Here is a 72089-nt window from a genome sequence, read left to right as displayed (position 1 = left end):
GTGTCCTTGTTGAACTGTGTAGCAACTGTTAAATTGTTAGCTTTGATTGTTATTGAATATACTGTAAAGTGTATACATCCTTTCTTGTATGTTACTTCTGACATGTTTTAATAAAAAAGATTGAAAAAATAATGAAACACAATGCATTACTGTTTTTTTACAAACTTTTAGACCTATGAGCGTGTATATTAATTTCAGGGCAAAATATAAAATAATAAGCATTAATAAACCATTCAAATTATTTAACAAACATCAAAGAAAAATAAAATAATGGACATGATTATGAAACAATTTCTTGCACATTTCCAACAATGTACAAACACTATAAAATGTTACTCTCCAGCTCTTGTGGAACTAAATTATGGAGCATATCCTGTCTACCTGTACAAAACTTAACAGTGGAAAAGAAGCTATGCATAGCTTCCAACTATCCCGATTTAGGAGGGACAGTCTTGATCTGAGGGTCTTTCCCCCCGTTGTGTAGATGAGGACATTTGTCCTGATTACAGGACAGTTGTTAGGTATACCCCACTGACAGATGCCCCTTCATTCAGGGGCTGGCTGGTAAATTTTAGTCTGAGGGTCAAACACACAACACTGCCCCATGAGCTTTGCCCCATCCTTAAAAGTAAATCTCAGATATAGAACACAGAGGCTGATTTAACAAAGGGCAAAAAATCTTTTTGTTGGAGAAAACATGTTTTTTTCCCAGCAAAAGGAACTTGTTCTGACATTGCACTATATATTAATAGGGTTATTGCCAACAGTAACCCCTGTTATTAGCAGCACCTATATATCAATGATTGAGGCAATACTCCCTGTTCTATTAACACCAACAGATGTTGTTAGCAGAACAGAAGCATTAAAAACATTGGAGTAAAGTATTTTTTTTTCTTATGCAGTACTGTTTACATTAGTTTTTCTGATTCATAAAAAAGAAAGGTACTTGTTAATTATACAGGTGTCACTGTAGCTCACCAGCGCCACTCCCCTTCCATTTGAATCATTGCTCTCATATCTCCCACTGCCTGGCTCAAAGTCAAGAGTTGCTAATGTGAAATATTTGAAAACAGCAGTTCAAGTGGAAGAAGCTGCGCTGATGACCTATAGTGATGTCCACATAATTACCAAAGAAAATAAGAAACATTATTCATTTAAATAAGTTTAATTTAAGTTTAAAGAAAAACATTGTAAATAAGTTATAAAAACTGAAAAGCATTTTTGACAGTAAAAAATAAAGATAATAACAAAAATATACTAAATTACTGAACATGCACTTACTTAAAAAAAAGTGAATGGAAAGGACATGGTGATATAAGACACTGTAGTATAGGAAAGAATAGTGTAGGACAAGGTAGTGTAGAGCAGGGTGGTATAAGACGGCAGTATAGGACAGAGTATTGTAGTATAAGGTAACGACAGTATAGCATAAAACAGGGTGACAAAGTAGTGTAGGACAAGCTGATATAAGACAGCAAAGTGTAGGACAGGTTGACATAATACAGGGTAGTGTAAGACATGGTGGTATAACACATGGCAATGTGGAACAATTAGTATAAGGGAGGGTAGTGTAAGACATGGTGCTATAACACAGGGCAATGTGGAAAGGTTGGTATAAGGCAGGGTAGTGTAGGACATGGTGCTATAACACAGGGCAATGTGGAAAGGTTGGTATAAGGCAGGGTAGTGTAGGATGTGGTGGTACAACACAGGGCAATGTGGAAAGGTTGGTATAAGGCAGGGTAGTGTAAGACATGGTGGTATAACACAGGGCAATGTGGAAAGATTGGTATAAGGCAGGGTAGTATAGGACATGGTGGTATAACACAGGGCGATGTGGAAAGGTTGGTATAAGGCAGGGTAGTGTAAGACATGGTGGTATAACACAGGGCGATGTGGAGAGGTTGGTATAAGGCAGGGTAGTGTAAGACATGGTGGTATAACACAGGGCAATGTGGAAAGGTTGGTATAAGGCAGGGTAGTGTAGGACATGGTGGTATAACACAGGGCAATGTGGAAAGGTTGGTATAAGGCAGGGTAGTGTAGGACATTGTGGTATAACACAGGGCAATATGGAAAGGTTGGTATAAGGCAGGGTAGTGTAAGACATGGTGGTATAACACAGGGCAATGTGGAAAGATTGGTATAAGGCAGGGTAGTGTAGGACATGGTGGTATAACACAGGGCGACGTGGAGAGGTTGGTATAAGGCAGGGTAGTGTAAGACATGGTGGTATAACACAGGGCAATGTGGAAAGATTGGTATAAGGCAGGGTAGTGTAAGACATGGTGGTATAACACAGGGCGATGTGGAGAGGTTGGTATAAGGCAGGGTAGTGTAAGACATGGTGGTATAACACAGGGCGATGTGGAGAGGTTGGTATAAGGCAGGGTAGTGTAGGATGTGGTGGTATAACACAGAGCGATGTGGAAAGGTTCGTATAAGGCAGGGTAGTGTAGGACATGATGATATAAGATAAGGGACAGTGTGATTTACAGGTTACTGAAATTGTTTAAATAACATTAACACTAATATAGAAAAACACTGTTGACATGTTATAAATTAGTATACACTTAAATGTATTGAGATAAAGAGCAGGAAGGTCTATGTTTAGAAACAAAGAAAAGATAAGGGTCCGGTGACAGGGAGTGCGAGAGGGTGAGACAGATGACATGTGAGAGGCGACAAAGAGAATCTAGCAGTAATGTATATGAAATGAGAGTATTGTAACAGACTAAGAAGATAGCAATTGATGTAAATGGAGGATAAACTATAGAGAAGCCTCAGACCACAAGGATGAGAATCTGTGTGCCGGGAATACATCAGTTGTGAGAGTATCAGCCCACAGTCCAGTAGTAAGTTATTGTCACAAGTCACTACCCCTTTCGAAGTCATCAGACTCTTGGCCCCCCTGTGAGGAGGACCCCTTGACTGTTTCAGAAGTCACATGCCACTTTCGAGTCCAGAAGGGGCGTAGTCGCTCCGTCGACTTAATATTAGCACCAGCCAATAGATAAGGTTTATCCAGGATTGGTGGTACAATGGTCTGACCTTTTCACCTTTATTGGTTTTGCAGTTCAGCTGACTGCCCTGCTCTCACCGCCCTCGTTTTACGATAAGTTGTTATTTAATAAATTCTTTATTCTTCCAATCTTAAGTGGTGTCCTTGTATTTATTATTCATAATGGTTAAGCTAGTTAGATTATAACCTGGTAGGAGTGTTGGTGTTTATGTAAATGAAACAACAGTATGCAATTTAAATCACTATTAGTGCCCCGTCATGTTCCATCTGAAAATTTTGGAGTTCAGAAATTGTGGAGCCATATTGCAAAACAATTGTAAGCTAACACTAGGTGGCACTGTAATACAAGGAAAATGCCATTATCCAAATAGTGATAAGGTATGTGTTTGCTAATGTTATTCAAATAATTACAATGCATAGAGGTATAACCTTGTAGTCTTGGACAACAGAAGAGGGAAAACAGAAATTTAAATTTGAAAATGCTACTACTTCGATCAGCTCTATATTGCCAGCATTAGAAGTCCATAAACTGATTTCTTTGAAACTATATTGTTACCACAGCCAAAACATTTTTTGTAATTTTTCTTTTACTTACTGAATATTCTTAAAATCAGAGTTCTAGAGCCATCAGCATGTACACCTAGACTAATAATAAATTGGGAAAACCCCAAAAGCGATTACAGGTCAATTCAAACTATTAAAGTTAGTATGTGTTTTGAACATTCAATATTTAATTTCGATATACTGGATATAATTCGAGTTCGGACATATGACTGTTTGCATAGCGTATCTTGCATCACTTTGCACTGCACATACCCAGAAACCTTCATGCAATTGCATGGAATTCATATGTGCACGCATCGACACTAGTGACCCCTTACGACTTGAGAGGTGAAACGTGGGGGGGGGGGGGGGACGGGAAGGGAAGGGGTGGACTACCATAGGCCATGTCCAGTAACAGGCATGCAGATTGGGTTAATTCACAAACTGTATTTAGCGTACGTACGGATGTTTTCAGCCATATATTTTGCCCCTGCTACAGTGCAGGTGTAAATGCCAGAAGATAGTGATGACCAACATGGGATTACCTTTCTAATTCTGATTGGATGATTGCAACACTGTTTATTTGCTGTTTAGGAGTATTGTGAAAGGTTTGTCTCTGTTTTTCACGCATGTGTCTCAGTAGCTAGCACAGCAAAACTGTTCACCTTGAACATTTATTTTCAATATGCATTGTATATATAAACTTATGAACGTTCTGATGTGAATTCATTGTAAATATGCATGTAGTAAACATTGTAAGTGCAGTTGCTCCAAACAACTACTTCCGCCTGCATGTGTGCTTACAGAAAGTGCAAATTTTTTAAGCATAACGTATTATTATCGCAACGTATTTAAGAAACGTTTGGATTTGAATACAGGTAGAACTATGCAAAATATATGTACAATTTTTAAAAATAGGAAATATGCACATTTTGCATTCTGACTTGAATCAGGCCCGCTATGTTCTTCTCAAACATGATGTAGTTCTCAACAAGTAGAATACTTTTCAAGTACAACAGTGGGAGGAACTGGTAACTGGAATTGGTAGCTCCTGTCTTTGGACTACTCTGGACTTGTTACTTTGAATGTCTCCTGCAGTACCTCTAATCCACCAGAGGTGCTGCTATTGTGCCTTACCTTGTCTCTTCTCACTACTAGGGGTCAACCTGCTGCACTAGCTAATCATCTGCACCTGTTGTCTCCTTATTTACACCTGCCACTCCAAGTTACCTTTGCAGGTCATTGTTGTTTATGTTGCTGTTCCTGACATTGTTGTGCTGACTTGCTTCTTCTGTTCCATGGGACTACTACAAGCTGCTTGCCAGCATCTCTGTACCTGGTTTCCCTCCACTCAGCCTGTTCACTTGCACCAGCCATATTCCTTGTTTACCTGCTTTCAGCCTCTCTCACAAATCCTTGTTCTGTGTCTGTAGTACTCGGTTTGTACCATTTTCTAGGCCTCACTGCTGCAATTCACTGCACTAACCATCTGGCTATTTTGAGGCGTCCTTATCAACTGAGCAGTCGGCAGGGCAGGTGAACAACGTCTCTGTGCCCACAGAACCTTACCCAGGACTGCAATGGTGTAAGGTGGGGAATAAAGGCAAGCAGGTATTTACAGACTGATGGTTAGATAATGGAAGGAGCAATGTCCCCCCAACAGCACAAAATAGTGACACAAGTTTCCTGTATTCCTGTAGTCAGTCGCCCATTCTTCTTTAAAACCTCTGAGCTTCTTTTTACCTTTCCTTGATATATACAGACATTCACATAAAAAGTTGGTCTGCTATAGTTTGGACCTACATTAGGATGGGATGTATCTTATCTAATTGGAATATATTTCATGTTCACTGCCCTTGTGTTACGTTATTAAGAATTGCAGTGGGGGACACATTTCAGTATAAAATATATGGCCATTTAAAAGATACAATGTAGCTCATATATGCCTCTTGTGATATTGAAGATAAAATCTTATTTTATGTGAGCCTTTTTCCAATCCAGGCTTCAGAGACTTAGCTGCCAGGTGGCGTAAAGAGACTTTGAACATATCTATAAAATATTCCAAGACATGGCTGGAATGTTAAGATGACCCTTGTTTTTGTTTTTTTTTAAGAAAGAATAGAGAGCTCATTTTGTGCGGTCTGTAGTTTAAAATACACGGAATGCAACTATTAGACCTATAAATGTAAAGCATTGCTATAAACTACATCTATCTATCTATCTATCTATCTATCTATCTATCTATCTATCTATCTATCTATCTATCTATCTTCTACTAAACCTTGCAGATGTGCATTATCTTACAATGACACCACCTATCCAGGAATGCAAGTTCTCCTATCCCCTCTGCAATCTTCTGTGTTAGCTTATCTGTTCATATACTCCATCTTACGCAAGACCAGTACCAGTGACATTGAAATGTATGTCTTTTTCGTAACAATTGAAAAAGGGAAAAGTCAATAAGTAAACCTTATAATAAGTTCCTGTAACAAAAACAATATTATACCTATATAATGCCCCCTGATTTGTGAGTGTCACACTTTGTGATGTGTGAGGAGTGCGGGGCATGTAGAAGAGAGTCCGCACAGGACCCAAGTCTTAAAAAGTGCCTCAGGGGTCTCATGGTATAACTGGTTTGGGGTGAAGATTTAAGGTAAATCCTAACTTTGAATACAAGTCTGATATTCTTTCGACTCCCACTTGTACAAGTGATGGCGAGTGAGCCCAAATGTTACATGGGCCTATGTTTAGTATAGGATGCTTGCTACTTGCGTAAAATCCTGCTGAAACTTGGGTGCATCTGAATTCCAAGAGGAAGGCTCCGGAATACAGAGAGAGGCCAGTGAATGGTGCAGGGTGCTGTTAACTGTAGTATGTATAGTAACCATGAGGTTTGAGACTACATTTGATAGTACGCCAAATGTAGCCAAAGATGGAGTGATGTAAGCCGGTACCTAGAAATGTGTGAGTGTCAGTACATTGATGTGAGTGTAGCTTAGCAGGTATATGAGTGAGAGAGACTGTCCCACAACACAAGAATGTCAGCTTTTATGCCAAGTGAAACTAATGGCTGAGTAACTAAGTAAAGTTGGAAGATTAAAAAAACATAAATTACTAAGTTATTTTCATTTAATAAGATGACCTGACAACCATTTGTTTAAACACTGGGAAATACACACCAATACACCTAGTGTATCTGTACTTGACACACTTTGCTGTCAATAAATCTGCATACACAGGGACACTTGTTTATTGTTCATCCACAGGATATTGAGATGAGAGAGACTGAGTGGTATATTTACTAAAGTGGAGATGTTACTTATAGCAACCAATCAGATTCTAGCTGTCATTTTGTAGAATGTAGTAAATAAATGATAGCCAGAATCTGATTGGTTGCTATAGGCAACATCTCCACTTTTTCTAACCTGTCGTTTAGTAAATATACCCCTCATAGACTGTGCTGCAACCTGTTAGTTGATCCGAGAGTACTATTGAAGTTGGTGTAAGGGAGAAATACACCACCAAACCACAACAGTCAATCAGGGGTTTATAGCTATATTTAGCACTGAAATATGCTGTAGTACCAAATTGGGAAACAACAGCAGACTTTAGTAAACCCAACACATAACGTTCTTAGACTAACTTTCAATGCCTTTGATTACTGTGACTATTGGTAGGGTGTTAACAGACTTGCGTGTTAAATCCACATTTAAGGGGGAATTTAATTCTCAGCGATGTGTCGCAAAGTGTCTCTGTGATGGTCTGTGAAGGCACTTCATGGTCATGTAGCTTCTCCAATTTTTCCTTGCACTCCGTAGAGGTGCGCAGGAGACTCAGCAATGTTCTGGGTACCATAGTATCCAGCAATGAGAGCATCTGGAAATCGTGCGAGGCTTCTACGGAACTTTGCACAGAATTAAATCCCCCCATAAACCTATCTTGTTATTACTGTGGAAAATTGCATTGATCTCACATGGTGTTTTCCTTTGGATGGATGTCTTGTATTCACCAGGTTTGGAGGGGGTCTGATATCGTAGTGGTTGGTCTTGTTTTTCTCGCCCAGATCTAGTAGAATGTATAGAGCTGTGGAATCTCCAGGCTCCAGTCATTGGTGAGGGAAGATATGTATAATACATAAAAAGACGGTGTAGAGGTTGGCCAGGAAATGTAATATCCCTGGGGATGGGTGTAGAAGTATGAGTGGAATTAGATGAAGCTACACAAATAACTATTAATGTTGAACAATACTAGCATAATATAATAAGTTAAAGGGGTTCCTAAACAGAAAGGATTGGGAGATGTAGTCTGTATTATTGGATAAGAGTGTAGGTGGCAGAGAAACGATCTTTGCTGTCGCCTGAGAGTGGCCACTACTAGTGTTCATCCCTACTATGAAAGTGAAATGCAGACTAGAGCAAATGTTGTAAAACAAACTTAAGTCAAAGAAAATCTCCAGAATTACAGTCACAGACTGTTAAGCAATAAATTAAAAATGTGACTTTTATCACAGAAACATGGCCGAGAAACATAACAGTTTATATAAGGTTAGATCTGACAACAGGAGCACAATTAACAGGACATAGAGGTCTTTACAAAAGCCCACGCTGGACAATGTTCCACACCTAAATTGTGTCATTTGCATCATCCTTCTCAGTGGGTGTAGTTTCTGCAGGTCAGGTAAAATGTACCCAATAAACCCCTATTTTACTTGTGATGCTGACTGCAGGTAAAATCACTCAAAATATATGGTAATAAGCAACAGACATAAATCTACCATAACAAATAAAGGAGCGAAGCGCAATATTAGCCACTTTCATTTTCAGATTATTTATACAGTTACTTTGCTGCAATTCACTTAAATTCAGCAAAAATATTAATTGTTTTGATACATGATTTTAGACACCTTCTAGTCTATGGTGTCTTTCTTATAATTGATTTATCTCATATTGGTCTGATGCCCCTGGTGTCTTACACTTTGCTGTCAATTACCTCAGAAATTTTTGTTTTAAATATTTTAACCTTTTTTATTGTTTGATTACAGTATGTGTTCCTCATCTGCATGGTGAGATAATATCCTACCTTTCTTTGGAGATATACCCATTGCTGAAATGATACAGTCTACTTGATGAAGGAGAGCAAAGGCAAGTCACTACAGACACACACACACACACACAAACAGACTAGGGTCAATTTGTTAGCAGCCAATTAACCTACCTGTATGTTTTTGGAGTGTGGGAGGAAACCGGAGCATCTAGAGGAAACCCACGCAAACACAGGGAGAACATATAAACTCCTCACAGATAAGGCCATGGTCGGGAATTGAACTCATGACCCCCAGTGTTGTGAGGCAGAAGTGCAAACCACTGAGCCACCGAGCTCCCTCCTCTTGTGCCCCTCCCCTCCTACACGTCTGCCCCAGTGTCCCACACTCTTGTTCTTACTTCTTTTCCACGCACATTTTAGCCATTCGTCTCTTGCTCTACCTCACTGCCATGACCCTCCCTCACCCTCCTCCATTTCTGTGCTCTACCATGCAAAGCAGAGGCAGGCCACGCTGGGGGGGCATCAGGCCCCCCAGCCTCCCAGCCAAGGTTGTGGGCTACCTTGGGCTGAGTCACTGGGCCACCGGCATTTATTTTTCCTTTAAAATGTTACTAATAGGCTGTTGAGTTGAGTCTTGCCCTCCCCAGGCAAAAATCTACCAGCCCTCGCTTGATGCAATGTCTTCTCTGTTACACAGAAATTGTGGTATATGGTATTTGTCTTAGTACGTCATGTCAAGCGCATCATGTTATGTTATATCATGTCATACTCTGCCATGTTATAGTATTTGTCTTGTTTTCTTGTCACTGTACTGCGCTGTAGAATCTTTCTGGTGCCATATAAATAAACAATAATAATAATAATAAAGCTGTTTGGGCTGCTGTACCCAGCCACGGCAGTAGTTCTGATATTGGGGGAGATACTGGCCTGGTGGTGTCGAAGATGAGAGATCATTGAGGAACACATTTATTTTTTGCATATTTTTCTGAGTTTTCATTTTCCTCTTAAAATACTATTCATTTTATTGAGCAAATTATCATACTAACTGTTAAAATTGTATCTGTATTCTATATATGGCTAAAAGGACATTCACTTATGGAGCGGACCTGTGGTTGGCTGATACTAGCTGTCTGGATGTGGAGATTTGGTAATCCATTAAATGTATAACTGCATTATATATACTTAGCAATTGCTTACATTTGTGAACATGTTTATATATTCCCTATGGCTCCCCTGTCTCTTCCCATGTATAAGTCATATACTGTTTACACAATACTATGCTATTTGTTTATAGATCTCGACAGTGATGTTGCTTCCTTTCCCGCTGCAATTCCAGGGAGGGAATATACACTCAAACATGCTAATAAGGCTTCATACACATGAGTCTTATTTTAAGGCATTAACTTGCCAATTCTCATAGCATATTAAAAGTGGTATGACTCTAATAGACCGAAAAGGAATGTAATATTCTAAAGTATTGTAATAATCAAATAAACACTGTGTGCTGTTCTTTGTGTAAGTGTCAACATTGCCTGCAGACGAGCTAAACACAAGTTAAATTGGGACATGTATTTAGCAAATGCCTAAGTGTTTAGTGAGCATTTAACAAGTACTTGTTGTTACCAGCCGCGACGGTGCCCCTGGCTGCCACAACTCGCCGTGCTCCCCTGGCGGTGTCCAGGCCATCACTCTGACGCCCGGGACGTCACTTCTGGTTTTGTCCTAGCCGTTGCTAAGACAATGCTTGGGACGCTTTGTCCTGATCCACCGCGGCCCGGCAATAGGGTGCTCTGGGCCCGTGCGCAACAGGTTTTCCTTTAAACTAGTGGTATATGTCCAACTTAGCAATACTATGTTTTACATCTTTTCCCCAAGAGTGCTCAGAAAAAGGAGGTGATGACAGCAGATAATGTGGTCAGGAACAAACCAGGGTCCAAGGGCAGGAGAAATAAGTGAGGTTAGGTTCTGGCAAAGATCAGGTATGGCAGCAAACAAGGATATCCGAGTCACAAAAAAAGGTCTTATTTCTGTGCTTTTTCATGGTGCTGTTGCACACAACAGCACCATGAATTACTTTGCAGCCTTGGTCACCTTGCAGATTAGCAGCCTCTTGAAGCTGATCACCCAGCAGGGTTTCCTGGCTTCCTAATGGTCCATCTATGTATATAGGGCAGGGAGGGCTCAGCCTCCCTGCTGGTTATTATTTGCTTGAGACCCTGACCTTTGCTTGTGACTCGGATATCCTTGTTTGCTGCCGGACCTGATCTTTGCCAGAAGCTCACCTCACTTATTTCTCCTGGCCTTGGACCCTGGTTTGTTCATGACCTCGTTACCTGCTGTCATCACCTCCTATTTCTGTGCTGCGTCATTACTCATCAGCTTGCACTACGCTGAGTTTAAGACTTGGGGGCATCTGAGTACCTGCGAGCATATCCTGCGCTACAGAAAAGGTGGCTGCTATAGGTGAAGACCTCTACCGATAGTTCTGTAAGCTTATGATAATAGTTGGCAGCCGTAACACTTGTCATAATGCATTTCACCTATTAACAGAAAAGGCTCCTGTGTTATTTGTTACCATAGAGTGTTGAGAGATCAGAGTGCACAGCTATGGTACAGTTCAATCTAGCCATGCTAATCCAGGCTATATACAGAGCATTCTGACCTCCAGGATTCCACCTCCTTTGACTACAGCAATTGCTATAGGAAGAAGCTTGCCTGGCTTATAGACCACCCCTCCCCTCCTGTCTCCTGTCCTCGTCCTCTCTTCTTTGGCCCACTCCTCCTCTCTCCTCCTACTTACCCTCCTGTCTGCTCCACCCCTTCACTCTGCACCTGTGGCTGTCTCTTTTAGCTTTAGCAGACAGGTAAGAGGAGGGCCTATATACCAGTATACCAGTATCCTATGAAGAACCCCAGTCCTGGGTACACCGAGTCAATAATACAACATGCTTTACTCCTCTACAACACTCGGAAGTCAGTAAAGTTGTTCCTATATTTTAAAAAAAATAATTCATCCCTACTTTAAAAATCCATTACTTTCAAGAATCCATGGAAGTCAGGCAGTTAAGTATGAAGTAATTGTGTTTATATAGCATCAAAATATATGTTTTTTGTTAGTTAATTCATGTTTTTCCTTCAAGAACATTTGGAAACATTGAGGAATCTGACTCCTATTCAGTTCAAAGGTGAAAATTCTTTAACATAATTCTTAAACATAAGCATTTCAACATCCAACATTTGCTAGTTATACTCCCTCTAGATTTGATGCTCAGATGCCTGGGAATATGAGCATAAATAATGATTTGTCATCTTCCTCTGATGTTGCCTAAAAGCCTTTTTCATTATTTATTGGGGAATTTTCCCAAATACTACACACTTTCCTAATACTTCTTTAGATAAGTAGAGACCACAGTCAACTATTTATTCCCACTTAAAGAAAACCTGGTGGTTCAGTTCCATGTATGCAAAACAGAATGTATAGTGAAGGACTAGCCCTATGGAGACTTGCCTTCCTGTGGGCAGATTAGCTTGCACATTATTTGCACAAAAGATGCAAGCAAAAAGTTACTCTTTTCATTTAAAGTTACAGATATGATTTTGCAATTGTCTCTATGTCATGTTCCTCACACCAATTCCTGAGCAATTTTTGTGGTGTGGCTGAGCGCATAATCTTGCTGAACGGGGCGACTGCCATCAGGGAATACCTATGCAAAGAAGGGGTGTACTTGGTGTGCAACAATGTTTAGGTAGTTGATACGTGTCAAAGTAACATACACATGAATGCCTGGACCCGAGGTTTCCCAGCAGAACATTGTCCAGAGCATCAATGCCTCTGCCAGCTTGCCTTCTTCACATAGTGCATCCTGGTGCAGATCTGGTAGCATGTACAGAGCTCCAGGCTCCAGTCATGGGGGGGGAAATATATGTAAATAAACGACACATATACATGATCGTCCACATGATGTAAAAGAAAATTTGATTCTTCAGACCAGGCCACCTTCTTCCATTGCTCCATGGTCCAGTTCTGGCACTCACATGCCCATTGTAGGCACTTTCAGCGGTAAACAGGGGTCAGCATGGGCACTCTGACCAGTCTGCGGTTACACAGCCCCATACACAGCAAGCTGCGATGCTCTAGCTCACCAGTTGTTCTTCTTTGGATCACTTTTGGTAGGTACTAACCACTGTATACCGTTAACATCCTAGAAGACCTGCCATTTTGGAGATGCTCTGACCCAGTCGTCTAGTCATCACAATTTGGCCCTGCCAAAGTTGCTCAGATCCTTATGCTTGGCCATTTTTCCCACTTCGAACAACTACAACTTCAAGAACTGACTGCAAGTCAAATATATCCCATCCTTTAACAGGGGCCATTGTAATGAGATAATCAATGTTATTCACCTTACTTGTCAGTGGTTTTAATGTTGTGGCTGATCAGTGTGTATATGTATAATTTCGGGGGTTTTTTTGGGGGGGGGAGGGATAATTCATCAATTCCTTAAAGATAAGAGAAAGATTCTCTCTGCTGTGGCACAGACACACCAATACTTGAACCCAGTGTCTCTGGAATGTTTCCCACTGTTTCAAATGTCTCCTTCTATCAACCTGTCACGACTGTAGTGGGTGTTTGACTGGTAGAAGGTACCTGCTGTTGTTGGCGCAACTCAGAGGAAGGCGCGGAGTCTAACGTGCCCCTGGTATTCACCAGGAACCCCCGCAAGGAAGTATGGACTCCGCTGCAGGGACACGCAGGTCGCGGTCCTTCCTAGAGTCCACAGCGAGATACAAGGGAGTGTCAGACAGGCCGGTTCGGCAACGTTCAAGTAGAGGAGGTACAAAGGGAAATCCAGAAGAATGGTCAGGCAAGCCGGGTCGGTAATCTACAGGGAGCGCAGTACAAGGCAGAATCCAGATAGGGGTGGTCAAACGGTCCGGGTCAAAAGGGTCACAGGCAGCACGAGGAAGGTCAGGAACAATATAGCAACTGGTACACAGAAACGCTGGAGGCAGGAAGACCTGATACTCTGGCACTGGTAGGAGGGCCAGAGAAGGTTTAAATACTGGAGTGCTCCAATAGAATCAGCGCTGCAGCGCTGTCATCCTCAGCGCCGGGAATCACTATAGCGTCCCGTTGCCTAGCAACGGGTCGCGCTGTCTGCAGAGGTCAGGCGGCCGAGGATCCGGAAATGACGCGTCTGGTTGCCTAGCAACCAGACGCGCGATCATACAGTCAGGCGGCCGTGCGGACGGCGCCTGACAGTATACCCTCCTCTTCCTCCTCCTGTTTGAAGGAACTTCTTGAGAATTCTAGGAGCGTGAAGGTCCTGTTTGTCCACCCATGATCTCTCCTCTGAGCCAAATCCTTTCCAATGGACCAGAAATTGCTGTTTGCCACGAAGAATGCGAGAAGCCAAGATCCGACTGACTTCGAATTCAGTTCCAGAAGAGGTTTGTATTGGTGGGGGACGACCGGGAGGTCGATAGAATTTATTGAGTACCAGTGGTCGTAGTAATGAGACATGAAAAGTATTATGACATCTCAGAGAAGGAGGAAGTTTCAATTTGAAGCATACAGGATTAATGACTTGCATGATGGTGTACGGGCCAATAAATCGAGGAGCCATCTTCATAGAAGGGACCTTTAGTCTTAGGTCCCGGGTGGATAGCCATACCTGGTCTCCCACCTTTAAGAGAGGAGTGGCCCTCCGATGACGATCTGCAAAGATCTTGTGATGCTGAGTAGCCTTGAGTAAAGCCGTCTTAGTCTTAGCCCAAATGAGAGAAAATTCCCGATAAAGAGTATCTACAGCTGGAACCGGTGAAGAGGACACTGGAAAAGGATCCGGAAACACAGGGTGACTTCCGTATACAATAAAGAACGGAGAGAATCCGGTAGACTCATGAATGTGTTGATTATGGGAGAACTCCGCCCAAGGAAGGAATTGAGACCATTTATTCTGGTTGTCGGAGGTAAAACAGCGGAGGAATGTCTCGAGATCCTGATTGATTCGCTCCGTCTGTCCGTTGGTTTGCGGATGGTATCCCGAAGAGAATTTCAATTCTATGTTTACTCTCTTACAAAAGGTTCTCCAAAACTGGGATGTAAATTGGACTCCGCGGTCCGAAATGATCTCCTTCGGGCACCCATGTAGTCTGAATATCTCCTTGATAAAGATATCTGCCAGACGACTGGCCGTGGGCAGTCCAGTTAGAGGAATAAAATGTGCCATCTTCGAAAATCGATCAATAACCACCCAGATAGTGGTAAACCCTGCACTGAGGGGTAGGTCTGTGATAAAATCCATGGCCACACTTTCCCAAGGAGCATCGGGGATAGGAAGTGGACGAAGAAGGCCTGCCGGGACTCTTCTACAAGTTTTGTGTTGAGCACAGGTAGTGCAGGAAGCAATAAATCTCTCAACATCGGCACGTACATTAGGCCACCAGAAGCGTCGGCAAAGCAGCGATGTAGTCTTCTTTATTCCAGCATGGCCGGCAATGCGGGATGAATGAGCCCACTGCAAGGTCTTGAATCGGAGATGGGGTTCCACAAATGACCGGCCTGGAGGAGGAGAGGACGTTTTGGTCCTAGTAAGGGCTACGATATTAGAAGGATCAATAATATGCTGCGGAACCAATGGTCTTAAACGATCGGAATCGTCAAATGAGCGAGATAATGCATCAGCACGTCCATTCTTGGCTCCCGGGCAGAATGTGAGCTTCATGTCAAATCGAGCAAAGAAGGATGCCCAGCGGGCTTGCCGAGGATTAAGGCAACGGGCCTCTTGAATGAACACTAGATTCCGATGGTCGGTAAACACAGTAACAGGAAATATAGCCCCCTCCAACAGATGTCGCCACTCCTCCAGAGCCGCCTTGATGGCCAGTAATTCCTTGTCCCCTATTCCATAATTACATTCGCTTGGAAGAAATCGTCTGGAGAAAAACCCACACGGGTTGTGTGAGCCAGCCGGAGACTCTTGAAAAAGCACCGCCCCAATGCCTACTGAGGATGCATCTACCTCTAGGAAAAAAGGTCGTTCTTGATCTGGCTGGGACAGAACTGGGGCTGAAGAGAATGCTTTCTTTAACGTTATGAAGGCCGACATGGCCTCCGAAGACCAGACCCTAGGGTTGGCAGTCTTCCTGGTTAACGCTGTAATGGGGGCTATAATGGTGGAGAATCCCTGAATAAATTGGCGATAATAGTTTGCAAAGCCGATGAACCTTTGAATAGCTTTAAGGCCTTGTGGCTGAGGCCAGTCCAGAATAGCTGACACCTTGGAGGGATCCATACAAAGACCTTGACCCGACACGATGAAACCAAGAAAAGATACCTGACTAATCTCAAACACACATTTCTCCAGCTTGCAATAGAGGTGATGTTCCCGAAGTCTACGTAAGACCTCCTTTACTTGTTCCCGATGAGTCTTCAGATCTTTAGAAAATATTAATATATCGTCTAGATATACTACCACAGAAGTGTATAACAGGTCATGAAAGATATCGTTAACGAAGGTTTGGAAGATGGCTGGGGCGTTGCAGAGGCCGAAGGGCATCACCAGGTACTCGAAATGTCCATCTCTGGTGTTAAAGGCCGTTTTCCATTCGTCTCCTTCTTTGATGCGAATCAAATTATAGGCCCCACGGAGATCTAGTTTGGAAAAGATTTGAGATCCACTGAGTTTGTCAAAGAGGTCGGAGATGAGAGGTAGTGGATATCGATTTTTGACAGTGATGCGGTTGAGAGGACGATAATCAATACAAGGCCGAAGAGACCCATCCTTCTTCTTAACAAAAAAAAACCCTGCACCCGCTGGGGAAGTAGATTTGCGGATAAATCCCCGTTTCAGGTTTTCTGAAATATATTGAGACATGGCTGACGTCTCTGGACGAGATAAAGGGTAGGTCCGCCCTTTGGGGATGGGTTGGTCAGGAGATAAAACAATAGCGCAATCCCAGGGACGATGGGGAGGCAAGATCTCCGCTTCCACTTTACTGAATACATCCTGGAATTCCATATAAGCCTCAGGAAGGTGGGTTAGCTCGGAATGAGCCATTACTTGACATTTAGGAGGCAAGACTCTAGACAAACATTCAAAGCGACATCCTTCACCCCACGACATAACTTGAGCGTGGTCCCAATCCATCTGAGGAGAATGTCTTCTCAGCCATGGTAACCCCAAGATGAGGGGATTAATGGACCTCGGCAACACCAAAAGTTGGATAATTTCGCTGTGAAGTACTCCTACCCTCAACCGAACAGGAGAAGTCACGGATGAGATGGAGCCGTGAGTGACACGACTTCCGTCGACTGCCGTCAGAGATAACGGTTGGGGCAACGGGTTCAGAGGTATCTGGAGCTGCGAAGCTAGATCCGCCGAAATGAAGTTCCCGGAGGAGCCGGAGTCCACAAAGGCCGTGGTGGAAAAGGTACCCTTGGGGGTGCTCAGGATGACAGCCATCTGAAATTCCGGAGAATTTTCTTTAGAATAGGGAGCAACTGTGGATTCTCCTAAAACGGCCTCCCCGCCACCATTTAGGAGGAAGAGTTTCCCGGTCTCTTGGGACAAACTCTTAGCAGGTGTCCCGGATCTCCACAATACAGACACAGGCGTTGTTTGAAGCGTCTCTCCCTCTCTTCAAGGGATAATTTAGAGCGTCCTACTTGCATTGGTTCGTCCACTGGCAGGATGGGATTTTGGAACTGGGGTGCTAGCCGTGGTATGAACCGTTTGCCAGGAGAGCGTTCCTGCGTGCGCTCTTGGTAACGCAAATCCACCTTTATGCACATGGAGATGAGAGAATCTAACTCAGCCGGGAGTTCTCTGGAAATTAACTCATCCTTAATCCGATCCACCAGACCTTGCCAAAAGGTTGCCACCAGTGCTTCATTATTCCATTTTAACTCGGAAGCCAGGGTTCGGAATTGAACTGCGTATTGCCCTACGGACAGGTCACCTTGGCGGAGGTTTAACAAGCTGGTAGCTGCAGAAGCAACTCTTCCGGGATCATCGAAGACTTTCCTGAAAGCTTCAATGAAAGAGTTGGAGTTATGAAGAAGTGGACCCCCTTGTTCCCATAAAGGTGAGGCCCAGGCAAGGGCTTGACCACTGAGGAGGGAGATGAGAAAAGCTACTTTGGTGCGTTCTGAAGAAAAGGCCCCTGGGTTGCACTCAAATTGGATGGCACATTGGTTCAGAAAGCCCCTGCACTTCTTGGGATCACCGTCAAACTTTTCGGGTGTCGGGATGCGTACACCGGAGGCCGCTGTAGAGACCGTAACCACACTGGATGCTGTGGATGCCGCAGAGGTTATGGCTGGTGTAGCGGGTGCAGCATTCTGAAATGTATCGAAGCGGGTAGCAATCCCTTGGACACATTGTAGAAGATGCGCTTGGGCTGCTTCTTGTTGCTCCACACGTTGGGCCAAATGCAGGAGTAGGTCACGAGCAGACGGTTCACCAGACCCCTCCGTTGTCATGGCCAGAGTATACTGTCACGACTGTAGTGGGTGTTTGACTGGTAGAAGGTACCTGCTGTTGTTGGCGCAACTCAGAGGAAGGCGCGGAGTCTAACGTGCCCCTGGTATTCACCAGGAACCCCCGCAAGGAAGTATGGACTCCGCTGCAGGGACACGCAGGTCGCGGTCCTTCCTAGAGTCCACAGCGAGATACAAGGGAGTGTCAGACAGGCCGGTTCGGCAACGTTCAAGTAGAGGAGGTACAAAGGGAAATCCAGAAGAATGGTCAGGCAAGCCGGGTCGGTAATCTACAGGGAGCGCAGTACAAGGCAGAATCCAGATAGGGGTGGTCAAACGGTCCGGGTCAAAAGGGTCACAGGCAGCACGAGGAAGGTCAGGAACAATATAGCAACTGGTACACAGAAACGCTGGAGGCAGGAAGACCTGATACTCTGGCACTGGTAGGAGGGCCAGAGAAGGTTTAAATACTGGAGTGCTCCAATAGAATCAGCGCTGCAGCGCTGTCATCCTCAGCGCCGGGAATCACTATAGCGTCCCGTTGCCTAGCAACGGGTCGCGCTGTCTGCAGAGGTCAGGCGGCCGAGGATCCGGAAATGACGCGTCTGGTTGCCTAGCAACCAGACGCGCGATCATACAGTCAGGCGGCCGTGCGGACGGCGCCTGACACAACCAATACCTTCACAGCAATCAAACATGTGAGTATAGGTCCAAGAGAATAATATCCATAGGTGCAGGTTGTGCAGCTGCTATGGAGCAAACCTTCACTGTCAAAACTCCATATGTTTATGTGCCTCTCCCCACTGCAAGAGAATACAGACACAAAAATCCAGGCACAAATGTGGTTTTATGACTTCGAAAGATGTCACTCTACTTTTTGTTCAACATTTTCTTTTTTAATGTAACCCATGGTGTCCAATTTCAAATTCCTTTGGCTGGTTTTCCATTTGAATTACTAAAGATATCAAGTCAGATTTTCACAGAAACATTGTGTTCTCCATCCCAATAATTCAGCCTCAAGCACATGTTTTTGCAGCCAAACTACTTTTAGTAAGACGTCCCCAGGGAAGATACAGTCTGAAATCTGCATGGCATGGCGAACCTGAAACCTACCAGGACCTCTGTATAATAATAGATATAGAAAAAGCTGGAACAACAACCAGGTCTGGAGGAATATTTTAGTTTTCAACAAACTCACATACAGTAACATTACACCAAGTCAGTGCTTACCGGTAAACCTTCCAGCCTATGTCCCACCTCAATACGGTGGATATGAATAAGTATTTTTACACCAAGACAAATACCTAAATATAGAATATGTGAAGTTGATTTAACATAACGGTTCTCCAACAGCTCTATAGCACTTTTAAAGAAAAGTTAAAGAGTCATACTGAAAGACAGCAATATAACATATGTTCAACGGTTACATGATCGACATTTATATGGTCAACATCATAATATAGACAGGATAGGGAAGTCGACAATAATAACATCGACGGCTAGACATTCACTTGGTCGATATTTAGAAAGACGACAACATTTGGTCGACTATTCAAATGTAGACAGTATTATTAGGTCGACAATAATATCCCTAACACTATCCCTAAGCCTAACCCTATATAACCATATAATACTCTATACATTTTAATTGTCAAACTAATAATACCGTCTACATTTCAATTGTCGACCTAATAATACCCATTAGGTCGACAATTCGTGAGCATGGCAGAAAATGTAGGCTTATTCTAATTCTACTGATGACTTGACATACAAGTACACACTTGTTTGTGCCATTAAACTGGCACAATGCATGTTCCAATGCTCTAATACAAAGATGTGGAAAAATATATGTTTTAGGAGCTGCCGTGCTACACGCGACAGCTCACTGTCATGCCTGAGGATCTGTCTGTGCCCGGATTGGGTTGTGTCTCTGGAGCTGGACTGGTGACTATATCAACAAAGTAGGGTGGCCTGATAATGGGCCTGATAATGTTCCTCTGCATGCAGTGAAAGGACTGGTGCCGATGGGGATTACACTAGCAGAGGAGAGAAAACAGGAACTAGATTGCTGGACTGGACTGGAACCGGAATGATGTAACCGGAATGCTGTAACCGGTCTGCTGTAATTGGAATGCTGGAAGTGGATCACTGTAACTGGAATGCTGTAACCAAAATGCTGGAAGTGGATCGCTGTAACCGGAATACTTTAACCGGAATGCTGGAAGTGAATCGCTGTAACCGGACTGTAACCGGAATGCAGTAACCGGAATGCAGTAACCAGATTGCTGAAAGTGAATCACTGTAAATGGAATGGTACTAGAGTGCTGAAATTGGACTGGAGCAAGAATGCAGACTGCACTGTCAGAACTGGATTAATAGCAAGACTGTAGCAAGATATATAGCAAGACTGCAAACTGCTGAGAACCAGGTTGGCATCTGAAATACAACTTTGCACTGGCAACAGGTAAGAGCTCCAGGAAGTCCTTTTATAGTTATTGTTGATTCCTGATTGGAGACTGCAGTCTGCTGGACAGGAGCAGCACTCTGAGTTCCTGAGATGGATCAGGTGACTATATTCAAAATGGCAGCTCCATGAACTGGTTTTGGAGGGAATCTGGAATGGAGTCTGTTATCAACTGATTGGCTGCCCATACGCTGATTCTGGAGGGATCTCTGGAGTAGAGACAGACTGGATAGCATCTTACAGAGAGGTCTGAAACCAGCAGAGCCTGAGGACCGCAGGAACAACGTGGAAAGGCAGCGAAGAGGTAAGTGACAGAACCTGAGAGCCTGGTGTGTGACAGTCACACTGTTTTTTACCCAGCTGTTGCCAAGCAGCTGGGAGGCAGTTCTATCAGAGAGACTTTCACTTGGCACTCTATTCTGTGATTACAGTCACATGACTGTGATCATCAATCACTTTTGTGGGTTCTTTCCCAATGGAGCATTCCTATTAAATCGTAGAGAGGGCTTTGCCTCCTTGCTGCTTATAGCAGTTTGCTTGCACATTATTCGCCTGCTGTTGCTGACTGTCACACGCCGGCCCCGAGGACGGGCACCGGCGTTGTTACCTCTCTCCCATAAGCGGTGATCACGGTATCCTGAATTGCAGTCTTGGTTCAACAGCCACTATCTGGTCTCCTGTTCTGCGCATGTGTTACCTACCACTCTCTCTTATGACCTCCTACCTGTTCCCATTGGTCCTGGCACTTTGGAGCTATATTTAAACCTCCCCTTTCCTGCTATCGGATGCCTGTTCTTCGAGTTACTCACTCTCACTAAGGATTTGGCTTCCTTCGGGTTGACTCACCTGCTGTTGCTTTGCATTACCACTCTTGGACCAGCTGTAGCTTCTCTCCGTTGTCACTACCTGAACTGCCGCTGTACCAGTAATTTACCTGCTATTGCTCTGAGTTACCATCTACGGATCAGCTAAGTTCCACACCGTTACTGTTTCTACTTTAACTGCCGCTGTACCAGTAATTCACCTGCTATTGCTCTGAGTTACCATCTACGGATCAGCTAAGTTCTACTACTATGTATCCTATTAGAGATTTCGACTCTGTACTATTCTTTATTAGAGTTGTGGATGAATATTTTATCTAATATTTATTCTGAATATTATACAATTTTTTGCTATTGAGGATATCAAGTCCACACTCTTTCACAATCCTTCTTATTAATAGTTCATGATGTCAACTACATAACTATTCCTACATAATTATAATCTGCTTATTTGGACATAGTATCCACATTAATCTTTAAGACTTTGACCACGAGTAATTTTGCAGTTGATCTGCAATTTTATAATCACTGTTTATGTCTTGTTTTTATATTTCGCTTAGCTCATTATTATCAGGATGACTCATTATTTTAATGAATATCAATAAAGTTTATTTTATTTCATTATAATTTTTCAATCCATTTACCCTGGAGTGTCCCTTGTAACTTACCTCCTTTCCTTTCCTATTTTTGTTCTCAATTATGTTTGAGGTATTAGGGTGCATTACCTGGAGAACTATCTATATCTAGTTAGTCCTGGTTATGAGGGATATCTCTTTGAACTCAGTATAGGATTTATGGTATTGAAACCTAGTGCGGTTACACACACTTTTTTTCTCTTATTGATATATTGCTCTGAGTTACCATCTACGGATCAGCTAAGTTCCACACCGCTACTGTTTCTACCTGAACTGCCGCTGTACCAATAATTCACCTGCTATTGCTCTGAGTTACCATCTATGGATCAGCTAAGTTACACACCGCTACTGCTCCTACTTGAACTGCCGCTGTACCAGTAATTTATCTGCTGTTGCTCTGAGTTACCATCTACGGATCAGCTAAGTTCTACTCTGCAACTGCCTCTACTTGAACTGCCGCTGTATCAGTAATTCTCCTGCTGTTGCTCTGAGTTACCATCTACGGATCAGCTGTAGTTCCACTGTACTATTGACTCTATTGTACTACCTCTGTACCAGTATTCACGTGTGATGTCCTGAGTTTCCATCCATGTAGTTGCCAGTTCTTCACTTCAGCTTAGCATTACGATTAGACCGGCTTACTGCTTATACCTTCAGTATTTCCCTGATCTACTGTTACTCTTCCTCTGTATCAGGCTCTGCCAATTGCTCTGTCACTACTCCTTCTAGGTACCACGACCTGCGGAATAGGTGCAGCAAATTCCATACCCTCTTGCGGGGGTCACTGGTGAACACCACCTACCGTTAGACTCCGCGCCCCTGAATGAGCCTCACTAGTTGGCACTTGCATGGGATTCACTAAATATTCACCAGTTGCCGTGATGCTGACTCTATTTAGTTTGATTACCCGTTGCCTGACTTTCTGGTTGTTCCTGATTATTCCTTGTTTGTTGCCCATCTTGACCTCTGTTTACTGGACCTCTCTTGCTCGCTGCCTGCCCCAACTTCAGTCTGTCCCTGTTTATGCTGGTATGCTGCCTGCCTCAACCATTTGCATATCTTCCGGTTACATCTTGTCTATCATCTGGTGTGTCTCCTCAGTCTGCCCACTTTAAGCACCCTGCTACCTGGCATCCATGATGTATTACTTACTACATTGAGCTCAAGTCCTGGAGGCATCTGAGTACCTGTGAGAACATCGCTTTCTGTGGGAAAGGTGGCCTACTATGGGTGAAGACCTTTCTTAGTCTGGTTCTAAGATTTTATATGGTGTCATTGGAGTCGTATCATGATAAAAAATAAACATTTTTCCTGTGCTATCTGGATCAAATGTTATTTCCACTAAAATAGCCACAGGTAATCCAGCTATAAGTCTACCATTATTCCTTTGAGAACCCATGCTACAGATACAATAATCATGACTCATTGCCAACAAGTGGCTGAAATCCAGTTATGGAAGTTGTAAATTAACATTCTCTGGGTTGCAGACCCACAATTTTTGCTTTGGTTATTTTAAGAGATTGTCAAATGAGATGAAGCTTTAGGAAACTTCTAGGCTAGACATCAAATCTGTTGTCATATAGGGACAGTACCCCATCCCATTTTACTAATTTCTACTATTTAGAAGTTAATTGTACAATAATTGGTGCTGGATTGTGCTGTTTGTAAGGTAGGAAACAAGATTGTATTTTCAATGCTGGAAGAATCGGAGAGTTCAAATTCTATGGACAGGAAAAGGTAAGCTTATCTGGAACTTAATCATCCCATTTGTTTAAAAATACACCCCAAACCTTTTTAAAAAAATAAATGTTCTCATGGAGTTGGATTTAAATGTTTAATTGCTAAACCTTTAAATGAAAAATATATTAAATATATTATAGATTTTACACATACACAATATATGCATAAATAGTGGTAAAGGGAAAGTAAAGGAAATATAACCTGTCTATTTATCCTCATATCCCTTTATCTATCAGTATGTTTTATATCTATCTATGTTTGGATGGATGTACTTGAGACACACCTGGTGGATGTTTTGAGAATGAAATTACCTCGGCGGTGGAGTGGAGTTGCTGACTGGAACCTTTAAACGACCCCTCTGGTGCCTGGGAAAATATTTCACTAAAATTTCAACATGAACTAAAACTGTAACTTTCACCTGAGCATGGCCTCAGATTTTAACTTGGAGTGTACCTCCTACCAAAATTTTCATGTCTAAGCCTGCTCTTCAGGCTTAGGACATAACTCTTTGGTTGGTTTTCGAAGCTAGACAACAGATATCATGGTCAGAGATAGTGATAGCTGTAGAGTTACATACTAGTGTACCAGAGTCTGAGTGTCTGGGTGGGGTGGTTATAAAACCCAACATGGGCAAGGAGAGAGGAATCAGTGTAAATGCTGATAGGGTCGGAGAAAGATTAAAGGCAAAGCTAAGTCAGCTGCTGCCTTTGTGGCTTGCCAGTGAGTCGAGAGTGCAGGACCATGGATGTGCACTCTAAGAGGCATCCCAAGGGAAACATGTGTAAGATACTGTCCATTTGTGAGTATGAAATGGTGCAGAGTGCAGAACGTAGAAGGGGAAGAGGTTCCCTGTAGTTAAGTAAGATCAGGTTGAGGAGAAAGAGATTGTGGCTTGTGATTTTTATTTCCGCTGACTCTCCCTCTCCTTTATCATTTAAAGGTGGTTAAATTAATTGATATGTTGCTTCTGTATTACAGAGCCGACAGGGCTCTGGGAAAAACGGCTGCATGAAACAGATCATGGGGCGACTGGGTGAAAGTGGAACCTGCACTATTACTTTTTACTACTGCAGTGCTGTGAGGAAATGAAGGCAGCAATGAGAGGAATATAATGAGGACAATGGCAGAGATATATGGGGGGCAATGATAGAAATATATATATATGTGTGCATACACAGTGGTGGAAGTGGGCTGGTATATGGTGGGCTGCCATATCACCACTTCTCCTACTGCTTTCATTGTAAAACTACATTTCATTAGTTTTCATTTTTCCATACCACCACTTCAACTGCTGTGTGCTGTGTGTACAAATATATTGGGCAGCATAGTAGGCCCCAGGGTGTGGCTGTTATGAGGCCATGCAAACAGGCCAAGTAGACCACCTGTTCTAATCACCTTAGACTAGGGGAGGTGTCAGTCTCGGTGGGAGGAAGAACTGGGTTTGACATCTGTCATTCAGGCTATAGCTAGCCAGAAGCTTAGGATTTAGAAGGCCGTTGCTTCCAGGCCCAGCGCTCCCATTAGGCAAGGTTAGGCACTTGCCTAGGGCGCCGGGCTCTGGAGGGCGCCACAGAATGGTAAATTACTTTAAAACTGTGCGGCGATCGCTGACCATACCTGTCACGGCCGCCGCACAGCATTCAGATGCACGGGGAGGGGGAAAGAGGCTATTGCTCACCACCGCCGCCTCTCTGCTCCGTCTCCTCCCCTCCACTCACTAGTGTCAGTGAGTGGAGGGGAGGAGACGGAGCAGAGAGGGGGCGGTAGTGAGACAAGGAAAGGAAAGCCGATTTTGTAAAAATGCCTAGGGCGCCATGGACCCTAGCACCGGCCCTGGTTGCTTCATGTGGGGTGAAAATTGATGCTGGACAAGTTGGAAAGTTAATGCTAGAGAACGTCAATAATACATTATCTGTTTTTGCGTAACTTATCTGCCATCCTGACAAATAAAGCAGATGGCTGTTATATCAGAACTACATTGTAGGTTCTTGAAGGTGCCAGGGACACTATATATATAGTATAGTATATCCCTGGGTCTACAGGGAATGCTGTTGGTTCTGATCTTTAATTTGACATGAAAACATTCTTTGTGTTACTTAATGTGATTTTTGTTTGTTTGGAAATTGTTCCTTATATGGAGTGGTGGCTGGCTATATCACCACCCATAATGAACAAGAACAGACATATATGTTTTCTTGTAATTAATTTTTTATGGAAAGACATGATATTTTCTAAGATATGGACTTTAGTTATAGCTATAGTTTGATCTTACTCTTTTAAAACAAGGTTATTATTTATTTAAAATTAGTCTTAGTCGTTGTTATAAGTTTAGTGTTTACCTTGGCACTGAAAATGCTACTTTTCCATCGGTAGCTTTAATACTAAGTTTGTAATTGTGAATTTGTAATTGTAATTTATAAACATTAAACATTACTGTGATATAATGACTCTTGCTAGTTATTACTTTTCATATAGTAACTAACTACTTTCCCATACAAAGCCTAGTAAAACAGGATACACCATGTTTATTATTTGGAGAGAGTTGCTACAAGATGGATTTCTCTTTGTTCCCCCCTCCCTCACATCCCCTACTAACATTCCTCTTTTTGAACCCGTTTAATATTTCTTGTTTAGCATCTCTCTGAATCAACTGTCAGCTATTCCAGCACAAATATATTTAATTTTCTCAGGACTCAACATAAATGTAAAAGCAATATCCCTAAATGCAAATGTCTCAATATGCCACAGAAGAACTTTATAATTCATAAATAGTTCTGTTGCAAGAAACTCACTTAAAACCTATCCCCAATCTTTTTATGTGTCACGGTGCTAGAAGCTCCCAGGAAGGACCACTTGGCTGGAGTAGCCATCAGAGACACTCCACATCTGGCCAAGCCGCTTAGTCCTGAGAGGAGTGGTCATGGGATACAAGCTGAAGTTAAAGGGTTGTATAAGGTAGAATAATGATGGATGAAGCCAAAGGATTGGTAGATCCATGATGTATAGTCCAACAAAACAAGTCTGCTTCAAAGCACAAGCAGATAAATCCAAAACAACACTTTGTTCATGCAAAAGTTTGGTAGAATGGAGGGACTTAGGCTACAACCAGGTGAGATAAATGTTCTGACTTGACCTTTTTCCCCCGAAGAACTGATTGCGATTGAGTAAAGAAGTGCAGTAAGGAAGTGCAGTAGTCCAGATGAGGTGACGAGCTATCTTCTTCTGCTGATTAGAAGCTGTCATTGTGAACTGTTTTCTGGCAGCTGTCATCTGGATCTGATTCATAATTACTTTGTACTTCGGACCCACAAGGTTGTTACATCAGTATAACTGGAAGATTGAATCAAACCCTCCTTACTCTAGCTTCACTATATGCGCCAAACAGGAGACAGGATGTCTTTTTTTATTGAATTCTTCACTAAACTCTCTAAAGTCACTACAGTCCAAGTGATATAGTGATTACAGCACAGTGTTAGATCTAAATCTTGATCGCTCAGGAATCCTTTAAAAAAATAATGCCTTAAAAGAAATCAATAAATTAATGGAGTTCATGAAACTTAATAATCATATAATAATATTATATAAGTACTTCTCTCCACTGAAATATATACAGGCATTTCTCAATATCTCGCCGACTGAGTTGTAATTCTTACACATGTGTGATAAACAAAAGAGAATTTTGCGCCTCTGTGTTGATCTTCCATCTGACTCTACATGAGCCCCTTAATGTATTAAAGCAGTGGTTCCCAAACTTTTGCAGTTCGCGGCACCCTTATAGTCTCCAAATATTTTTTCAAGGCACCCCTCCAATATAATTATTGAGCAGTCCTGTTTTAGAAGTAGTTGGGTCAAAAAATTGTAATAAGTATTTAGGTCGGGACAGAAATACTTATTTAGTTGTATGCAAAAATGCCCCCTCTGCATCCAGACACACTGCCCCCTCTGCCCTCTGTCACGCTGTCCCCCCTCCTCTGCTCTCTGTCACGCTGTCCCCCTCCTCTGCCCTCTGTCACGCTGTCCCCCTCCTCTGCACTCTGGCACGCTGTACCCCTCCTCTGCACTCTGGCACGCTGTCCCCCTCCTCTGCCCTCTCTCACGCTGTCCCCTCCTCTGCCCTCTGTCACGCTGTTCCCCTCCTCTGCCCTCTGTCACGCTGTCCCCCCCCTCTGCCCTCTGTCAAGCTGTCCTCCTCCTCTGCCCTCTCTCACGCTGTCCTCCTCCTCTGCCCTCTCTCACGCTGTGTCCCCCTCCACTGCCCCTCTCACGCTGTGTCCCCCTCCACTGCCCCTTTCCTCTGCCTCGCTGTGCCCCTCCTCTGCCCCTGCTGTCACCCTCCTCTGCCCCGCTGCCACTCTCCTCTGTCCCGCTGTCACTCTCCTCTGCCCCTGCTGTCACTCTCCTTTGCCCCTGCTGTCACACTCCTCTGCCCCTGCTGTCACTCTCCTCTGCCCCTGCTGTCACTCTCCTCTGCCCCGCTGTCACGATCCCTCTCACTCCTCTGCCCCTCTCACGCTGTGTCCCCCTCCTCTGCCCCTCTCACGCTGTGTCCCCCTCCACTGTCCCTCTCACGCTGTGTTCCCCTCCACTGCCCCTCTCACGCTGTGTCCCCCTCCACTGCCCCTCTCCTCTGCCTCTCTGTGCCCCTCCTCTGTCCCTGCTGTCACCCTCCTCTGCCCCGCTGTCACTCTCCTCTGCCCCTGCTGTCACACTCCTCTGCCCCTGCTGTCACCCTCCTCTGCCCTCTCTCACGCTGTCCCCTCCTCTGCCCTCTGTCACGCTGTCCCCCTCCTCTGCCCTCTGTCACGCTGTCCCCCTCTCTGCCCTCTGTCAAGCTGTCCCCTCCTCTGCCCTCTCACACGCTGTCCCCTCCTCTGCCCTCTCACGCTGTCCTCCTCTGCCCTCTCACGCCATCCTCCTCCTCTGCCCTCTCACGCCATCCTCCTCCTCTGCCCTCTCTCACGCCGTGTCCCCCTCCACTGCCCCTCTTACGCCGTGTCCCCCTCCACTGTCCCTCTCACGCTGTGTCCCCCTCCACTGCCCCTCTCACGCTGTGTCCCCCTCCACTGCCCCTCTCCTCTGCCTCGCTGTGCCCCTCCTCTGCCCCTGCTGTCACCCTCCTCTGCCCCGCTGTCACTCTCCTCTGTCCCGCTGTCACTCTCCTCTGCCCCTGCTGTCACTCTCCTCTGCCCCTGCTGTCACCCTCCTCTGCCCCGCTGTCACGATCCCTCTCACTCCTCTGCCCTGCTGTCACTCTCCTCTCCTCTGCCCCTGCTGTCACTCTCCTCTGCCCCGCTGTCACCCTCCTCTGCCCCGCTATCACCCTCCTCTGCCCCTGCTGTCACTCTCCTCTGCCCCGCTGTCACCCTCCTCTGCACCAGCTGTCACCCTCCTCTGCCCCACTGTCACTCTCCTCTGCCCTGCTGTCACCCTCCTCTGCCCTGCTGTCACCCTCCTCTGCCCCGCTGTCACTCTCTTCTGCCCCGCTGTCACCCTCCTCTGCCCAGCTGTCATTCTCCTCTGCCCCGCTGTCACCCTCCACTGCCTCTCCTCTGCCCCGCTGTCACCCTCCTCTGCCCTGCTGTCACCCTCCTCTGCCTCTCCTCTGCCCCGCTGTCACCCTCCTCTGCCCCGCTGTCACCCTCCTCTGCCTCTCCTCTGCCCCGCTGTCACCCTCCTCTGCCCCGCTGTCACCCTCTGCCCCGCTGTCACCCTCCTCTGCTCCGCTGTCACCCTCCTCTGCCTCTCCTCTGCCCCGCTGTCACCCTCCTCTGCCTCTCCTCTGCCCCGCTGTCACCCTCCTCTGCCTCTCCTCTGCCCCGCTGTCACGATCCCTCTAACTCCTCTGCCGCGGGCCAGTCATATAAAAAAAAAAGAAAGAACACAGTAACTTACCAATCCGCCGGGCGCCGGGACCCAGCAGCCTCCTCTCTCCCGCAGCAGCTGTCACTGAATATCGACGTCAGTGACAGCTGCTGCGGGAGAGAGGAGTCTACTGGGTCCCGGCGCCCGGCGGATTGGTAAGTTACTGTGTTCTTTCTTTTTTTTTATATGGCTGGCCCGCGGCACCCCAGTGACAGCGCCGAGGCAACTCTGGGAGCCGCGGCGCACAGTTTGGGAACCGCCGTATTAAAGCAATGTGTTTTACATGTATTTAATAAGTTCTGTAACCAAAATATATTTTTCAAGGTTATAGCAAGTAGCAATGTGCTCTGTTCTGGTCATGTTTTAAATACTACAGAACAGTCAGCAAGAATACAGTATAGATAATGAAATGCTTATTAAATGAAGCAATAAGATAACAAAATCAGAGCTGTATAGCATTTGTTTTTATTCTGTTTGCTTTCATTAAACAACTCATTTTGCTCTATGCTACATTTTTGACATTTCATTGTATCATTATTTGGGTGTATGATGTTTTTGTGGTTAATAAAACAGGAATATGAAACAGAGATGTATGACCCTCAATGCTCTAGCTGAATGAGCGTCACATGAGTTGTGAGTGTGGATTTCCTCCAGGAATTCTGGTTTCTACCCGCAGTCCAAAAACATATGAGTAAGTTAAATGCCTTCTCACTAAATTGTCTCTATTATGGGCCTGATTTACTTCATTCGGTAACATCAAGAAATTAAACACATTTGTATTATACTAACAGTCAGTACCCCATACATCTATTATTCTAACAGTCAATGACCCACAGATTATACCAACAATCAGATGTAATGGGACTCAGCGTCAAACTGACCGACAGGGGAGCGGGGGTATTCCCGTTGGGCCCTGATGCTTGATAGCCCGCCCCCTGCAGTGGCGGGGCAGAGCTGTGAGCAGCTGTTTTTTTGGGGGGGAGCTATCGCAGTAGCTGAGGGGGGGGCGCGATAGCGAGTTCGGGGGGTGCGGCAGCAGAGGTGGATGAAGAAAATGGTCAAAAAACATTGGTGGTCAGTGGGACAGCAACAGGCAGCCAATCACTAGGCTGTCTGTTGCTGTATGGGTTCCCAAAGTACTGTGCGGCAGACAGGAAGTCTCACATCACTTCCTGTCTGTGTGATGTGAGGAGCAACACCGGCCAGAGCAACTACAAGTGAGTAAGTGAGGGGAGGGCTGACTATCCTATCCATGCTAAACTATAGGGAAGGGGGGCTATTCTAAACTATTGGAGGGCTGCCTATCTATACTAAACTATAGGGAGCGGGGGGGGCTGACTATACTAAACTACAGAGGGGGCTGCCTATCTATACTAAACTATAGGGAGGGGGGGCTATATTAAACTATAGGGGGACTGACTATACTAAACTAAACTGGGGGGCTGCCTATCTATACTAAATTATAGGGGGGCTGCTTATCTATACTAAACTATAGGGAGAGGAGGGGCTGACTATACTAAACTATAGAGAGGGCTGCCTATCTATACTAAACTATAGGGGGGCTGCCTATCTAACCTAAACTATAGGGAGGCTGCCTATCTAATCTAAACTATAGGGGGGCTGCCTATCTATACTAAACTAAAAGGAGGGGGGCTATACTAAACTATAGGGGGAGCTGACTATACTAAACTAAACTGGGGGGCTGCCTAGCTATACTAAACTATAGGGAGAGGAGGGGCTGACTATACTAAACTACAGAGGGGGCTGCCTATCTAACCTAAACTATAGGGGGGCTGCCTATCTATAACAAACTATAGAGAGGGGGACTGCCTATGCTAAACTATAGGGAGGAGGGCTGCCTATGCTAAATTATAGGGAGGGGGGGTCTGCCTATGCTAAACTACAGGGAGGGGGACTGCACAGAGAACACTATAGGGAGGGGGCTGATATAATGTGTGAGGTAACGGGGGGGGTGGGGCTGTCTTAATAGTAGATGGGTGGAAGGTAGGCTATTCATTTAATAGTGGAGTTTAGGTGGGGGCTAATTATTTAATGGATGCTACTTTATTTGCGGGGTGATAGTGGGGCAATTTAATTTATTGGTGGGGCATATTAAATTAAGATGGGGTGATGGGACCTTTAATTTAATGCTGGGGTGATTTGGTTCTATAATTGAATGTGGAGCTGAGTGTGGGGAGGAGGGCTATTTATTAAATGTGAATATTAATTATTTAATGCCGGGAATGGTCATGGGAAATGGTTGTATTAAACGTAAATGCTATTAATTTATTGCTGGGGCTGTTTGGAGGAAGGGTAATAGGTTTATTTATTAAATGGGAATACTATTAATTTAATGTTGGGGTTGGTTGGAGGGAAATAGATCTATTTATCAACTGACTGTGAGTACTATTATATTAATGTTGGGGCTGGAGAGAGGCCTAATTATTAAATGTGGGTGCTGTTGAGTTAATGGCGGGGATGGTTGGAGTTTTCTAAATTTCATGTACCCTTTTTTTTTCTCCAATAGGTCCTCCAAGGATCCAGACAAGCAGCGACTGATCTAAAGACACCAGCAGCCACAGGTGGTGAAAGTGACAAGACAGGTAGGAGAGAGCAGGACAGTCTGCTAAGTGTCTTGAATCTGGTGGAGAAGTCCCAAATTTGGGTGACTGTCACGCTTAGTCAGGATTTGGTCCGACTACAAGGACAGTTGGGAGGTATATCCCGCTTCACACTGTACTGCTCGTAAAGGCAAAGCTGCGTGCACCTAACAGTAGTGCACACAGTTTTGCCTGTGTATTAGCCTAACATTTGTCTAAAATGATAATAAATGTCTTAAGCGCACCAAGCTCCCCAACATCCTCTTTGCAGCGTTACATGATATTAGGTGGGCCCCAGTCATTGGTTTCCCTGGTGGGCCCTTCATGCCCTTTTTCGACACTGACGGGACTTACCTGGTTCCAATCGGATCACCCACCAGTCACGCCCCTCTTTCTGCATAAATCTATTCCACATTTCACTCTAGGGGTGAAATCACAACAATTTGACAACAGTTGAAGTCACCAGATTCTGAAACTGCACATATAAGGGCATATTGTATGCTGCTGAACATCGCCTCCTGTACAGATGCGCATATTGCCGGCTCTTATGGTAAGAAATCTCTGAGCATATTTCTGAGCACCTCTATATGTGAGGAAAAATGAATGTAAATATCTGTAAAAACTCCAATGCGATGTGTCTCCACGGACTGCTCTGGAGACACTTCACTTTGCGCCAAACTGAATCTGCTTCATCTTTCTCCTATATATAATTAAGCACTTGAATACACACTGGGACTTTTTCATCTGAATACTACACTATTAGGTGCCTTTGTTCTTTACTCTGAATTTCAGATGTAAAATAGGGATGTGATAATATACAACAAATTATAAAAATGTAAGAATTAATCAATCTAAACGATATTTCTTTAGATGTTGTCTGTTTATATACAATTATGGTGATGCATTGGAGTCTATTGAAAATGACAATGCATAGGACTGCTTCTTCACAGTTAATGAATTTTACTTTATATCTTTTGAGCTATGTACACTGTCTGTGTGATTGTTATAAAAATGTTGAAACCTATATATGGCCACACAAAAGCATATTACATGTGAAAATAACAGGCAATGTAGGAATTCACGTAGGCACTTGATTGAACATGGGAAACAAGCTATGTCATTCTAAGAATTTTCACAGCAGTAAACAGTGTGTGAATATTTCAAGTGTAACTCTATACTTTTCAGTGATGTAGTAATGGAAGAAACACTGACAAGTTGTGGGAGGTGTCTGCATTCCTCCTAATTCTCATCACTAATGTTCCACTCAGCACCTCTCCACCTTACACATAAAAAGGTCACCCCTCTTGTCTTGTTACTGTACTGTGCATGCAGCTGTGAAGAAATATGACCTTTGTCCAGAGGGACATAAACGTTAGCCAATATCAACAGAAAGTATTATACACATAGGTGGCAAAAAGAGCAAGTTTTAAGGAGCAGAACGTAGAAGGCAGACTAGTCCTTGTACTTAGAGTGTGTGCAGGCCTAATTCATGGTGTTCAAAGTGTCCTAAATAATGAATCATGCAGCCAACGCCATGTGATACCCAACACCACTTTCTCTATGAATGAATTAATGATTCTAAGGCCTAGCCTGAAGCCAGCCACACAGGCCAATCATACTGATCACCATGAGTGACAGGAGACAGAATGTCCATACAGAAGTGGCCCAATTGTTTTCCTTGGTTCTAACCTACACTTCACCCTACCTGTATAAAATAAACACATGCAAATGATTCAGCCCTATTTCAGCCCATGTTTAAATGCTAATATTTTATTTTTTTTAGAGGAATTATTAATATACACAATAAAATATCATCATTATCATCATCATCATAATCATCATAATCATCATCATCATCACCACTTATTTATATAATGCCACTAATTTCGCAGCGCTGTACAGAGAACTCATTCACATCAGTTCCTGCCCCATTGGAGCTTACAGTCTAAATTCCCTAACATACACACACAGACACACAGACACAGACAGACAGGGATAGACTACAGTCAATTTTGATAGCAGACAATTAACCTACCAGTATGTTTTTGGAGTGTGGGAGGAAAACGGAGCACCTGGAGGAAACCCACGCAAACACAGGGAGAACATACAAACTCCACACAGGTAAGGCCATGGTCGGGAATCGAACTCATGACCCCAGTGCTGTGAAGAAGAAGTGCTAACCACTACGCCACTGTGCTGCCCAAAACATAAACAATAATGTGCAAAGTGAGAAGAGGGCTTATGAGGCACCATTTATCACAGTATATTTTGTTTAAAAAAATCAATTATATGAACAAAATATTTTGTGGCAGGTATGAATTAATTTTGTAGCTGTCTTAAATTTTGTTGTTAATTGGGTGTACAAATTTGGAGATGGGTCAGAAAATCAAATTCCATTTTGTCATGTGATACCAATTTTTGTTTTATTATTTTGTAATGCAAATTGTGGTTTCAAAACTGCTACAATTAATTTGGTAGCTACTAGTTGTGTTAGAAATATGATACAGCACAATTAAAAAAATACTATTTTGTAACACAAAATTAATTTTGCAACCTAAAGTAATCTAAGATGTCTACAAAATACATTATACACAAGTTTATACCAGGTTTAGTTCCTATATGACCTTGGAGAAAAACATTAACGCAAAGAAAAATTTGTGTTCATTGTGTTGAAATTTGAAATGATCCCCCTCTGAGCAGAATCTAATATTGGAACCCTACAAATGCCAGCTCTCGTGCATGTCATTCTGGGGCACTGAATGAGCTTATTTATCTCTGTCTTTACAGCAGACACCTTGTGTGAAGAAGCAATCCCACTTTTATGACATGCCCCCCATGTTATTGGCATCATGCAGGGCGTGGTCAGGTACAAGGGAATCCCTGCCCATAACACACATGTAGGTATCTTCACACCAGGCTGTCGTACAGTGCATCCACGTGTGTACAATGACATCATCAATCACACATACCTCCCAAAATTTCTGTCCCCGGTAGCGGGACACGGAGAGTGGCCATGGCACAATGGGGGCTGCCTAGCGCTATAAATTAAATTGGGACAGTTGGGAGGTATGCACACACATGGGTGCAAAGGATCATAGGAGCCCGGGCGATCTCTTTCTATTCATCAGATCTCAGGAACTACATGTATTTCCGTTTCCCTACTTTCCTATATGGGAGACTATGGAGATTGTTAAATCTAAAATTCTGACCCAAGTCAGCCTGTGGTGTCAAGTATATCTGGAAGCGCTTCAATCAGCTGGAGAGAATTGACACAGACCAAGTTCTGTATGCAAGGAATATTCTCTAGTTTATTGATACAAAGATACAGGTTTTTATAGGCTACTGAATAAATGAATCCTACGTCATATGCATACAATAGTTTATACCACTAGTTTATGAGAAGCGCTACTGATTAACTTTCTCACGTATTCTTGAGGTGTTTACTTTTCTCCCCCTTCTAAGGACAGATGAGCCTATTATTTCTTATCTCAAGGGGAGTTGGAGATATGCGCAACACCATGGATACAGCTCCCATACTACCAGCTGGATATGAAGCTCATTATTGTTTTCATAACTGGTTACATTCTTCAGGTGTTCTCTATTAGTTCAACTTCAAGGCCATAGGCTCACATATTGCAAAACTGCAAGTTAACAGAAAAATGAATAATCTCTTCTAGCAAATAATATTTCTATACAAGTTACAATAAAATGGCTGAACAAAGGCCTTATGAGGCCTTAACAAAAAATCATATTTAACATTTCCCATCTTTTATTCAATTTTCGACCCTTTCTCCTCCTACCTACCTAATCCTATCTATAGAACCACATTCTTAATAAGCAGGTACTTATACACATGTAGGAGGCCACATGCATAGAGTTGGTCCCCTTAGGAATCTGTCAACTCATCCCCCACTAATAAGCCTGTGATCCTCCCTGTCCTAACTTGATTTATGAGGAGATGCATTTTGGCAAATGTCCATGTCTAGAAAAGATGGTTTCTTAGAAGATGGTTTCTTAAAAGATGGTTTCTTAAAAGATAGTTAATGAGTCTATAGTAGTTCTGCAGGCCTTGCATGTCCTTTGTTCAATCTTTAGTAGTTTCTTGTTGCAAACTCTGCAGTTCTTTGGCTTTGCTAGTCCAAATAATTCATGACACTCATAGTCTGGTCAGGTTTCAGAAGTAATTTCTGTGATCATCAGAGGTTCGGGATTTTCAGTGGTTCCCTTTTTGGAGAGACAACAATCAAGTGTCAGTAACTTCTTAATCAGCCATATATTTAGTTTCATTATCACCTATACGATCAACAGGATTGCTAAACCATTTGCTACTAATGCCAATATTTCCAATATCCAACATGAATCATTACTGACAACTTTACCAATGAGGTTATGCATCTGCACAAAGACATTTTCAGAGTTTACTCTACTATGAGTGCAAATTGTTGAGCACTCCTTCCCATATGTTTCTCACAGTGGCATAGGCAATATGTCACTTAACTGTCTGTTTCATACTGGGTTAGGGAGGCCTTAATCCCTACTTCAGTCACAATTATTCTGGCAAGACATATCAATACAATGAGACAGTCATATCTATTTATCAGAACAAGACTCCCCTGATTTGAAGACTTTGCAGTGTTATGCGTGAATCCAGGTGTCTCTTTCCTGTACTTTCACTGCCATGGGAGTCGTCAACAGGACTTGATAAGGACCCTTGTATCTGGGTTCAAGACTTCTCCTGATGTGCTTTCTCACGACCACCCAGCCCCCCAGGGTGCAGTTTATGGGTACCTGTATCAAAATTAGGGTTTGCAATGGAGGAGAATATTTGACCATGTATTTCAGTTAGTTGTTTCTATAATAAGGCAACATAATTCAACAAATCACTATATACATGGTGTAGTTGCTATGGAAAATAACAGCCTGTTCTGTTTGCTGTGCCAAACAATATCTCATATGGTGTTAAACCTGTGTCTTTCCTAGCAGTATTTTTTACTGAGTGCAGGTAAACATGAGATCCATGGCAGACCTGTTTCAGCCATTATTTTCTGCATTTTCAATTTCAGTGTACCATTAAGGCGCTCCATACATCCTGAACTTTGGGATCTGTAGGGGGTGTGATAGTTTCTGGAATCCTTGCCCCGTAAAGTGTATCCCTCTGTCACTTACAATGACCTCTGGTACACCATATCATCAGATTACCTCATTCGCAATTTTCTTGGCTAATGCTTTAGCATTTGCTTTTCTATACAGCCATGTCTCCAGCCAGTGACTAAAGAAGTTGACACAGACAAGCACATTCTCAAAGCCCGAGCATTTGGGAAGTTATAAAGTCTATCTGTATCCTCTTATAGGGATATTATGTCTGGGGTGTGCTTTTCCATAGGACAGACTTACTCGGGTTACTTTGTGCACAGACTAGGCATTCTGCCACTAACGACTGTGCTGCTTGGGCGAACCCTGGTACTATCCATAAGCTGCTAGTGAGTACAACCATAGCATCTTTTCCCAGATGCACTTTCTCGTGTGCTATATTGGCCATAATGGGATAAACTACTTTTGGCAGACACAAACGCTGACCTTTACACCACTCTTTGCACTTCTAGTGCTCCATGTATTGCCCAAGTCTTTTTCTTATTTTCTGTTGCTTGTCTTTCCATAAGTTGGAGTGTGCTCTGGTCAAACAGGGGTCAGGGGGTCACCATGTAAATAGACTCCCCTTGGGGTACTGGGGCTATGGCGGCTTCTCGTGCGGCCTGGTCTATTTCACTTAGCTTCGGGGGTAGTATCTCTGTGTGTGTCTTCACCTTCATCACTGTTTGGAGGACAGCTGGAATGCAGTGAACAGTGCCCTGGTATGTTCATCATATTGACTGGTTTGCTTGCTGAACCCATAAGGTCCCTACTTTTCCATACAGGGCCATAATCATGCGCAATTACAAATGCATAACTTGAATCAGTGTAAATATTTACTCTTTGTCCTTTTGCATATATGCATGCAAGTGTCAGGGCCTTTAGTTCAGCTTCTTGTGCTGACATGTGACTCGGTAGAGTCTGTTGAATCACTATTTCTGTGTGTGTGGTTACAGCACACCCTGTATAAGGGACAGGATTTATGTAATAGTGTGAACCATCTACAAAAAGAGTGATGTCTGCATCTGGTAATGGTTTATCTTTAATGTGAGATAAAACCAGAGATTCTTGTTTCATTAGTTCTATGCAATCATGTTCAGAAAAATTTTGTTTGCATTTTTTTTTTTCTTTCTTTCTGTTCAAGCTGGAATGGAATTCCCCCAAATCTCTAGGGTAACCCCAATATATACAGGTACTTCTCCCATCTTTTGAAACTTGCTGCAATAAGGCAGCAGGATTCAACATTGTGCACTGCTTAAGTGTAACGTTACTGGGAGTAAGCAGTGCTACTTCATTAGGATAGGCTTCAGTAAGGAGCATGTGGAATCCAAGGAAAAGGTTCTTGGTTTCTGAGTTCCACAAAGTTTACACTCATAAGATGGAGTGTACAGTACAACGGTTAAGACAGATGTGGTAACTTTAATTCTTCTGGAAGAGAAACACTTAGCTTAAATAACCTGTTAATAAGCCACATCATCAGTTCTATTAGTGTATATAATAATGTGTTGGGCCACAATACTCACAAACACATTCCTGCATTGGGTGTAAACCCCTGTAGTCATGGGTTGCTCTTTTCTTTATTTGGTTGGGTTAAACTTTCATATTAGAATTTTCTAATTATGTATAATGATCTATACATTACTATGGGCCTGAGTCTGGTTCTTCCAAACTTGGCTTTCCTTTCTAGTCTAGTACACATCTACAGCGCACAGCAAAGGAAAATAACGTGCAATCTATATTCCTCCTGCTAATATCAATGAACTCCCCTCTCTGGTCTCCCTTGGACCTTTAAAAAACTTAAAATACAGTTTACTCAGATTCCCCTTGTCTGAAGGTCTTAACATATATCTGTGAACATGAGAGGCTCTGGGGCCTCTTGTGCTTCCTTTTTTTTTTTTTTTTTTTTTCTTCTAATAAAAAAGGAAAGGGAGGAAGAAAATACACAGTGCGCTCGGCAAGTGTTATATGTCACTCATTTCACAATAGGAGGGAATGTCCTTTGTGCTGTATATCTTCATACTTAGTAAATCTGGCCGGTAACAAATGTTTTGCTTGTGCTTGGTTTCTGTCACAACGTACGATACCGTTAAGGTAACTGGGTGTCCTAGCACAATATCTATACTCTTTTCAAGCACTAAAGCAGAGTAGTATGCAAGTGACCTTAGCTTGCGACCATGTATTTGTGTCAGTACTCCTTGTACATGTGCACTGACTTCATAACAAAATAATGTGAAAGGCTTGTCATAATCTGGCAAAGCCAGTGCTGGCGCTGAAGTTATTTCAGCTTAAAATTGGTTAAACATTTGGTTCTGCTCAGAGGAGAGTATAAATGGCTTGCTATGATCCAGAAGTGCTAATGCAGGAGCACATACAATTGCTCTTAAAGTCTTAAATCTTTTTCATTTCTGTAAAAATATAGAATTCCCATCAATGCATTACCATACCCACAATAAAAAGAATTATTTACAGTATATGACAATTATAGCACAGTAAATAAGGGCAGTAAATGTCTTTACAAACACTGATTTACTCAAAACTGTAATGAGGATACAAATAAAAACCTTTTGCTTTCTGCACATACAGAAAAACCACCTAGTTCATGCATTTGCTATGTGAATAGCACATAAACTCTAATATCTCTTCCAAAACAAGGTAATCATTACTCAGAAGAGTTTACGTTATTTAAATCCTTCATTAGTTTATACTTATGTTTGTTGTGGTGCAAAGATGGTGCATTGGAAGTTAAATCAATGCAATCTGGATTGCCTAATGGGTCTTTGCAGCTGGAGACCTGTGAATAAAAAAACTTTTGCATAGAGATTAACATTTATTTACTAGGAATTACTGTAACTGTAACATGCGTGTATACTGTTATCAGGTAACCAGTGAACAGCTGCTAAAAGCTTAACTGTGACGCTATGCGTTCCATGCCTTGATTTCCTCAAAGGGGCAGTCCCTAATTTCACAAATAGAGAATGTCAAAGTGACGAGACCTGGGCGAGTGTTCAAAGCCACTCCTTTCTTATCATCTCTTAGTACAGCCCTTTTAAATGACACTAATTAAATTTCCGGGTTTAGAAACATTCAATCTGGAATCTTGGTTCCAAGTATTCAACCATTTTAAAAGCAGCACTGTCTCATAAATCAGAGTACTCTCGTTAGACACAATACATTGTGTCTGTAAATCATTCAACATTTTCTCAACAAAATCTCTCTCCCGTGACCAAATATTCACACATATTTCTAGATTCTGTGATTTTCGTGTTCAAAGTAAAAATATATTCACTTAAGTCTCGCTCACAGACGACATTTTATCTCGTAACATTTCTTTAAAGGCATAACAAACCCTCCTGATTTCTGAGAACATTCATCAGCGCCATTTTAACACAGATAAAAACAGCATGTAAGCTCACTCCCACAATTCTCAACTTCATTAAAGAGAAAGCTATATTTCTGAACTTCAGAAACAAAATTATTTTGTTCAAATACAGAAACGGCTTGTTGGATCCCAGCCAGCTTTGTTCTGACACTAGTACTTATAGTGATAATGTACATTATTTACAATCTTGTCCGTGCAATCGGACCAAACATTTTAAAACTTCTTTTGTATCTTTTTAAAAGCTTATCATTAAGCAATGAATGTACAACTTTTTCAACCTTGAAACATGTCTCTTGTAAAAAACGGACAAGACAGACAAACATTGTGATTTAAAGTAAATCAAACATCTCCCTTATAGAGCACTAAGACAGAGAACAAACAATGTGAATTATCACGGATCTCTCTCACACGCAGTAAGACGGAGACAAAACTCACATACAGAGAAAGAAAACTTAACTGACATCTTCCAGCCTACTGCTGTGGAACTACAAGTCCCAGCATTACACTAAATACAAGTTAGCTTCAACATGTTATCATTAATCAGCACTCCGGACACATTTTTTTTAATTTTACATACATTGTCAAAAAACAAAAAACAGTGTGCTTCTTATCTCAACACACTGAAATCATTTACACAGAAAAAGGGAGGGGCACATTTCACTTATTCAGCTGCACAGGATCAAACATACATTTATAATATACAACCTACTTGATTCATTATTCAGCTTCCGATGCATTTAGCATATCCACATATATTTCGACTTTTCAGATCTCTTAACTTTCCTGTGCCACCTCAAACAATCTCTTGGGGTTTGATCTCAATACCCCTTTGTTCTTGTCACATTACCACTTGCAACACCTTTGTTTCTCCATCCACACACATCTTTGGCTATCCCCGCTTTCTTGAAAAATTCCCTGCAGACCTTCTACTCCCCCATTTCCTTTAGTCTTTGTGCATCATATCTATGAGGGAGCTGCTGTCATTTGTTTACTATCTATATTACTCGTATTGACAGTATTCTGTTGAGTCCAAATCGGGACTCTTATCTAGTTTCTGTGGGTTGTCCTTGCACTGGACGTCCCGTTCTGTGGACTCCTTGTACTGGATGTCCGTGCTAAATAGCTTCTTTGACAGTATCTGGGACGAAGGTCTTTTGGAAATCTCTCTTACACAATTTGGGCAGATTACAGAATCTCCCTTCTTTGATATACCTCTGGGGATGGTGTCTAAAATGTTCACTCAATGTTCAAAACAATAACTCTCTAAATCCTTTTATTCCATTACATGCTTCTTTGATCAATGTCTTATGTGACTTTTATGCTTTATACATCATACATAGGTACAAACACATGCACTCAAAATTCAATCATCTTTCAAAAATCTAATCAACAATACAATTACAGTAAACAAATTGGGTTAATACTGTATTATATTAATCAGATGATACTTGAGACTCACAAATTCGCGTGTCAGGTGCCTCAGACAGACATGAGGTGACCCAGACTAGGAAGACCAACGAGTAGAAATCTACTGACCGCGGATGTTGGGGTTCAATGTGCTGGGAAACCTCCGTTGTCTGTCTTGTAGCCTGCTGGACAGCGAATCTCTGTGGCGACCTCCAAGTTGTTAAATCTAAAATTCTGACCCAAGTCAGCCTGTGGTGTCAAGTATATCTGGAAGCGCTTCAATCAGCTGGAGAGAATTGACACAGACCAAGTTCTGTATGCAAGGAATATTCTCTAGTTTATTGATACAAAGATACAGGTTTTTATAGGCTACTGAATAAATGAATCCTACGTCATATGCATACAATAGTTTATACCACTAGTTTATGAGAAGCGCTACTGATTAACTTTCTCACGTATTCTTGAGGTGTTTACTTTTCTCCCCCTTCTAAGGACAGATGAGCCTATTATTTCTTATCTCAAGGGGAGTTGGAGATATGCGCAACACCATGGATACAGCTCCCATACTACCAGCTGGATATGAAGCTCATTATTGTTTTCATAACTGGTTACATTCTTCAGGTGTTCTCTATTAGTTCAACTTCAAGGCCATAGGCTCACATATTGCAAAACTGCAAGTTAACAGAAAAATGAATAATCTCTTCTAGCAAATAATATTTCTATACAAGTTACAATAAAATGGCTGAACAAAGGCCTTATGAGGCCTTAACAAAAAATCATATTTAACAAGATTATATGAAGTAACACAAAGGAAAGCTATATGAGAACACATTTGGAACCTATGGGGATATACATATATGGAACTATAGATGAGATATACTGAATATTATTAATAGGATTATATAATACTGATGAAGAATGGGATTAGTGAGGATATATATATTGCGTATGAGGACATATATTACACTATAAGGACATATATTGTGGCATGTGAACATTTATTGCTGTATGGGAGCATTGCCTGCTATAAGTGGTCAAATTACCTGCATACAGGAGTATATGGTTGCGTAGTCTATAGTGTTTGTGTGATAGCATATGAGAGTGTATAAAATCATGTATGATTTATGTTGTGAGTTATGGATGGTAATGAGGAGAATTTTAGTACTTGTGCGTAATGAGAAATATATTGGGAATTGTAAGTGAATCTGAGATACATACACACACATACATTGTTAAGGTAAAACACATATAAAAAACAGGTAAATAATTCAAAAGAAAGGAAATGTGATGTCTTGTGCCATCTGTGCTGCACTGTATTATATTATATGCAAGATTGTTATTGAAGAGGGTGGGGTAGGAAAAAACGGTGCTGATTGCACCGACAAGACTTACCACAACATCTTGAGTCCGGACAGCTGCTTCCCCGACGAGGACAGTCAGTTCTTGAAGTTGATGTGTTGGCAGGTGTAAGGATCTGTGCGACTTCGACAAAGACCAAATTATGATGGCTAGACTAATGGGTCAGAGCATCTCCAAAACGGCAGGTCTTGTAGAGAGTTCCCAGTATGTAGCAGTTAATACCAAGAAAAAGTGGTCCAAGGAAAGTCAATCAATGAACCAGCAATAGGGTCATTGGCACCCAAGGCTCATTGATGCACCTAGGGAGTGAAGCTGGACCGTCCGGTCTAATTTCACAGAAAAGCTACTGTAGTAAAAATTGCTGAAAAAGTTTATGCTGGCAATGATAGAAAGGTATCAGAACACCGCAGCTTGCTGGGTATGGGGCTGTGTAGCTATGGGAAGAAGGCAAGCCGTCAGTAGCAGTGTGATGCTCTGGGCAATGAACTCCTGTGAAACCTTGGGTCCTGGCATTTATGTGGCTGTTACTTTGACACAAACCACCTACCTAAACATTGTTGCAGACCAAGTACATCCTTTCATTGCAACTGTATTCCCTGATGGCAGTGGCCTTTTTCAGTAGGATAATGTGCCCTGCCGCACTGCAAAAATTGTTCAGGAATAGTTTGAGGAACATGACAAAGAGTTCAAGGTGTTGGCTTGGCTCCAAATTACCCAGATCTTAATCTGATCGACCATCTGGGGGATGTTGTGGAAAAACAAGTTTGAAGTGAATATTTAGAAGCAGTGGTATGGAAATTTGAAGCAAATGGCTGGGGGTCTGTGGGATTTTGGCAGTATGACATTAATTAGCCCTAGTACATAAGACAGTCCCACCACATTCAAAACAGTCTCTTTTCTACCTGTTCTTGCAGTTTACACTCACTGCTGTTTTTTTAAGCTCAGCTGCAGCTTGGCCAGATCCTGGAATGTCCTGGAATGTTGGATCCTGTTTGGAAAATGCATAGTTACTATTCACCTCCTGGAAATCCGAACAAATAATATATTCCCTAACCAGCCCCAACATTGCAGCTACATAGCGTTCACACCTATTTCTCCTAACTAGCACATTATTAACATCCACGTTACATCAATAATAAATATAATTTATAATAAATAACCACCACACATTACAGCAACCAGCAATACCGCTACATACCACTATATTACAGTGATACACTCCCCACAATCACATTACAGTAACCCGGCACCCAGATTACAGAAATTGGGTACAGCAGTCCCACGCTATAGCAATACCCCCACTTTTGCTGCAAACTGCACTAACACCACCGCGCTCGCCACACTGTCTCAATACTACCCCTCTCCCCACACTGCCCCAATAGTACCGCTCTCCCACACTGTCCCAATACCACCCCTCTCCCCACATTGCCCCAATAGTACCACTCTCCCACAATGTCCCAATACCACCCCTCTCCCCACATTGCCCCAATAGTACCTCTCTCCCACACTTGACCCAAAAGATTATTTAGCCTGGGTCAGCATTCTAGTGATCTGGCAGGTCCCCTGATGTCTTGCAACTGCTCTACTAATTCCCGCTGTCCCACTTTCAGTTTTAGGCAGAATAATCCTTTATTAATCCTTTATTTGTAGTACTTTAATAGTGTATAGAAAAGCATATTTTAGGCCATGTTCACAAGGACGAATTAATGCCCGTCTCCTCATTGTTGCAGGTTTTGAAAGAAGTATGCTAACATAGGGACTCATCATCATCAGCATGATCATCATTACCATTTACTTATAAGTCACCGGACAGTCATCTTACAAATATGAAAAACATGAGTACAATAAATATAAAGATTATACAGATAATAACAGTGACATTAACACAATTAAGAATCATAACACCTCCATGGATGTCATGAGCTCACAAAAATCGCAAGAGGTTGCAGATTGTTCATCTTAAGACATGACAACAAGGTGGTATGAGGGAGGCAGACATGAGACATAAGGAAGAGAAGACCCTGCTTGTGAGAGCTTACATTCTAGAGGGTACTTGCTCCCCGAACGCACACAGAAAAAGAGGTGAGCAATAAAAATCAGATTTACATGCATGTGTTCAGTCGCACGCATCACAAGATGTGTCCTCGGGACAACACTAGCATTTGTACCATGGTTGCATCAGAAGTAACAAGTGTGTATACTTTCAGCCCATGATAGCATAGAGAAGTGACTCGACAGTTAAAGCAAAAGGTTCAATGCCCTTTTGTATGCAATATAATAATATAACAAAGTGTCATATGCACAAGAGAGAAGAGCGTCTTGACAGTTATTAATAAATGCAAAAGTCACATTTTTCACATAAAATGTAATAACATACAAATACAAATGAAATTACATGCATTTATTTTCCCATTTAGTGAGAAGAGACAAACGCAACTTCATATAATATAGCTGCCACATTAATGATGTAAGCACTAACAGCTGAAAGGATCAGCACACAGTCAGCCAATCAGAAGCAGCTAGATAATGCATATCATTGCATCAGCACTCCAACGCCCACAAGAGATACTCCTCCTGACAGGTGTATCTGTGTCTGTGTCAAGATCAACTTCATTCGCAAACTGTAAATATGTCCCATAGACATCAACAGTCTTTATGAATAGATGGGAGTTCACCACATTTTCCTTAGCACAGAAGTGATACAAAATGTTAGGGTTCAGCTGGTTGTTCTGTGCATCTTTGCTTTCTATCAAGTCTGAGCTGCTCTGTAGGTCTGCCTCCCTGTGAAGAACTGTTCCCTGAATCGCTGCTTTTAGTTAGTTCTCAGCTGCAGTACATTTGTTCCTTCCCTGAATAGCTGATTGGTTAGCTGCACTATTTAAACACCCCTCCTGCCATCATACTTTGTCAGTGATACCCCATTCATACTGCACCAAAATCCCGGGTTTTTGCCGGGGCGAGCTCAAACGACCCGGGTCTTGGTGCAGTATGAATGGTACAAGTCCAAAATCCTGGGTCTTCAACCCGGGATTTATCGAGGGGTAATTCCCGGGTCGGACCCGGGTCGCCTGCACTATGAATGGTGCAACCTGGGTTTTTCAACCCGGGTTGCACAGAAAACATGTTGATTGGCTGTCTGCCTGTCTCTGGAGGATGATGTCATCGTTGGAAGCCCGTGGAACATTGTAGAAGCTTTTTAGGAGAGATGGTGGATGGTGTTCTCAAGCTAAAGCTGAAGCAGAAGCGTTTTTGTACTGAGAAAATTGCTTTTAATAGTTTACAAAAACAGTGTTTATTTACAGCAGTTATGACACACTGGATGGAGGAAGAGGTGCTTGAGCTGCTGAATGTCAGAGGGGAGGAAGAAATTAGAAGGCAAGTGACTGGGACTGTGAAGGATGCCACAGTGTACTACAACATTGCCAAAATACTCACACAACGTGGCATAAAGAGGACACAGCAACAAGTCCTGAACAAATTGAAGTCCCTGAAGAAGCAGTACACTAAAGTCCATGACCACAACAGGCGCAAAAGTGGCGCTGAAAGAATGGACTGGCCCTTTTATGACCAGTGCAATATGGTCTTTGGACATTCTCCTCTGACAAATCCAATTGCACTGTCATCTTCTAGCAATGTGGATGCGGCTATACCAACACCACCAGAGAGCACACAGACAAGCGAGACCGCAACGATAACAATAGAAGATTCTATTGAAGACACCCCAGAACTGGAGTGCTCTGCCACAAGAGATGACACCAACATTTCTTGGGAGGAATTGAACGATTCACAGCCATTCCCTGCTGCGCAAGTCGTTACAGAGACTTCGCAAGAAACGCAGCCAGAACCAGTGCCGGTGTCAAAGTCTACGCCAGGTCCCAGTTTATGCTCCAACAGTAAGTATCTTTAATAATCTCACATAATAACCAACCATATATACATACATTTATATCTACATAATTTGTAAAAAAAAGAACTGTATAAACAAAAGTCCCAAAAAAAGAGAACTATATCAACCGAAATGCAAGCCAAATACCAAAAAATATATCTACATAACTTTAAAAAAAATTAAAAAATGTTTGAACATAACTGTAAAAAAAAGAGAAATATATCAACACCAATGTTTCTACATAACTTTAAAAAGAGAACTATTTCAACAAAAAGCCCAAAAGACAAATATAATACACTCCAAAGTATTAAAACATCTCTATGCATATGTTGCAGTGCAAAACTACTGAGCAAGAGGGAGGAGGCCTCAAGCACATATCAGCTTACAACACTGCTTTTTTGTTCTGCCACATTACATATTCTAATGTATGTTTTACTGTGTTTTTTTCTACGTACAGTTTACAACGTTCCTAAAAAACGCAAAAGGCCCAACAAAATGGACCAAGCAACTAAAACAATGACAACTGTCATGATGGATCAACTGCGGGAGATGGACAGCACCATGAGGGAACACGAGAATACACAACTGCAGCGTTTCATGGACAATGAGCGGGAACTACAGGACTCTTTCCTCATGCAATTCATGAACATGCAGGAACGCGTGTTACGCGAAAATCGTGAGTGTATTATGGGATTCATGGACAGACTCCTCTCACGGGTGCAGGCACCTCCTCCAAGTCCTTACTATTATGACGGACATTATCCTATGTACCAGCGGGGGCAACCCATGTTAGGCAACAATAACCCTCCAAACCCGGTACAGAATACACAACATGCTCAAAATATGGGTAACCCCAACATAGAATACCCACCGGGTTTTCCACTCCAAACCACTCTACCACCAGAAATGCCACAATATAGGCAATTGTAATAATCATGTTTTATGGTCAAATGTTTCACTGTTAATTGTTATCATGTATGTTACGTGTGATCTGGAATCACACTGTTAGCTTCTCATATATATATATAACCTGAAAAGCAAATTTGCACTTACTGTTTGGGCACATTTGTGTCTTCGGTTTACTACTTATGTATATATTTTATTTTTTTCTACATGCTTAAAGTAAGCACTTTTATATTGTGTCATTTTATATTTTTTTGTGAAGAGACATATAAGGAAATATGTACAAAACAAAATACAATATGTGAAATAAACATATATTTTTTATTTTTACATTTGTGTGGTACACTCAAACAAGTGAGGTTAAATTGGCAGTGAGGGTGGTCCTAATAACTTCAGCAGAGGTATTGGTGCGCTCTCCTTCAAAAGTACTGGAGTCCACTGACAGCACTGGCATTTCAGAATCCTGCACATTCCACTCAGGTAGAAATTGCTCTTTTTGAATTTCACAAATGTTATGTAAAATACAGCAAGCAGCAACCACGTGGGGCACAAGCTTGGTGTCAATGTCAATGCGCTTCAATAGACAGCGCAAATGTCCTTTCAAGCGCCCAAAAGCATTTTCCACCACCATCCGAGCAGAGCTGAGGGTATGTGTAAACCGGATCTGTTCCTGAGACAGGTGATGTTGCTGAGTGAACCCCTTCATCAGCCAGCGCCTCAAAGGGTAAGCAGCATCCCCAATGATGTGTACCGGTATCTCCACACCATCAACAAACGTAGATTTCTGTAAATAAAAACATGCAGTTTCACGTCACCATGTTTAAAATATTGGTCAAATAACACAGTACACTTGGTACTATATGGTGAAAATGCATTTTGCAAGTGTTACATCTGTATATAAAAAGGGGCAGTAAATACATACAATATTGATAGCAAACAATAGTATATAAGCTTCAATTACAAAAACATCATACAACATTACACCGATATTTACCTCTCTAGGGAACAGCCAGCCATCTTGTCTTTCCTCAGCAATTTGGTAAAGGTCCGAATTTGCTAGAACTCTGGCGTCATGGGAACGTCCAGGCCACCCGATGAAAACATCTGTGAAACTAACATAAAAAAACCATATATAAATATGTTTTACAATACGCATTACACATGGCACAGTCACATAAAAAAAAACATAAAAAATGCTTACCAAAAGTTGTGGTCATCCACAGCCTGCAGAATGATAGAATGCCAGCCTTTGCGGTTGTAGTAATCCGCATGGTTGTCTGTGGGGGCAATGATGGGGATGTGTGTCCCGTCTATGGCTCCAGCACACTGTGGAAAACCACGCTTCAGGAATCCTGCAATTGTATCATCCAGGCGCTGACCTTGCGGTAAGGAGATGAAGCGATGATACAGGGCTTCCAGCAATGCCGTGGTGACTTCATGCACTAGAGTGCACACCGTGGATATCCCCCCTCCAAACAAGCAGGAGATTGTCCGGTATTCTCCAGGGGTAGCATACCACCACAACACAATAGAAAGGCGCCTACATGGTGGAATAGGTTTCCCAAAGTTAGTGGCCTTCCTGGAAAGTGCTGGGGTAATAAGGTCCAGCACATAGTTAAATGTCCCACGTGACATTCTGAAGTGTTGCATCCACTGCTGTTCCTCAAACGCTTCCACAGTAGACCAGAAAGCTTCTCCGTGGCTACGCTCTCTGGCACGCATGGTTCGGTTACTGGCAGCACTGAATCTCAAAATTGAGGCAATGCTGGCCCTGAGAAACGCTCTCCTCCTGCGCATATACAGACACCGAGTTTTCTTCTGTTGTGCCATAAACTTCGCCTTCCTCCTCCTGAACTGGGACTGTGCAAGAGTGCACAGTGTCAGCAGCTGCAGCAAACTCTCATTTGCTGCATAAAACATCAAAAAAATACTAGTAAACATGAACTCTGGGCTACACAAAAGTGAGTCGTCAGCCATGATGAAAAGTAATGTGGTAAACAATCACCACCCACTTTAGCATCATCTTTATGCGTCAACAAACCAGTCACCTTTCAATGACATCACCATTTTTCAGCCAATGAAAACTGCTCTGGTGATGACTCCTACAAATTGCCAGGGCACAGACTTGTGCAGTATGAATGGGGTCAACCCGGGAAATTCCCGGGTCCGAGGTGCAGTATGAATGGTGTTTCTGAGCTGGGACGCTCCGAGCCCCGGCAAAAACCCGGCTTCAAAAACCCGGGATATTGCAGGGGCGGCAGTATAAAAGTGGTATGATAGAGTTGTATAGAATTAGATACAAATGCTTCTTAATTCTTTTACCTTGTCCAGTTTATCTTGTGCAAGTTTGTTCCTGACCTTGTAATTGTTCCTGATTTTGCATTCATTTGTATTCTGATGTCTGAATTGCATTATAAAAATCTATTGGATTCTGGCTCTGATCATATTGGACTCTTGATACCTGGCTGCATCATTCATGTCTGTTTCTGTTTGTCTCCTGTCTACTGGTCTGAATCTACAAGCTCTTCACATATAGCTCAACCAGGGCCGGTGCTAGCCTCCATGGCGCCCTAGGCATTTTTACAAAATCGGTGCCCCAGCCCCCCCCCCCCCCCCCCCCCCGCAAAATTCGGCGCCCTCCTCCCTCCTCACCCCGTCTTTCCTTACCTCACCACCGCTGCCTCTCTGCCCCATCTCCTCCCCTCCACTCACTGACACTAGTGAGTGGAGGGGAGGAGACGGAGCAGAGAGGCGGCGGTGGTGAGCAATAGCCTCTTCCCCCCTCCCCCGTGCATCTGAATGCTGTGCGGCGGCCGTGACAGGTATGGTCAGCGGTCGCCACACAGTTTTAAAGTAATTTTCATTCTGGAGGGCGCCAGAGCCCGGCGCCCTAGGCAAGTGCCTAACCATTACCATTTACTTATAAGTCGCCGGACAGTCATATTACAAATATGAAAAACATGAGTACAATAAATATAAAGATTATACAGATAATAACAGTGACATTAACACAATTAAGCATCATAACACCTCCATGGATGTCATGAGCTAACAAAAATCGCAAGAGGTTGCAGATTATTCATCTTAAGACATGACAACAAGGTGGTATGAGGGAGGCAGACATGAGACATAAGGAAGAGAAGACCCTGCTTGTGAGAGCTTACATTCTAGAGGGTACTTGCTCCCCAAACGCACACAGAAAAAGAGGTGAGCAAGAAAAATCAGATTTACATGCATGTGTTCAGTCGCACGCATGACAAGATGCGTCCTCGGGACAACACTAGCATTTGTACCATGGTTGCATCAGAAGTAACAAGTGTGTATACTTTCAGCCCATGATAGCATAGAGAAGTGACTCGACAGTTAAAGCAAAAGGTTCAATGCCCTTTTGTATGCAATATAATATAACAAAGTGTCATATGCACAAGAGAGAAGAGCGTCTTGACAGTTATTAATAAATGCAAAAGTCAAATTTTTCACATAAAATGTAATAACATACAAATACAAATGAAATGATGTGTCAAAATGTCCCAAAAAGGTACTGACACCTTTTTGCCACACATGTTTTACCTCTAGCGCCCAGAACTTGCTTTCTATCAAGTCTGAGCTGCTCTGTAGGTCTGCCTCCCTGTGAAGAACTGTTCCCTGAATCGCTGCTTTTAGTTAGTTCTCAGCTGCAGTACATTTGTTCCTTCCCTGAATAGCTGATTGGTGTCAGTGATACCCCTTTCATACTGCACCAAAATCCCGGGTTTTGCCGGGGCGAGCTCAAACGATCCGGGTCTTGGTGCAGTATGAATGGTACAAGTCCAAAATCCCGGGTCTTCAACCCGGGATTTATCGAGGGGTAATTCCTGGGTCGGACCCGGGTCGCCTTCACTATGAATGGTGCAACCCGGGTTTTTCAACCCGGGTTGCACAGAAAACATGTTGATTGGCTGTCTGCCTGTCTCTGGGAGATGATGTCATCGTTGGAAGCCCGTGGAACATTGTAGAAGCTTTTTAGGAGAGATGGTGGATGGTGTTCTCAAGCTAAAGCTGAAGCAGAAGCGTTTTTCGTACTGAGAAAATTGCTTTTAATAGTTTACAAAAACAGTGTTTATTTACAGCAGTTATGACACACTGGATGGAGGAAGAGGTGCTTGAGCTGCTGAATGTCAGAGGGGAGGAAGAAATTAGAAGGCAAGTGACTGGGACTGTGAAGGATGCCACAGTGTACTACAACATTGCCAAAATACTCACACAACGTGGCATAAAGAGGACACAGCAACAAGTCCTGAACAATTTGAAGTCCCTGAAGAAGCAGTACACTAAAGTCCATGACCACAACAGGCGCAAAAGTGGCGCTGAAAGAATGGACTGGCCCTTTTATGACCAGTGCAATATGGTCTTTGGACATTCTCCTCTGACAAATCCAATTGCACTGTCATCTTCTAGCAATGTGGATGCGGCTATACCAACACCACCAGAGAGCACACAGACAAGAGAGACCGCAACGATAATAATAGAAGATTCTATTGAAGACACCCCAGAACTGGAGTGCTCTGCCACAACAGAGGACACCAACATGTCTTGGGAGGAATTGAACGATTCACAGCCATTCCCTGCTGCGCAAGTCGTTACAGAGACTTCGCAAGAAACGCAGCCAGAACCAGTGCCGGTGTCAAAGTCTATGCTAGGTCCCAGTTTACGCTCCAACAGTAAGTATCTTTAATAATCTCACATAATAACCAACCATATATACATACATTTATATCTACATAATTTGTAAAAAAAAGAACTGTATAAACAAAAGTCCCAAAAACAGAGAACTATATCAACCGAAATGCAAGCCAAATACCCAAAAATATATCTACATAACTTTAAAAAAATTAAAAAATGTTTGAACATAACTGTAAAAAAAGAGAAGTATATCAACATAAATGCAAACCAAACACCAATGTTTCTACATAACTTTAAAAAGAGAACTATTTCAACAAAAAGCCCAAAAGACAAATATAATACACTCCAAAGTATTAAAACATATCTATGCATATGTTGCAGTGCAAAACTACTGGGCAAGAGGGCGGAGGCCTCAAGCACATATCAGCTTACAACACTGCTTTTTTGTTCTGCCACATTACATATTCTAATGTATGTTTTACTGTGTTTTTTTCTACGTACAGTTTACAACGTTCCTAAAAAACGCAAAAGGCCCAACAAAATAGACCAAGCAATTAAAACAATGACAACTGTCATGATGGATCAACTGCGGGAGATGGACAGCACCATGAGGGAACACGAGAATACACAACTGCAGCGTTTCATGGACAATGAGCGGGAACTGCAGGACTCTCCTCATGCAAATCATGAACATGCAGGAACGCGTGTTACGCGAAAATCGTGAGTGTGTGATGGGATTCATGGACAGACTCCTCTCACGGGTGCAGGCACCTCCTCCAAGTCCTTACTATTATGACGGACATTATCCTATGTACCAGCGGGGGCAACCCATGTTAGGCAACAATAACCCTCCAAACCCGGTACAGAATACACAACATGCTCAACCTATGGGTAACCCCAACATAGAATACCCACCGGGTTTTCCACTCCAAACCACTCTACCACCAGAAATGCCATAATATAGGCAATTGTAATAATCATGTTTTATGGTCAAATGTTTCACTGTTAATTGTTATTATGTATGTTATGTGTGATCTGGAATCACACTGTTAGCTTCTCATATATATATATAACCTGAAAAGCAAATTTGCACTTACTGTTTGGGCACATTTGTGTCTTCGGTTTACTACTTATGTATATATTTTATTTTTTTCTACATGCTTAAAGTAAGCACTTTTATATTGTGTCATTTTATCATTTTTTGTGAAGAGACATATGAGGAAATATGTACAAAACCAAATACAATATGTGAAATAAACATATATTTTTTATTTTTACATTTGTGTGGTACATTCAAACAAGTGAGGTCAAATTGGCAGTGAGGGTGGTCCTAATAAGTTCAGCAGAGGTATTGGTGCGCTCTCCTTCAAAAGTACTGGAGTCCACTGACAGCACTGGCATTTCAGATTCCTGCACATTCCACTCAGGTAGAAATTGCTCTTTTTGAATTTCACAAATGTTATGTAAAATACAGCAAGCAGCAACCACGTGGGGCACAAGCTTGGTGTCAATGTCAATGCGCTTCAATAGACAGCGCCAACGTCCTTTCAAGCGCCCAAAAGCATTTTCCACCACCATCCGAGCAGAGCTGAGGGTATGTGTAAACCGGATCTGTTCCTGAGGCAGGTGATGTTGCTGAGTGAACCCCTTCATCAGCCAGCGCCTCAAAGGGTAAGCAGCATCCCCAATGATGTGTACCGGTATCTCCACACCATCAACAAACGTAGATTTCTGTAAATAAAAACATGCAGTTTCACGTCACCATGTTTTAAATATTGGTCAAATAACGCAGTACACTTGGTACTATATGGTGAAAATGCATTTTGCAAGTGTTACATCTGTATATAAAAAGGGGCAGTAAATACATACAATATTGATAGCAAACAATAGTATATAAGCTTCAATTACAAAAACATCATACAACATTACACCGATATTTACCTCTCTACGGAACAGCCAGCCATCTTGTCTTTCCTCAGCAATTTGGTAAAGGTCCGAATTTGCTAGAACTCTGGCGTCATGGGAACGTCCAGGCCACCCGATGAAAACATCTGTGAAACTAACATAAAAAAAACCATATATAAATATGTTTTACAATACACATTACACATGGCACAGTCACATAAAAAAAAACATAAAAAATGCTTACCAATAGTTGTGGTCAACCACAGCCTGCAGAATGATAGAATGCCAGCCTTTGCGGTTGTAGTAATCCGCATGGTTGTCTGTGGGGGCAATGATGGGGATGTGCAGCACACTGTGGAAACCCACGCTTTAGGAATCCTGCAATTGTATCATCCAGGCGCTGACCTTGCGGTAAGGAGATGAAGCGATGATACAGGGCTTCCAGCAATGCCGTGGTGACTTCATGCACTAGAGTGCACACCGTGGATATCCCCCCCCTCCAAACAAGCAGGAGATTGTCTGGTATTCTCCAGGGGTAGCATACCACCACAACACAATAGAAAGGCGCCTACATGGTGGAATAGGTTTCCCAAAGTTAGTGGCCTTCCTGGAAAGTGCTGGGGTAATAAGGTCCAGCACATAGTAAAATGTCCCACGTGACATTCTGAAGTGTTGCATCCACTGCTGTTCCTCAAACGCTTCCACAGTAGACCAGAAAGCTTCTCCGTGGCTACGATCTCTGGCACGCATGGTTCGGTTACTGGCAGCACTGAATCTCAAAATTGAGGCAATGCTGGCCCTGAGAAACGCTCTCCTCCTGCGCATATACAGACACCGAGTTTTCTTCTTTTGTGCCATAAACTTCACCTTCCTCCTCCTGAACTGGGACTGTGCAAGAGTGCACAGTGTCAGCAGCTGCAGCAAACTCTCATTTGCTGCATAAAACATCAAAAAAATACTAGTAAACATGAACTCTGGGCTACACAAAAGTGAGTCGTCGGCCATGATGAAAAGTAATGTGGTAAACAATCACCACCCACTTTAGCATCATCTTTATTCGTCAACAAACCAGTCACCTTTCAATGACATCACCGTTTTTCAGCCAATGAAAACTGCTCTGGTGATGACTCCTACAAATTGCCAGGGCACAGACTTGTGCAGTATGAATGTAGTCAACCCGGGAAATTCCCGGGTCCGAGGTGCAGTATGAATGGTGTTTCTGAGCTGGGACGCTCCGAGCCCCGGCAAAAACCCGGCTTCAAAAACCCGGGATATTGCAGGGGCGGCAGTATAAAAGTGGTATGATAGAGTTGTATAGAATTAGATACAAATGCTTCTTAATTCTTATACCTTGTCCAGTTTATCTTGTGCAAGTTTGTTCCTGACCTTGTAATTGTTCCTGATTTTGCATTCATTTGTATTCTGATGTCTGAATTGCATTATAAAAATCTATTGGATTCTGGCTCTGATCATATTGGACTCTTGATACCTGGCTGCATCATTCATGTCTGTTTCTGTTTGTCTCCTGTCTACTGGTCTGAATCTACAAGCTCTTCACATATAGCTCAACCAGGGCCGGTGCTAGCCTCCATGGCGCCCTAGGCATTTTTACAAAATCGGCGCCCCAGCCCCCCGCAAAATTCGGCGCCCTCCTCCCTCCTCCCCCTTCACCCCGTCTTTCCTTACCTCACCACCGCCGCCTCTCTGCTCCATCTCCTCCCCTCCACTCACTGACACTAGTGAGTGGAGGGGAGGAGACGGAGCAGAGAAGCGGCGGTGGTGAGCAATAGCCTCTTCCCCCCTCCCCCGTGCATCTGAATGCTGTGCGGTGGCCGTGACAGGTATGGTCAGCGGTCGCCGCACAGTTTTGCCAGAGCCCGGCGCCCTAGACAAGTGCCTAACCTTGCCTAATGGGAGCGCCGGGCCTGAGCTCAACTCAGAAACTACAGGCACTATCGGTAACTATCCTTTGCTCTCAAGAGGGGCTTCACATTGATCACTACACTCTGTGTTAATCTGCACCAGCATTACTTCAGAAGACATCATGCATTATCTTGCCTTGCCTAAGACTGCATAACCTGCTCCAATATAACTTCAAGAGATATTGTTTATTTCAGTGTTACACAAAGAGGCGTTTCACAGTGATTACTGTACTCTTTGTTAATCTACACCAGCAAAGCTTCAAGATACATTGTGCATTAACTTGCCTTGCCTAAGACTGTACAATCTGCTTCAGCATAACTTCAAGAGATATCATTTATTTCAGTGATGCAACAAAAGACTGTCTGCATTTAATTGTGGCAATTACTAATTTCTGCATTACTTCAGTGTTTATGCTTTTCCTGTATGTTGTTTATTCTGTAATAAACTCCATGTTGTTTTCTCATTTGGTGAACAATTGCCTCTATGTTTTGTATGTGTGGGGGACACAAGGACGTTCACAGGAGAGATGGTCTTCCTGTGTGTTTAGTTACTGTCGGACAGGAAAGGTGTTTATTTTGAAATTTTCTTTGCTTTTCTGATTAATAACTGGGAAAGGAGTGATATAGGAAAGACCATAAGAGAAGGAAAAGGGGGGTTGACCCCCAATCCTTGGATACCGAACTCTCACATTAAGATTTAAAGAGTAGATTGCTCTAAATTGTGTGCATTCAATATGGTGCGGAATTGATTGATTGGATACCCAAGGAAGGATGGACAGAACTGAACAATAAAAATTTAAAGAGGTAAAAGGGGTTCCAAATAAAGCTGAACTCTTGCTATGTGGTGTCTAGCTGGAATGCTGATTTATCTAAATATTATGCAGACCTGGAATTGCCTGGCCTAGTAAGAAAAAACAACGACTTTTAGGAAGTGTGGTAATTAGGACCCTCTCCAGTTAGTTCTCCATTCCATATCTAAATTCAATTATCTTGGGACAACATTAGGGAGAGGTTGATGGGAAATTCCCAGTCAAATTCATGTTTAGGGCAGAGTTTTCCAAAACTGGTAAAATAATTCTAAATCATTGAAACAATGCCTCTCTGCATTGTTTTATTATATGTGAATTCATTATTATGAATTTATTCCTGTTTTATAATTTATCATTATTTATCACTAGTATGTCCCTGTTGATAACCATTGTGTTATACTGGTGTTAGGCACGTCTTTGAAGTGGACCTAGGGAAGTGAAGTCTGGTTTTAGTCCCCAGTTTGAGGACGTTCAGATGTAATTATCTGCTTTCCCTAGTGCCTGTTGCTCTAGCAATCAATCCAGGCTCTGTATTTTGACCCAGTCAGTTTGGTCTTAACATCCGCTCAAGCAGGCTGGGATTCTTCCTATAAAGGGCAATGCCCTAACAATAATGGCACAAGAACAATTTTTTTGCATATACACTCTTCTGATCTATCTAAGGAATAAAAGGATGCACATGCACTTTTCAAAATAGACATCATGGTCAAGGACTGACGCGTCTGAGTAAAGTGAATTTATGAATTTATTGCCACTAGATACATTTTCAACATTTTTTCTGCATTGGAAAGTGACTAAATAAAACCAAATGCTTGAATATGTGGGTGCAGCAGTAACACTGGATGCAGGTGTGGCAAAACAGATGCTGTGATCTGCTCAGCTGAACTTCCCTATAATTAAATATTTTGTTTTCATACATTCCCTTGGTAGGCTTGGCCCACGTGAAAAAAAAATGTAATGCAAGTGGAAAATAACCAATGCTATTTAACCAGAAAATAATTAACTGTCACTATTGTTGTATAATACAAGTTGGTTGTATGAAATTCATTACATATACAGGTGTGTTCGACACCACAATTTTCCTTCATCAGTTGTACCCGAGCCTAAGATTGGGGGACCCTGCTCTTTCCACTCTCAGTTTAAAACTTTCGACTTGCCTCCTTTTCCTCCTCATATCATGATACTGTTCTCCCTAAAACAATTACATGAGTAGACAGGTCACTACCTCCCTCAGCACATTAATGAAATACTCTACACCAAGCCTGTCCAACCTGTGGCCCTCCAGGTGTTGTGAAACTACAAGCCCCAGCATGCTTTGCCAGTAGACAGCCTGTTGATAGCTGGAAGGGCATGCTGAGACTTGTAGTTTCACAACATCTGGAGGGCCGCAGGTTGGACAGGCCTGCTCTACACTGTGATGGTCTGATTGGCTACAAGTTGTTGTATCCTCTGACCTCTTCAAAACTGGGGACGCACAGATATGCAGGAGATTAAGTTAAATAAAACAAGGTGTTGTGACCCTTATCAAGTTCACTTTCAGAATACTCTTTTGTCTACTGTAATATCCATATTTAACCTGATAGCTAAGAATTACCTAATTACTAATGTTAGGTATGTAAACTATGCAATAAGCAAATGTGACCAAAAATAACTTGAGTTTGTTTGAGAAGATCTTTACTTATATTATAAGTATGCATTTATTGTATTTACCATTTAACAATGTCCTAATGTTCTTAAACATGAATAAAATGTTATCATCCTAGATTTTAATATGTTGGTTAAATTAGATATAATTGAACTAGATGAATTCTTACAATAAATTAACTTTTATGACTTTTATTTCATCTATTTTTATTATGTTTTCCAGGTTTAATTTGCTGCTACTTCTAGAAAGCTTTTAGATACTGAGTGATATACAGCAACTGTGACAGTGGCGAACGCAGGGGGGGGTTTCTGAGTCTCCAGAAACCCCCCCCCCCCCCCCCCGCGCTAACTAAGTGGCCGCCATAGTGGCACTATCCTATACAGCAGCCGCGGCGCTGTCAAAGAAGCGTCCGCGGCGGTGCTGTATTGTATACAGCACTGCCGCGGACGCTTCTTTGACAGCGCCGCGGCTGCTGTATAGGACAGCGCTGCCGATGCGCAGCAGCTCTCTCGTGTGGGTTTTTTTTGGGGGTTTTGACAATCCTGCATGCGCCCCTGTGTGACATATGCAGGTTGTAAGGAAGTTCCCAGCAATTTAAATTAAAAAGGTGCAGCAACATTTGTTTCTATAAATGTATAGAAAACAAAAACTAACTTCTGATTGCTTGTTATGGTTTACAGTATAATTTTCCTTTGTGCCACTTTTCACAAATGTTCACAAATTTGTCTTCCTCACTAATGCAACAAATTGAAATGTTTACTTCTATTCACACTATATTCTAAACATATATTCATTATAGATTTTAATATTAGTAGTAAAAATAAAAACATTTTTAACCAAGGATTTTCAATATGTTTCAACAGGGCAAAGATTATGTCTATGAGTCAGTCTTGCAACCCATTGTTGAGTTTCTTATTAATAATTTAGTTCTTTTTTAATAGCGTTATTGTAGTTTACAAAGTAAGGGCCTGATTCATTAAGGAAAGTTAAGTAAAAATATTGAGTAAGTAGTCTCCTGGACAAAACCATGGTACAATGCAAGGGGTGCAAATTAGTTTTCTATTTTGCACATAACTTAAATACTGTCAGTTTTTTCATATAGTCCAGGAGACTAGTTACTCAGTTTTTTTACTTAACTTTCCTTAATGAACCAGGCCCTAAATATTTTACTATTAATAATATATTGAATAAGAAATGGGGAACTTATACAATATAATATTGGTAATATCGGTCATATATTAATTAGTAAAATAGAATAGATTTAAAGGAAGAGGATCAAAGGGACCCATCTGAAATTACTGGGGGTCCCAAAAGTTAAGAACCTCAGTTATAGATCATGAAAATGCTTCTTTGTGTTAATTTATAACTACTTTCACAATTATACTGTCTAAGTCCCAGAGCTTCTCATAACCTGCTGTTCTACTGCTGTATTTATCAAGTGTCCTTGACACTATCTAACAAGACAACAGATTGGGCCGCTGATGCTGAAATGAGGGGAGTATATTGCTGCACTTTTCCATTATAAAATCAATGCTGAAAAAAGCTTTCAATGTTAGAATCATTAACGGGTAAATGGAAAAAGAGTTAGTATTCTATTCAAAATAGTTTCCAAATAAGAAATCTATATTTAATCACACAGTAAAAAAATTCAAGACTGAATGGGACAAATATACTGCTATTGTTAAGACTTAGAATATCTATAAAACAAAGTAACAACTGCCCTCCAAAACAAACACAGACAAAGGGTAAACTAGATGGACCAGTAGGTCCTTTACTGACATAGTTTCTACGTCTCACTCTTCATTCTTGACTTAACAGTCTCTCTTTTCTCTTTACCTTCGTTACTTTTATGCCTTGTATACAGTGCCAACTTATTTGGAAGTGCTGTACAATCACTTTACTCAGACACATCAGTCTTTGCCCAAGTATGGGTTACAATTTAATGCCCCTCTCAGAGACATGCACGTTAAGGGTAATCTAGTAATATCTTCTAATACTGTATGTTTTTGGACTGTGGGAGGAAACTTGAGCACCCAGAGGAAACCCACACAAACATGGGGCCAATATACACACTGTACACAGATAGCACCCTGGCCCGCATTGAACCCGAGGTTCCAACGAGGCATAAATTCTACACATTGTGCTGTAGGCCGGTTGTGTTTCTCATCTTCCCTGGACAAAAATGGAAAATTTATAACGAATCTTCCTCACATTCTGTGTGGTTTCAGCATATTGTGGTACCATGAGGGAGCATACACTGCAGCCACAGTGCACCCACTGGACACATACAGTGGAGGTAGCAGGCCCAGTGGAAGCACCCTTAGTGTCCTAGACACCCTCTCCTCATGCACTCCCACCCCCAAGGTGTCTTAAGGATCCTGTCAATGGACAAGGCAAGCTGTCGTTCAAGGGCCCTAAATTTTGTTGTTTGCCTGTACCCTGCAGCCCAGGGATGTCAGGAAGAGCCATCTCAATTTTCAGAGCAGGGCTGGTAGCCTCTGGGATGGGGTAGGGTGTGGAGGCCACGCTCATAGTCTCCCCGTTATAGTGGAAACCAGCCTAGGCTTTTATTTCTTAATTTTGAGCAGTGAATTGTACATGGGAGCTGCTTTTTATACAGGATTATGTGTTGTTAAATTAACTTCTCCACCAAATATGTCCCATTAAGAGTATAGTCCTTCAGTGGAGAAGTAAATGTTTACGCACAATCCGAGCGATGTGATAAAAACATTCCCGATGTTTCTCCATTGTCATGACTTATTTAAGCCATAATAGGGCTACACTAACAGTATTTTTGGGGAAAAAAATGGAAAGTGGGAGGCTGGACTGATGTGATGTTTACATTTATCCAGAGTGCACCTCCTAAAGATTACACATCGAGGTACACTTTTACTTTGCAGTGGCTGCTTCTAAGTGCAGAGAGGAGGGTAAACCATGAAGAGCACTAGGTGGCCAATCAAGGCACAGCGTTGCAAAGCCAAAATTCTGTGCGATGCCCCTCAGCTACACTTTGACCTCAATTGTACATGGTTACCCCCTAAATGAGGCTCATATGAGCAGTTCAACACAAAGATCCACAAACAGTTTAATTAATAGGCTTGGAGGTCACATGGGGGAACTAGACAGTGCTCTTTTTTGCACCTTTGCTCTTCATCCATATTGGGAGTGGTTTGGAAGGTGAAAATCCAAACCACTGAGATGTGTGGTATTGTGGCAGTTTGGTAACCCCTAAACTGCATATGGTTTATCCCAAGCCACATGCGGTTTAGGTCAAACTGCCTGGCAAAATCTGATGTAAAATATCAGGTTTCGCCCTACATTAACTAGTTAAAAAAAAAAATTTGAAAATGTAAAAAAAAAACCTCCCATCCGTCCTATAATTAAGCAACAAGCCGTGTCCCATCCATATGACCATCTCAGAGACTGCTCCTGATTGGCTTACTGGACATGAACTCATTTTGCATCTGCTTCATGTATGCTTCATGTATGAGTCTTTTTAATTAAGTCTGCTTCATGTATGAGGGTTTTATATTTTTTTATCCACAAAGATTACGTCAATAACAATAAGATTCCAGTTAAGAATTTAGTACACCTACTGCACTGCAGAAAAATTAAGGGGGGAATTATTTGTTTCTCTTCCAAGGGTACTAATATTTATTTATTTATTTATTCATTCAATCAGGAGCCAATATTATTCATTATTTATTTATTTATTCAGTAGAAGCACTATCATTTAATAACAATAATAATAATTTATTCAATGGGGGAACTATTATAGCTTTATTTAGGAATGGGGGCACTATGTTTTCTTTGTTTATTATCAAGTACAATTTCCAGGGCTACATAGAACTGGGGTAGACATCTCTTGCTGTGGGGGTCATTTGGTGTACCCCACCCCACCCCATCTGGGCTGTACAGAAGAGGAGGGTTTTTTGGGTTTTTTTCTTCATTTATTTATTTATTTTGTCCCTTCTGACAGGCAGTATATCTAACCTGTCACAAGCACCTCTTTTATCTGGTGTTTATTGAAGCTTGTTGATAAATTTCATGCTGTTTATTCTTCTCATGCAAGACCTCGGGATGACAATGTCTAAAGTAGCACTTTGTGAAACGATCTTCTGGATGTTTTTCTGTAGTTTTGCCTTTAGTAAATCTTGCTGTTTGAAAACCACCAAAAAGCGCAGAATAAATGACAGCTTCATGAAACCAGACTTTAGTAAATATCCCTCTAAGTGTACATAAACTGGGCTGTTTACTACTTGATCAAACTGATATATTATTTTTACAAGCAAACTGTTTTTCTTTTGAAACATTGCATCTGCTGGGGTTTTTTTTTGTTTTATTTCTGCACAGAGCTGTATCCTGGATATACAGTACATGAATAATGTATTTTCAGGCTAAGTGATTTATGTGTGTATTATGCTTTTTCGTTTGTTTTAAGAGGCTGTATTGTAATATGCATCACTCATAAATCTAAGCGTTTCAGGCTTTAGAGGCATAATGTAATTACATGTATTATGGTAAATGGAAATGAAGGGTAGTGATGTATTAATATACTTCTGTGATTATCACATTCTTAATTTATAGATGAAAACTGTGTTTATTGTAACTTTCTTGTTTTACATATGCCTTCAATGGGCTATGCCTATCCAGGAAAATAAATAAAAATGTGTTATACAAACTTGGATATATGATTGTGTGACATTGGTACACACATTAGAGCAAAACGAGAGAAGTGAAAGGTAAATAATTAATAATGGAAGGAGCAGATACTTCTTTAAAAGAATATCAGACCAACATAGCTGTATATATCATTTTTTACATAAAACCAGTTGAAGTGCGCTGGTACATGTTTGGGGCCCTCTTGAGAACATCTTGGGCCCCCGGGCACAGCAGTGCACCGGGGCCCCTATATATACAAAAAATAAATTAAAAAAATGATTGTATATATGGGCCCTGCAGCCCAGGGGGGCCCGTCGGAGGCAGCAAAAAAAAAAAAAAACCTGAAAAAAAAGAAGAAAATACTTACCGTGCTGTCAGCTGGCGATCCGGCTCCCTCCCTGGTCGCCTCCTCCGTCGCGCTCCGCAATGGATGTCGGGCGGGCGTGATGATGTCACGCCCTACATGCACTGCGAGCGCGACGGAGGAGGAGACCAGGGAGGGAGCCGGATCGCCAGCTGACAGCACGGTAAGTATTTTCTTCTTTTTTTTCAGGTTTTTTTTTTTTTTTGCTGCCTCCGACGGGCCCCCCTGGGCTGCAGGGCCCCCGGGCACCTGCCCATTGTGCCCAATGGGAAATACGGCCCTGTACATGTTGGTATGACATACAGCCATTTGTCCTACTGTCTTCATTGTAAAACTATCACATTACATTCACATATTCCATATACACTTTCTATACTGCCACTTCTGTTGTCATCTGGAGCTAGTATTGAATCCTCACACATTCCCTCTCAACTGCTCCACTCAATCACCCCAATTGTTGTCTACACCTCTTTAACCTATCCCTCTACACAAGAATACTTCTATTGCTGCTCCGGTTTCCTCCCACACTCAAAAAAAACCATACTGGTAGGTTAATTGGCTGCTAACAAATTGACCCTAGTCTGTGTGTGTTTCTGTCTGTGTGTCTGTCTGTGTGTGTGTGTTAGGCAATCTAGACTGTAAGCTCCAATGGGGCAGGGCAGGGCCATCTTAACAACATTATGGGCCCCCGGGCAAAGCAGTGCACCGGGGCCCCTACATATATATATATATATATATATATATATATATATACATATATATAGATATAGATATAGATGTATAGAGATACATATATAGATATAGATATATAGAGATAGAGATAGATAGATGTACTTGCTCAGTGACCCTTAAAGGTTTTTTTTGCAGGTTTGTTCTTTTGCAGGATTATTTATTCTAATTAAGAGCCCTGCATATGGGGCCCCCTTGCCTGTGGGGCCCCCGGGCACCTGCCCATCGTGCCCAATGGAAAAGATGGCCCTGGTACAGGGACTGATGTGAGTGAGTTCTCTGTACAACGCTGCGGAATTAGTGGCGCTATATAAATAAATGATGATGATGATGATGATGCTGTACCAATCTGTAAATCCCTACACTGACTCCCCATAACCTCTAGAATCCAATTCTAGATAATCACCAATACTTTCAGAGCCCTCTCAATTCTTTCAATCCCATATATCTTTGACATATCATGCTATACTCTCCATCTTGCCTCTCTTAGATTTGTATCTGACCTGTGATTTGCCTTCATCTTGATAAGCCCCTCCCACTCCCATCTCCCGTACTACTCACTCACTTATGGAACGCCCTACCATGGCCAATCAGTGATACGTACGCTTATGAATATGGGTGTAGGTGTACTCTGCTCTACTACACAAGACACTGCAGGATACGTCAAAAGCCAATGTGGATTATAAATCTGCAAAGTAATGCACAGAAAGAATATAAATATAGAATTAATGTAACCAGTTAATAATAAAGGCATTAATGATAAAACAGTAAAAAAGAAAAAGCATAAAAAACATTTTTCCATTTCTCCATGTTTGCAAACACATGTTATACCATGCATACAAGACTGCCAGGACTTAGACTAGCCCTGTAGCTGGAGCAAGAGGTGCGGCAGAAAAACAAGTAACTTTGCAATGCCCAGAGCTTGATTCGGACATGGTTGCGTGTGCTTGAGTTTGGCACGCACTTACTGTATATTGACTATGGCAAAATGACCCTTCCCCCCCCCCCCCCTTGTTCACTCCCCGAAATTGTAGATGGTAGTAAGTGTCCTTTACGCTCGATGCTCAATTTGTTACACTGGCTGGTTTGGCACTGCTGAGTTTTGAGGGACCTTACAAATAAACAATGATAATGACGACTTGTACACATGCAGAAGTGTGTTCAGAAAATATTAATGCAAGCTCTGCATAATCTAAAAAAAAAGCTTAGTAAAATTAATTCATTGTTTTAATTATCATCTTTCCAAATTCTTTGTTGGCTATTTCTGATCTACTATTGTACAATAAGTTAAATTCAATTATGGTTTTAACCCAATGGGGACAAATATGAGGCAGCTGGTGAACACAGAGAATTGGAAAGAGGAGAATAAACTGGTTATTTTTCTCCATCTGGAAGGCCACCATAGTCCATCTGGTGAATTTAATTGACTATCAGCATAACACACAATCTGAACACCTACATCTCTGCCATAACAAATAGGAATATTATATTATAGATAATATTTTTCTCATATGCAAATTAAATATGTAATGTAATGAGCAGGTATGATAGAATGAGATCACTAAGGGACATAGAGAAAGACCTTAGAAGTACTTTTATTGTGAGCATATCAATCTATGTAATAACCTAACCTCGTAATCTGTACTAGGATGTCATCATCATCACCATTTATTTATATAGCGCCACTAATTCCGCAGCGCTGTACAGAGAACTCACTCACATCAGTCCCTGCCCCATTGGAGCTTACAATCTAAATTCCCTAACATACACACACAGACCGAGAGAGACTAAGGGCAATTTAATAGGAGCCAATTAACCTACTAGTATGTTTTTGGAGTGTGGGTGGAAACCGGAGCACCCGGAGGAAACCCACGCAAACATGGGGAGAACATACAAACTCCACACAGATAAGGTCATGGTCGGGAATTGAACTCATGACCCCAGTGCTGTGAGGCAGAAGTGCTAGCCACTGAGCCACCGTGCTGCCCTAGTTTGTTATTTACATCCAATACTTGCCAACATTTACATTTGGGGTACTTTGGTGCTGAGCAGATTTAACTGTACACATCTGCTAAAAATACATTATCATAAGATATGATTTTATTAGAGGGAAGGGTTGATTCCAAATGCAAAAGATATAGTAAATAATTACATGATATGGCAACTCTCACAGGGGCAACCATTGGATATATGTGGGGGCTTATATAGCATAGCATACATATAATATACACACACACACATATATATTTACATTCAAACCAGCGGAATACACGAGCTGACAGTGTGGCGACTGCAGACACCAGAGACCCGTCGCTGTAACCAGCAGAACTGTGACTAAGGAAGCAACGTGTTTTATGGCTGACAGTTATGTATCCAGTCGTGTGACCCGTTTATGATCAGATGAAGGATATCTACGTACACAAAGCTTAAAAGTTTTGCTATCTGGTACGCATACACCTACATAAGTGTGTCCTGGGTGTTTAATATATGGAAATTTTGCAAATTCACTCACAATAAGCTGTAACTTGTATTCTACATCTTATATTGGATGATATATGACAGTTTTCGTTTCCTGGTTTCCTCTCCACTGGTGTTTCCGGTTCTACTGTGGGTTCTGGTGTGATCCCAACATTATATCAATATACTACACTATTGTGCGCCTCCTCCTCCATCTTTCTTATATATATATATATATATATATATATATATATATATTTATATGTAATTGCACCCTGAACCCTGGCTTAGCATAGCTTACAAACTACATTATGCAATATATATACTGTTTCAATTGAAAGGTTTTCATCTGATAAGACAAAATGTCATTGCAGACTTGTTGTTGAGTTTTACTTAGGTCTGAGCACCTTATTGTTCTCAGTCTTCAACTCCTCTGTGTCTGGCTTGTTAATCAGTTTCATCACAATGTATATAGCAGTAACTGTTACCTCTTCACTCATGTGATTATAGTTAGTGAGGACCGGGCTCCATGTGGTGGAGCATTATGACAGGAGAAGAATTAAGGCAAGTAAGGAGCCACAGACTGAGAGTTATATAGTGTAAGGATCAGTGTCCCCCCAACAGCACAGATCAGCGATGTGAGACTTCTATTAAACTGTTACAGGAAAAGTAAAATAGCAAGCACACCTCTATATAGTGGTGGAAGTGGGGGTGTATACAATGTTATGCCATACCACCACTTTTCCTATTCCCTTCATTATAAAACTGTGAAATTCAATTTACTTACATTCCCATTACATTTTTCATACCGCAACTTCTAAATTTCCATACTGTCACTTCTAAATTTACACTTCGACCCCTGCCTCTATATGAAATAAAGTACATACAGCAATTTTATTTAGATTTTTTTCTATTATCCTAGCCAGTGGAAATTTAGAAGTGATGGTATGAAAAATGTAATCGGAATGTAAGCGAATGGAATTGTATAAGTTTTACAATGGAGGCAGTAGGAGAAGTGGCAGTATGGCATATCTCTGTATACACTCCTAGTTCGACCACTGTTCCTAGCAATATTTCTGGGATTGGTTGGATTGCAGACATCTGCAATCTCCCCAAACTTGCTCATAATGCTGTACCAACTAAAATATGAATGGAATTATATAGAGATGCCGTTTCTAGCAAAGAACAAGCACTTGGACTTCACACCTTTTTTTAAAAGGCAGTGTGATTTTTATACTTTTGCAGGCCAGACATACCTATATTGTCACTTTGCTTTAAATGGGTGGTATGCATCCCTGGTGCTCGAGACAGATAACCAGAGGCATAGTTAAGGAAGTAACCAAGAATCAAAAAAAATTGGATCCTCATACACACCAGGGAAGTCAGAACCAGATATAAGTGTACAGGTAGTCAGTCCGAGAGAAGGACAGGCACGCAAGCAATAGGCACCATCACCTGGTAGAGTGTGCAAGGACAGCCAGATATATCCCGAGGATGCTGAGGATTAGTAATAAGTGTGTATATGGCTGAACTGAGCATGCTCAGAAATATCAGTAAGGCGCAAGTCTTCCTAAATAAGAGTTGTGATAGCTTCAGCTGTGTCTCACCAAACAGCACCACACTTTCCACACCCATACAAACAGGGATCAAATCTTACGCAGTTTGTCTCCAGTGTTCTTGGCCAGGCAGCAATATTTACTGGATTTAACAGCATAAGCGTTTAGTAAGGCTTTATACATAAAACATAGATCTGGGTGACACAGTGGCAGCAAGTCATGACAATATTGTTTGCCACATACAGTATACAGTGTGTATGTAGTGTTTGCAGATTTCAAATAGTATTTGTATTGTTTATAAACCTGAAATTCCCTCTGAAAAAATCCTGCACTGCTAACTTTTACAGTTAGTGCAAGCTCATTAATCTACCTACATATATAATCGGCTAAGTCACCTGACTATAACAATACACTTTTTCTTTTAAATTTGAAGTAGTGATAGGTCTATTTTTAACTTAGATCCTGACTTGTTTGATGGACCTCCCCCATTCCCAGCATTAAAGCATTCTGTATAAACTAGATCTAATGCAGCTACTTCTGATAGATGGAGCTTACAAAGATTCATCAGAGGTATCACACAGAAGAGACCCGATACTGGTCTCTTCTGCATGCCGCTGGGTCTGCCTTTTACCTGGGTAAAGCCTTGTGACATCACTGCATTGACAGCACAGAATTTCCTGTTTGGACAAATTAAGGAACGTAAGTCCATTTATGACGCATATTTTGTGATTTTTCATGCACATAACCAAAAATATTTGCCAAAAAACACAATTCATATTTGCACATAAATATCATTTCCTACTGCATTTGGATGTAGTCTATGTACAGTAAGGGCATGCCAAGGTCAAGCACACACAGCAGCACCCGATTCAAGCCTTGGGCATTTCTAAGGTATGTATTTTTCAGTCATATCTCTTGCACCAGCTACAGGGCAGGGATAAGTGCTGATCAACAGTGCTGACGTTCACATATACATGCTAGAACATGTGTTTGCAATCAGTAGCAACTGTAAAAACATATTTTATGTATAGTAGACATTAATAACATCCTGGCAAATGTATTTCAAGGAAGGGAGGGGGCTGGGGAAACATTGTTCTTAATATGCATTTTGTTTTGTCTGTCTCAATACGGCAAGTGCCGTATAACCAGAGTGTGCCTACTTCTATATTAAACAGGAGACATTTCTTCAGATCCGCTTGTAGTTAAATGTGGACGTGCTTATGCCCGATTATGTTCGTTTTGTGTCCATTAATATATCATATAGAAGACTATGAAGACTATTTATTGTGATTTGTTTGTCAGAAACAGTTTAATTTGGTTCCTGGCACCTTCTCTAAATTACCTGGCCGCCAGAAAGCCACGGACACCAATTTCTGCAATATGAAAATGACAGGTTTGCTCCGCTTTAAGTCTGTGAGCAGTCGGCAAAGTTAATTTAGAGACCATAACAGAAAAAAAGCTTGAGGTGTCTTACTGTTATATGTCTGGATAAGTGGTACTCAACCTTTTATATAAGTGAGACACGAAGTGTCAGCGTACCATTGTTCTGGAGCTCCAAGTAGCAGTATACTTGTCACAAAGATTATCTGCTCCACACTCCTGTGCTGCTGATTTCCTCTGCCTCTGTGTAGAAGTCAACACTTTCTGGTTCAGGCGGTCACATGATCGTGGCTGGGAGGCGGCATATTCAAATCTGCGGAATATATAAAGTTCACTCTGACACTGCAGCTGTGTCAGAGCAACAGATATACATACCCAGACGGACTCCTTGTTATGCTGTATTGCTGCTGACCTTGGATTCCCTTGTGATTCCTTCTTGGATAGTGCTTCTGCCAGTTAACCCCTTGTGTACCAGTCCTTGCTTGTTTTGACCACTCTCTCTCAAATCAGATTTTGTACTGCGCTATTGCCCATGTACCAGATCCCTTCTGCATACTGATTTTATACCTCGCTACCGCCAGTGTACCAGTCCTCGGCTAGCTGACCTGCTTTCGGATTTCACTTTCTCTCTGCTCGTGGCTGATCAGAGGGCCGCAACCTGTGTGATCCCGGCCACAAAAAAGTTCATCCTGCCTTGCGGCTGTTATTGACGAAGACCAGAAGACCTGGAAGACTCTGTGTCTCTGTTTGGCTGACGCTGTAAAGTCGACTGCACGAGAGCCGTTCCTAAAGGCCAACAAAACGAATGTCCAATTTGGCCACACATAGGGTGACTGATATTAGTCATCTGTAATCATCTTCCAACAGCATTTACAATGAAGCCTGATAATTATCCTATGATTTGACAGGTTCATTATTGATTACACTTGTTTATGAGCTAATCACACTGTGATATCAGGTAAAACAATATTCATTATGTTATATTCCATTGTGTATGGCCAGCATAACTGAACCTGAACATTTATTTCGACTGTATCGTGAATTGTACTATATTAGCTTGTTTTCCACGGTGTGATTGGCATTTCATTACATGTTGCTGTATTTCCGCAATGTCTGTCCAGTATCATTGAATTGGCTTGTGTAAATGGCACTGTTAGCAACAGATTATACTACAGCTAACCTTTATATCTATTTCTTCATAATCCTCATTTATTTATAGCGCCACTAATTCTGCAGCATTGTACAGAGAATAATTGTCATTCACATCACTCCCTGCCTCCATTGGAGCTGAATTCCCTAACACACACACACACACACATACAGACTAGGGTTAATTTTTGACAGCACTCAAGTAACCTACCAGTATGTTTTTGGTGGAAAGCAGAGCACCTGGGGGAAATCTTTAACATATTACATCTCACATTTTGTTATTTAATCAGAGCCAAGCATTTCCATTATTATACCATCATCTCTGCTCTCATTATATCAGGGCGATGAGACATCCCTGATTTCTGTGCATAGTCCTTGTTTTGATAGTATAGTTGTTAGCAAAGAGTTGCTCTGGTAGTAAACTCTAGCAAACAATGGAGTCCAATGAAAGTGAAGCAGCTATAGCTCAATAACCAATGACAGCGCAGGTATTTCCTACACACAGTTATGGCAGCACAGAGCAAGGTGATAAAGTTCTTGCACTTGGTGGTGGGTCAAATCATAGACTGCAGAG

At 42.1% G+C, this 72089-nt stretch overlaps 1 long non-coding RNA gene across 1 annotated transcript; it reads right to left on the bottom strand.

Moving 5' to 3' along the window:
• Positions 1–36394: 36394 nt before the first annotated feature.
• LOC142161177 (uncharacterized) lies at positions 36395–42173 on the bottom strand. The gene is made up of 2 exons (XR_012693358.1): positions 41430–42173; positions 36395–36999 (listed from the first exon to the last, which is right to left on the bottom strand). It is a non-coding gene; the product is annotated as an uncharacterized LOC142161177 (long non-coding RNA).
• Positions 42174–72089: the final 29916 nt, after the last annotated feature.

Source organism: Mixophyes fleayi, chromosome 6 (assembly GCF_038048845.1).
Source record: "Mixophyes fleayi isolate aMixFle1 chromosome 6, aMixFle1.hap1, whole genome shotgun sequence".
In the NCBI taxonomy this organism is placed as follows: Eukaryota; Metazoa; Chordata; class Amphibia; order Anura; family Limnodynastidae; genus Mixophyes; species Mixophyes fleayi.
The sequence above is the reverse complement of the archived record's forward strand: the minus strand, read 5'-3'. Positions and strand labels throughout refer to the sequence as shown.